At 43.4% G+C, this 72,089-nt stretch overlaps 1 long non-coding RNA gene across 2 annotated transcripts; it reads left to right on the top strand.

Moving 5' to 3' along the window:
• Positions 1-47,967: 47,967 nt before the first annotated feature.
• LOC138803798 (uncharacterized) lies at positions 47,968-62,600 on the top strand. 2 transcript variants are annotated; one of them, XR_011365047.1, is made up of 7 exons: positions 47,968-48,017; positions 48,246-48,323; positions 49,725-50,087; positions 54,243-54,364; positions 55,882-55,920; positions 62,210-62,276; positions 62,537-62,600. It is a non-coding gene; the product is annotated as an uncharacterized lncRNA (long non-coding RNA). The 2 variants fall into 2 exon arrangements; XR_011365048.1 differs by lacking the exons at positions 62,210-62,276; positions 62,537-62,600 and adding an exon at positions 59,186-59,273.
• The last annotated feature ends 9,489 nt before the right edge of the window (positions 62,601-72,089 follow it).

Below are 72,089 nucleotides of genomic sequence, written 5' to 3'. Positions count from 1 at the left end.
AGGGTTTGAACTCTGACCCTTAGTTCTACATATCAAGACTAGTGCTCTACCACTTGAACCACAGGGCCACTTCTGGTTTTCTGAGTGGTTTATTGGAGATAAGAATCTCACAGCCTTTCCTGTCCAAGATGGCTTTGAACTGCAATACTCAGATCTCAACCTTCTGACTAGCTAGGATTACTGGCGTGAACCACTGGCACCCAGCTGAACATTCTTTAATCCTTAAATTTACCCTTTTTTTTTTTCCCATTTTGACAAATCTGCTTTTTCTCACCTTTGAGAACTTTTTACATGCTATGTTATCTTTTCATTGTTAAAATGTATTATATAATTCTTTTGTACTTTTTAATCTGTAATTGCCACAAACTATTATATTCACTCTGTGAATAAAGAAAGTCCATGTTTTATGTACCCAGCACTGTTACATGTGTGGGAAAAGTTATTAGATGTTTAATGGACACATTTCCCATCATGAGTGTCTTGACATGGATGTGAAAGCATCTGTCTAAATAGATAAAATTGTACCTTGAAACAACATTTTATTCTATGAGATCATCTGTCTACGACGGTTGCATTCGAGAGCTTCAAAGTCACCTATAGATCCAACTGGTATCAGGTCTATAGGTGACTGAGCATGTGTTTGCCATGTCAGCCTTTGCGTTCTGTGCTTTTGTTCCATTAACATCTTACAATTCCAGGTGACAGACCGGGGGGTTGTGTGAGTGTGTGGTGTGTGTGTGAGTGTGAGTGTGGGTGGTGTGCGGTGTGGGTGGTGTGATTATGTGTGGTGTGTATGGTGTGAGTGTGGTGTTAGTGTGAGCGTGTGTGTGGTGTGATTGAGTGTGAGCATATGTGGTGTGTGTGGTGTGATTGAATGTGAGTGTGAGAGTGTGTGGTATGAGTGTGGTGTATGGTGTGAGTGTGAGCGTGAGTGATGTGTGTGTGGTATGACTGAGTGTGTCTGTGGTGTGAGTGTGGTATGACTGAGTGTGAGTGTGTGTAATGTATGAGTGTGGTGTAGGTGTGGTGTGGGTGGTATGATTGAGTGAGCGTGTATGGTGTGTGAGTGAGCATGTATGGTGTGTGGTGTGTGGTATGAGTATGACCATGTGTGTTGTGAGTGGTGTGTGTGATGTGGGGGTGGTGTGATTGAGCGTGTGTGGTGTGTGTAGTGTGATTATGAGTATGAATGTGTATGGTGTGAGTGTAGTTGGTGGTGATTGAGTGTGAGCGTGTGTGGTGTGTTTGGTGGGAGTGTGGTGTTAGTGTGAGCATGTGTGTGGTGTGATTGAGTGTGAGCGTATGTCTTATGTGTGGTGTGATTGAGTGTGAGTGTGAGAGTATGTGGTGTGAGTGTGGTGTATGGTGTGTGAGTGTGAGCGTGTGTGTGGTGTGATTGAATGAGTGTGAGCGTGTAGTGTGTGTGGTGTGATTGAATGTGTGTGAAAGCATGTGTGGTGTGTCTGGTTTGTGGTGTGATCGTGACCATGTGTGGTGTGTGATAGTGTTTGTGGTGTGAGTGCTGGGTGTGAACGTTGCCTTGTGCTCCCGGCCGCCCTTCCGTGGCTCTCCAGGGAGCAGAGCACGAAGCTTGTGGGTCACCCGCTGCCCTTTGCAGGGCCAGGGTCGTGGGGTCGCTGGGTCAGCAGGGCCAAGGGTGGGAGGGCCCAGCCCAGCCTTGGCCCCCACCCTGACTGCACCCAACGCCCACCACTCCACGGTCCTGGCGGTCCTCGTGGTCCAGGAGGCTCTCAGTTAGAGGCAGACTGGACCAACTTCACCCTCATCTCAGAGCATCCTGCGAGGAGGGCCCTTGGCACCGGCAGGGAGGCTGGGCGAGGCCCTGTGCCTGGTCAGGTGGGGACACTGCCTGGAGGGGCCGCTGACAGGAGAAGCTGCCCGGCCAGGCTCCGGGCCTGCAACCCCTGGACAGGGCGGCAGGTGCTGCTCCGCAAGCTGCTGCTGGAGGGCGCTGTCGCCCGGGCCTGCAGAGCCGGCAGAGGCCTTGTGCAGCCAGGATCCCATTAGTGGTGGAGGGGTGTCTAGCCCAGCTGGAGGGCAGCCCAGGTCAGGGGGTGACTGGCCAGCAGGGAGTGGGGAGTCCCACGCGGTGGGGATTGGGGGGCGTGGTGGTGGCTAGTGGTGTAGGAAGGGGCCCCATGGGAGCAGTGGGGGCTAGGTGGGGGCTTGGGGGGAGGCTGTGTAGGGGGAGGTTCTGGGTACAGCATGGGAGTTGTGCCACTGATGACATTTTCCTCTGCACAGCACCTGATGCCTGGCATTTCCTCAAATCATCTTCACAACACATAGGAGGTGGGCACCTCTGCAGCCCCATCTTCTTACACAAGAAGTAATTCAGAGGTAGGTAATCACATGAACTGGCATTGACTTCAGGTCTGCCAGAGTTGGAAAACTTTGTTTCTGCACTCACGACTTTGTTCCAAAGGGAACTGGACTGTCTGTCTCCAGAATATGGCTTTGCTCTGTTAAGAAATGGCCCCAATAAAAGCTCCTGTCTTCACTTGAAAGGTAGGGGAATCAGGAGATAGTATAAGTGGGGCATAAGCCTGTGCAAACATAAAGGGTCATCATTCTTTTGTTGGTATACATCCTAGTAAGGACAATTTAAATGCAATGCAAACATAACATAGATTCCCTGCCGATGTTTAAAACTTAGTAATTTGTGAATTCTACTTCTGAGCAGATCTTCATTGAGACACTTGAGTTATAGAGAAAAATAACACTTGGCTTTGGAGTTCATCAACTTGGAATTTTTTTATTTTACTTTGTGAAGACAAGGCCTCTCACACATGGAAATGAGAAACTAATTCATAAGTGTACAAGTAAACAGACACAGTTTGTATGCAAGTGTAAACAGATGTATTAACTGAAGTATGGTATTTGCAGGGGAGAATTCGGATGGTAAAGTTCCTCTGGAAAACAAACTCATAGTCCAACAAAATGAATACCAGGAAACTGGCACTTTAAAGGTATGAGAACGTCAAGGGGAGGGAGGGTGGATGAATGGAGAGAGGAAGGCAACCATAATACTTAACACGTATTCTGTGAAACCAAGAATTGAGAACAGGGCTGGTTTTGGGAGGGTTGGGAGAGAATGATGAAGGGTTGGCATGATCAAGATGCATTGTATTTATAAACTGATGTGTGCCAACACTGATAACAAAACCACAATATAAAAGGGGCAGCGAACACTGGGAGACATTGGCATAGGTGAGAATTACCTGCCTGACCACTCATAGAACCACACAGGCATTTCAATGGGGAAAGCCATTTCCCAGAAATCATCTCAGGGGGACGGTGAATGTTTTGTCGTTAGGGGGTATGCAATATTTGGATGTCATAGAAAGGAAGTGTGGAGCACATGGGCAGCAAAGATGGTGCTGGGAGGGGGTTGAGTGGGCAGAGCCTAATTTACTGAAGAGCACATGGCCAGCCAAGATGGCTCTGGGAGAGAGTAGAGTGGGCAGACCCCAATTGATCTTCTGATCAGTACCTAACCAGCCCGTGAAGGCTCAGGTGAATGATAGGGTGTGACCTTGACAGTGATTGGTTCCTCTTCCTCCCTTACCATACCACCCACCCTCTTTGTCTTTAAATAGGGGCTGCTCTCTGTTAATAAACGAGTTTTTCTACCTGCTGGATTTGGCTCCCTGCTGTGTCTGATTGTCTCCTGATCTGAGGGAGACTAGGGAACGGGCTAGCGCCGCACATACCTTTCCTCGGACCCCGTCCGTCTTTTGTGGGACGGACGAAGACCCAACAGGAAGGATTCAAGGCACAAGCAGGTGGTGGGGGAGGAGTATGCACCTCACCAGCACAGGAATTGACAGTAGGGTTGTGGTGGAGGTGTGGGGAGAGGAGGCTAGAGGAAGCCTTGAACATCACATGGAGGACGGGTTTTGTGCTGCAGCAGCAGAGGACTATCAGGAGCACAGAGGGAAGATTTCCTCGGTGGTGCTGTGGAGGCAGAGACAGGAACCAGAACACTAATTATGTGTTCATTGCTAATACGCTCATAGGAGGGGTGGCCAAGAGAAGGATGTGAGAGATGTGGAAAGTCAGTATGAAAGCACAGCTGAGTTACTCAAAGACAAATTTCCAAGCGGGTAATGAGAAGAGGAGAAATTCTCTGACACAAAAATAGAACAAGGTGAAGGAATTCGGTGGAGGCGGGTGGTTAAGAAGGTGGCTATTTTGAGATAACGAACATGCTTCCAACATAACGAGTTTTGATGTGCTGTTAGAACGTGATGTGTAGACATCCACATATAAAATTGCCAAGTGCAGATATCTGAATTCTGATGGTGTGAAGCCCTGGAGTGCCAAGGGGAACTGTGAAACAGAGAGCTTCTGAAAAATTTAGGCCCCAAATGCTCTGAGATGTCAAACCTCAACCTGTCACTAAATTATTCACATTTGATTTTGTTCTCATAATGAACAGGGCAAAGAATCCATTTTCTGTTCCCTACAGATTTTTTTTTGAAGTTGGCAAAAATATTGGATTTTAAATAAGTCACCAATGATCACTGAACTTACTTGGTAGATTTTTTTTTCTTTTTGGTGAGGAATGACTCACATACTGGAAAGTATAAAATCTAATGGCAAAATATTATACACATGAGTCCCCCTATACATACCACTCCCATCAGGAAATGGAATGCTTTCAGCACTCCAAAAAGTGTCTTATAAGTTAAGGTCTTTCCAAGGTGCTACCTTCCAGAATGACCACCATTTTGAACAATATCCATTTAAGTTATTTTTATGCCTTTAGCTCTGTATGAATTGAATCATACAATGATATATAGTCTGTATCACACACTACATATGATCTTGTATCTATGATAGCATATATCTGTCTTTGGTTAAGATGCATTTTTCTAGTATAGTTCATGGAAACAAATCTGGAGATGTGGATGTAACTTACACTGATTGAGGAACGATGCCACCCTAGTGCACCAATGCAGACCAAGCCCCTATGCATGGCCATTGGCCTGGTGCTCCATATTTGTAGACTTAACACATATCATTTACTAAAATGGTCAAATCAATAAAAAAAATGGTAGATTTGGTGACTATAATCAGAAATAGACTAGAATATTGTCAATAGCTAGCCTGAGAACATGCTCTGTCACCTTCCCATGTTTCTCTTTTGATGATGTTGAAACATCAAAACTAATGTTGCTCATGAAGTCTTCATTTAGAGCCAGGTTTAGAGGCTATGCCCTTGGGATGCCCTTGTAGCTGCCTAGAACTGTCCTGTGACATCTTTCCATGAACAGGGCCAAGGAAAGTTGGGGTAAGTCAGCACCATACAGGGGCTGACCCACAGGGTCAGATTTACTTTTATGATGGAGTGAGACAAGTGTGTTGAGGGATGTGTGGAGGCATTGCAGGATGGCTGTGTCTAGCAGGGGTTGTTCATGGAGATGACTGCACCCTGCATATGTCCATTGTCCAGTTGTTCTCCAGGACAGGTTGAATAAGAGATCTATCTCTGTGATGGGTCTTTCCTGTCTGGATTGTTGGTGGGTGTGTTAAGAGTAGGGGTGGAAGGTGAAACTTGTCTATTAGGGGGAGGAGGAGACGCAGAGGCTACCATGGGGTACAGAATTGATGGAGGGATGTTCATGTAGAGACTTCTGGAATCTGGCACTAAACGATTTATGACCCAAACCTCCCACTCCTTGGTGGAATACTGTTGGCATCTGTGGTATTGGAGGTGGTAGAGTCTTTGTTTCTTAGAGGGAAAATGGTGAGGAAAATCAGGACATTGAAAAGTAGCATTGGGAACAAAAAGAAAGGGGGTAAAATTGTACTTGGCAAGAATTCAGAGACTGCCAACTGTATTTATTGAAATGGCATTGAATTAAAAACCCGAAGGAGGAAAATGCATCTTCTTTGGTAGATTTAAAAATCAAAACACAACAACAAAAACAACAACCAAGGCCATCCCTTACCAGTAGACAGCAAAAGAAAACAAATGCATGCAAGGTTTTTCTTTTTTCTTTTTTCTTTTTGTTTTCCTCTTCTTTCTTCCCTAATCTCCAAACAAAGAAATCTGTGCTGGCTGTAGAGACATGTAAACAGCACCTCCATACCAGGATGGTTCTCAAGCTTTCACCCCCATATCTCATCCATTCTAGGCTCCGTTCTACCCCCTTCTCCTACACCTGGGCAGAGCCCAGTCAGAACCCAACGGTCCCCCTCAAATACATAGCATTTGTTTCCAGAACATGAGCTTTTGCAATGTCAATAGGAGCTCCTCCCTCTCTCCTCCCTCTCTCCCCTCTCCTCCCTCTTTCCTCCCTCTTTCCTCCCTCTCTCCTCTCTCTTTCCTCCTTCTCTTCTCCTCCCTCTTTCCTCCCTCTCTGCTCCCTCCCTCCCTCCACCCCTCTCCCCCCCCCCCCCGAAATTGTGGATGGAGGAGAACAATTAGAAATTCTACTTACCCCTCTGGGAATCACACAATGATAAACAACATTTGGCTTTTTGAAACATTTCTTGCATCTTTCTGGCATTGGTAAGTTCTTGTTAGAATGCTGGTCCCACCCCTCTCTCTCCACTCACCCCCCCTTTCTCTCTCTCTTTCTCTTTCTCTCTCTCTCTCTGCACAGGTATGCAAACTCGCCAATTCCAGCACCTTCAAAAACATGTTTAGGGGGGCCTTTCATCTCCAAGATGACCTGAAACGACCTTTCATTTGGCACAAGACATTATTCTACTGATAATAAAGGACTTTCCCAGGCAGGGCTGAGGACAGCGACGGGTGGGGAGGGGGGCACATCACTCTAAAGACTAATCCTGTTGCATTTTTGCGGGGCTATTCATTTCCTGAGGTCAAATTTTCCACATTTCACCTACTGCACAAATGGCAAGGATCTTTTTCTTCTTTTTCCTGTAAGATACACACTGCGCTCTTTGTCTAACTAGGGACCCAGGGCAGAGGGTGAGTTGGGGGGCTGGGCTGCCCCCCACAGCTCTCCACAGGAAGCTGGGATTTGGGCACCCAGCAGCTCCATTTCTTTCTGCCTGGATTGCTGCTCTGATTTTTTTTTTTTTTTAGTTTTTGGCACCCACCCCCCCCCCTCCTCCATGGATTCCAGCAAGCAAAGCTTTTCTTTGTTGTTTTAGGAAAGCCTCAATTTTTCACTTAATCCAGAATTGTACATAGATGCTGATGGTGTGTGTCATTGACTGGCTCCTCCCCTACTGGCAGAGAGAGCGAGGGAGAGGGAGAGAGAAGAGAGAGAGAAATATATACTGTGTTTATTTGGCTTCTCAGCGAGATGGATGGCAGGACCCACCCCAGCAAGCTGCAGCCTGTCTGCCTGTGGCTCTTTCTGTAGAGTCCATCCTGGTGAAGCTCTCCCTCAGAAGCCACCCATCCAGGCCACACCTGTATGTCCCCAGCATAGCACAGTACTAGTTGAGGAGTCAAAGGTGAGGGTTGACTGAGGTGGCTGGGAGGATATTTTCATCTGAGCTCAACCCGATGAGATGTGAGAAGAGAAAAAGAGCCAATGGAGCCAGGTGGGGACCTGAGATGGCTGTCCTTGTGCAGGTGACAGATCTGGCACTTGAAGTTTAACAGGGGCAGGAATGAGGTCAAGGGGAGGGGCAGATGAATGAAGAGAGGAAGAGTTAGAGAATGTAGCCATAATACTCCAGAATACTCAGGAAAATTGAGGGGATGGGTGGGATTGGGATGGAGGAGAATGGTGAGAGAGGTGACATTAAGATGTACTGGGCTCATAAACTGACATGTTGGGTTGAAATCCATTTGTCGATTACTTAAAGATAATAACAACAACAACAACAACAATACTAATAATAACAGAAACAAAATCAAGGTGTCTTGCCTCCCTGGCAGTGAGCACAGCCAGTGTGAGAGGTGAGCAGGGAGGCTGCTCACAACCCCCATTTTCTCTCTTTTGTGAGCTCAGGACAGCAGGGCTCCTGTGTAGATGAGGAAATTCTCTGCCTGGAGGCTCCAAGAGCCGAGGTTACTCCATAACCCTCGTTGCATAATTTGGTTTTTCTTTCTAAATTGTTCATTCATTTATTTATCAGGACAGGTCCACATCCAGCTTTTTGCTGGTTAATTAGAGATAAGAGCCTCATGGATTTTTTTCCTACCCATGTCTCTTATTTTGAAGCACCTTTGTCCTGCCTGCCTTCCTTCTTTTTCCCTGGCCCTCTCCAATGAAATACCTTGCTCTTAAAAGACCTGCATAATTAATCACTTAGGGATCAATCATCTTTATTATGATTATTTTTCTCTAAGAGAGAGACAGTACGTATTTTAGGTTCCATAGATTGTTTTTGCAATGGCTGGATACCATCCTCATAATGGACAAGTTTCCTTAGCTAATTCCATCAATAGAGGAGTGTGACTGGGTCCTAGTTAGACTTCATTTCCAGAGGCTGAAGTAACTACTATTCATTTGTCCTGAGATTACCTTTTAATTTCCTTGAACCATTTACAAACGTAAAAGCCATCCACAGCCCTGGACAGAGAAGCACAGCCGCATGGTAAGGGTTGGTTGGCTTTGCTCAAGATGTTCGCTTAGAGGAACTCCTCCATGCATCTGGGAGGAGGCACTTACCTTGGACTTGTGGCCACGCCTGTAGTTTTCTGATTTGGGGATGTCACTCCTAGCCTTTGGGTTTCACTTTTTCTAACCATAAAAGTGGAAAGAACAAAGGCCACGTAAAAAAGTTGGTATGGGACTCAATTATGTAGATGCCCCATGTGACAATGTTCTTGAAGGGGATGGTGATTACATCACGATGACCGTTTCATAAATGAGGGACGCTGCTCTTGTTCCCTTCCAGCCTGCATTAGCAGGGTGGGGGTGGGGGGGGAAGGGTGCATTAAGATTAATTTGAAGCATTAAAAATTAAAAACATGATAAAAGACTAATTATACAGCATTATACCATACCAGGCATTATAACTGACCAGAGCTGATTTAAATTGTAGCGTTGCATACAAATGAGGTATCATTGCCTATGAGGGTGGGCGTCATTGAAGAGGTGGGGGTCCAGAGCCAATCCCCTGGGGTTACAATCATCGGTCCTATTGAACACTACAAGGCATGTGTCCTCCTCAACTCCTTCATGCTAATCAACTGGTTTGCAGGCATCTTGCCATGGCTCACCTGAGCCAAGAGGCTTGTAATTAGTTGAAATGGTTCCGTGCACAGTAAGTCTCGCTGTTGGCTTCTGGGGCTAGAGGGAGTATTGTATTTTCTTACAGTCTGAGTGATAGCAACAGAAATCTGGCTTGGCTCTCTTGGATGGATGATGAATAGGCATTAATTTGTTCTTTCTTGGGGAACTTCAGTGAGTACAATGTGTGTTTTGAAGGATCAGGAATTGGATAAGTATTTCAGAGGCAAGCAGAGAGCTACCATTGTGTAACAAATCTTTGAGGGAACCTCAGACAACTTTCCTAATTTACTTTCGAAGTTATTGAGGCACCGAGAGCTGAAATTATTATTTGTTCACTAATTTAGTATTCATTGTTTGCCAGTATTTGGGCTTGAACTCAGCATGGGAACTCTGTCACTTGGTTTTTTGTTTGTTTGTTTGTTTTTTGTTCTCAAGGCTGGTGCTCTACCAGTTGAGTCATGTGTGGGCTTTCCTGCCTGGGCTGCCTTCAAACCATGATCCTCAGATCTCAGCCTCTTGAATAGTTAGGATTACAGGTGTGAGCTATGGGTGTGGCAATACTTTTGGGATATATGAATAAATGAATGACTAAATGAAATAAATACTGGTTTTAGTTTCCTTGTGAGTATTTTAGTACAGTTGACTTAAAAAAATTCCTTCCAAGCTAGGTGCCAGTAGCTCATGCCTGTCATCCTAGCTTCTCAGGAGGTTGAAATCTGAGGATTGCAGTTTAAAGTCAGCCTGGGAGGAAAGTCCATGAGACTCGTATCTCCAATAAACCACCAGAAAACTAGAAGTGGTACTGTGGCTCAAGTGGTAAAGTGCTCACCTTGAGCTGAAGAGCTGAGGGACAGTGCCCAGGCCCAGAGTTCAAGACCCATGACAGACAAAAAACAATCCTTCAAGTTCTAAATTTCAGTGACTTAGCTGCACCACCAAGTACCATGCAGTGGTGCACACAGATGTGGAGAGATGTGTTGTGTGCCAGGCCCTCTGGTGTGCGGCCATCCGGGTACTTACACACACTGAGATGCTGCGCTGCCATTGGATGGCATTTCCTTCCTGGGCCAGTGTTGCACACGTGGTCATCATTGACCAAAGTCTCTCTCATTATACGCAGCACAATTCTACTTATGATTAAAAGGAAGAGGAGGAGGAGGAAGGGCAAGAAACATCTTTCCAGCACTTTCTGTGTCCTGTATTTTGATTTATTTTGAGCCAGACACTTCATGGCTCATTTTAATCCTCGTTGCCATGGTCTGAGGCACAATGTTGAATTTGTACTCACCTAAGTAATATAGGGACAACGCCAGCATGTAGGGGTCAAGTATGACCCCTACCTGCCTTGTCTTTGCTAGGTATGCAGTCCTTTGTAAGGTGAAGGCCAGGGGCTCTCTTCTGGGGCTGCCAAGTTCACTTTTCCTTGTGGCTAACAAGCTTCTTGTCTAAACCTCCTATGTATAGGAATTATTTTCTCTGCAGATATGATTATGCTTTATATTTCCTTTCACCTGCAGCCCCAAGCAAGCCTTAAGTTGCTGATTCCATTTGTCTTCTAAATCGCTCATGTGGAGATGGACATTACTGTAACCCATCCAGGACATCTCACAAGGCTTGGCAATAGAAAAGACATCCCAGAACCTGACGGGAGCAGGGCGGGTGGGGGTCAGCAGGCTCTGGGAAAGTGAGCTGAAAACTCCAGAGGTGCTCCAGTCTTTGGACTGCTGAGGCTTTGTGCTCTGGCCCACTGGCCACAGAAAGATGTCCACTCAGCCTGTGAAGAACGAGGAAGAGAGATAAGGGTTTCCTTCCTTCCTTCCCCCCCTCCCCTCTCTTTTCCTCTCCTCTCTCCTCTCCTCTCCCCTTCTCTCCTCTCCCTCACTTCCTCTCCTCTCCTCTTCTCCCCTCCTCTCCTCTTCTCCCCTCCTCTCCTCTCCTTTATTCTCCCCCTCCCCTCTTCTTCCCTCCCCTCTTCTCCCCTCTTCTCCCCTTCCCTCCTCAATTGGTGATCCTCCAGTTCTGAGTTCCCTGAGTACCTAGGATCATAGACATGATGCCTAAATGTTGCAGCTGAAGCAAGGAGTTTGAGAAGTGTAGACTGCCTTACAGGAGGTTGCAAACTCCATAGGGACCACAAATGCCTTTAGGAGGTAAGGGAAGGAGAGAAAACTCTAGGATGTCTTTTAATTTAGTATACTTACTGGAGATACAAGGAACCACTGGAAGTACAGAAACTTAAGCTTTTGACCTTGTTTCTCTGACCAGAGACTATTCATTGAATTTGCAGCCCCTTATTCTGCTGCAGATGTCAAATCAGAAGCCATCTATCCACCACAGGCAGCTTTATTAGATATTCAAATTGGTTATGGAAGTGCCCCGCCCACCTGCACTGGCCTCTTTCCAAAACCCAGCTAAGGATTCCTTGCAGACACACCCTCATGGCTGATTTGCCTGCTGTGATCTCAGCTCCTTTCCAAATGCTTGCCTGGGCAGCCTTCCCCTCCATTGTGCCTGTGCCTCTAGGACTAGGTGTGCCTCTAGGACTAGGTTCCCATGGAGGTTGGATATTGAGCTGCTTGTTAGAGGAGGAAACAAGGGCTGTTGTGTACAATGGCAGGCCTGAACTGGCCCCGAGGCAGGGCAGACACACTCCTAGGTGGGAATTGTCAGGGCATGGGGCAGGCATCCTGCCACTGGGCCCTGGGTCACTGTGGTGAGCACCGCTGCTCATATTGGAGCTTCTCTCTCTCTCAGAGAACAACGGGTTATGTCCAACCAGATTGTCTTCTCTAGGGAATCCGGATCTCCACCAATGCCTGGGTATGCCTGGAGCTTGAGTCCATGCCAGGCTCCATTCCTGTCCAGAACCTTTCATTCTAGAAGTTTCAACCACTCAGCCAACCCCCCTGCCCTTTGCTACATTCTCTTCTCTGATTCTGTGGCTTACACTCTTCATTTTCTATGAACTGTGGGTTTCCTTTCTGGCTGTCCTTGGTTCCTTCCCTTTAGTTTGATCATAAATTTTTTAATCAATAGGCTCTTCTTTTGCTTCTAGAAACTTCTTTCCTTGTACCTTTCATTTGGGGGATACTTCACTATACTCCTTTTGGGGGATTCAAGAGTGTTTATGAATTATTTCTTAAGTAGGCAAACTGTACATACTCTTTAGAGCAGTGTGTGTGTGTGTGTGTGTGTGTGTGTGTGTGTGTGTGTGTGTTGGCATGTGTTCATGTGTGCATATATGTGATTAAATACAACTTCAGAAGAGAGGTTCCGCTCCTGATTTCCTGATTCAGAGAATAAGGTACAGAAGATTCAACCCTGAGTAGTGAACAGAGGAGGGCCAGGCGGCCTGAGCTCCAGACCTTGTTCTCTGTACATGGCCATCTTATGTTACAATGGGACAAGTCTCAGTGTCAGAGCAGCAAAAGTACTGAGTTGAAACATTCAACCGTGGAAATCTTTTACAGATTATGCCCTCATGAAATGGATAGATTTGGCATGGGTTTGGAGTAACACATGTAGGAATTTATTGTTGGAATGTATTAGATCAGTTCTCTTCTCCTCCATTCTGAGGCTTTGGGATGGTTGCTGACTGGTTCACTTGCAGAAGTTTCCCTGTTTATAGCTCATGAGCAAAATGAGGGTGAGAAAGTGCACAGTGGAAACTGATCATTGACAATGATTTGGGCTCTTCTGCTCCCTCTGTCTGATAGTGCCAGTGACTTCTTAACTGGCATGGACTGTTTGCTGTAAGTTAGTTTCCTCTTATCACACAAACTGGTGAACTGTCATATTGTGTCTTTTCACGAGTATCCAAATGTAAGGCTGGCTGACAGCTAGTTTGTTGACTCCTAGAAGATAATAGTTATTGTCTCCAAACAACTTCGTTTCAAAGATTCATTACCTGAGTTCTGGAGCCACTTGTGAGGTGAAAGATCTTTATCAAGGTGGGAGGAAAGGCCACCATGATGGGTATAGCCTGCTGGGAGTAGACTCAGCCATTCTGTAAGTATACCCTGTATCTCTTTGTGGCTGTGGAGGACCAAAACTTTGAATGCTCTTTCACTATTTGCTGAAAAGTGTCCCAGGCTTTTCATATCTTACTTGCTGAATGGCTTTGAATGGTCAATGCAATCTTAGGTACTACCCGTGGGAACTCAGATAAGCTATACAGGGAATTGTATTTAATCAAAGACTTCAAACAATAGAAATTAGGAGGCAATGGTGTGTTTGTATATTTAGGTTTCACTCTGTAAAAACAAAACAAAACAAAACAAAACTGAATAAAAACTTACCTCAGTGTTTAAGAGGAAAATCTGCTTTTAACAACTTCAATAAAGGTTGATCCCCCCATCTTAAAAAGTCCCGTCAAACTAACTTCTTAATGATTTATTAACCAATGAGGAAATAATATGAGCATTATAATTCCTTTGAATTGTATAAACCTGTATAAAAGATAGATAAAAATGACAGTCCAAGATAAATGAATGTTGAACTGATCTATTGAACTCTTCTAAAATATTCAGGTAGAAAAGAAGCCTAGATCCAGGCTACCTACTTAAAAAATAAAAAGATCAGAGCTTTCTAGAATTTGGCTTTGAAACTTGAATGAGTGTAGAGTTAAGCTTAATTTCCAGCTCTTGTTGGTTCCAGTTGAGGATGTGGATGGTATGCTTTAGTTCCAGGAGGAAGGTCAATCAGCTAAACATGACAGAATCCTTGGAGCAGAATGAGAGCAGTGTGGACAGGCCTTGGGTTTGACCTCAGAGCCTCATCCTGGGTAAGCTGGCCACCACCACTGGGCCAGTGCTCATCACAGCCTTATCTTTTGTGTTTTGAATCTGTTTTTTGTCTCGTCATGGTCTAATGAATATTTGTTAAGTTCTTGTTACTGCTGGTACCAGCTGCATGCCGTGGCCACTATGGAAAAGAAGACACATGCTTTCTGCCTTCATTGGTAAGATCTGGATGAGAAAACCCACTAATTCACCATGTATCATGACACATGCCTGTAATCCAAGCTACTTGGCAGGTGAAGGTTGTAGGATTAGGATCTACAGTCAGCCTGGGCAAAAGAAGAGACCTTATCTAATAAAAGAAACTAAAAGCAAAAGGAATTGGGGGTGTGGCTCAAGTGATAGAGGTCTTACCCAGCAAACATGAGACCCTGAATTCAATCTCCTACACTGCAAGAGAAGTAGAAGGAGGAGGAGGAGGAAGAGGAGGAAGGAAAGGAAAAGAAGGAGGAAGAGGAGGAGGAGAAGCAGCAGCAGGAGGAGGAGGAAGAGGAGAAAGGGAGGAGGAGGAGGAAGAAGAGATGGAAAGGAGGGAGAAGAGGAGGAAAGGAAGAGGAATATTAGAAGAAGAGGAAGAAGTAGAAAAGAGAGGAAGCAGAAGAGGAGTAGGAAGAGAAAACATGAGTGAGTTATTTCCAGATACAGATAAGGCAGTTTGGGAACGGGGATATTCGGTTAGCTCACAAATGGATTTACTGTTACAATAAACACACTATAAGTTGAAAGCATCGGAAGTCATAAATGCATGAGATACCCGCTATCCACTGAACCTCACAGCTTAGCAGCAACTGTCCACCTTTGTGGTCATGTGGCTGACTGGGGGCTTCTAACTGCACCCCACTGCCTGAGTCTTGAGGGCAAAGCCTCCTGCATAGTCCTGGCCTGGGAAAAGATCTACATGCAAAGTTCTAAGTGTAACGAGCATGATTGACCCGTCCAGCAGGCCAGGTAATTTGGTGGGGGATCCGAGAGGGCACCTCCTAAAAGAACCAAGGGGGGTGAGAGAGGATCGAGACCAAGCGCATAAAGAAAAACAGAGTCAGTCTGAGTCGCGTCAAGGTCTCATTTATTGGCAAAGAAACTTAGGTTTTTACAAGGAAAGAAGGGGAAGTACTGTATGGAAGGGAGGGGCGGACGGAAATTTCTTTACGGTGAAGTCAGGGCAGGGTCTTTTTGGTCCACCGGTTTCGGTAATTGACCGGCCCAGCCTGTTTTAGGAAGTAATCTAAATGTACACCTTGGAATTTCCAAAAACGGCTATTTGTCATGGCTTAATCAGGTGTTTGAAAAAGGCCAGAGCATTCTCAGGCAGGTTTCAGGTCTCCAACAATTCCCCCTCCTTTTATTAAAATGGCCAGAGTTGACTTTTGGCCCGGCTGAGAGAACCACTGTCTTAGGCTATATGCGGTGCCTCCTGCTTCTGGCAACGTGCCATGTTGAGCAGGTCTCGACGACCTCTGTACATTGTGCCTCCAGCGCAGGCCCCATACTAATCCCGTCATTGAGTACTCTCTAGCTAGCCCGGGGGGTGGGGGGGAGGTCGGGACCGTGAGGCGCTGAACCTGAGCCCTTGCTCTGCCTCAACAGCCTGTTCTTGGGTTTCCACTCAATGGTAGTGTACTGAAACGGTTTTGGTAAGGGTCAAATCGATCTGGTTTTTAATAAACTGAGTTAGCCGTTGAAAAGCCCAAGGGCCAAAGGAAATTAGCAAAAGTAATCCAACAAGGGGACCCAGGAGGGGAAGAACATAGGGTAAAAGTCCCCCCCCAAGCAGCCCAAATAGGGCGCTCAAAAACTCATGTCGCCGTCTTTCAATCTCCTCCTGATGTTTTCTAACTCAATCTCTTACAATGCCAGACTTATTGGCATAAAAACAGCACTTTTCCTGTAAAGTTAAGCAAATGCCACCTCTGTCAGCAGTTAAAAGATCTAAACCTCTGCGATTTTGTAAAGCCACCTCAGCTAATGAATCTAACTGATCCTGAAGATCTTTAACAGACTGATAAACTTTAGTAATATCATCAGCTAATTGTTGTGAAAGCTTGGAGTATGAGGAGACAGCAGTGGCTAATCCTGCAGTCCCAGTGCCTAAAGTACCAGCCACTCCAAGTCCTATCAGTAGGGGAATAAATTGTACCACCCTTTTATGTCAGGGAACAAAATAATCAAAGGCAGGAATGGGTACTGGCTCATCTCCGGAAATCAAGTCAATGTCTGGGAGCAAAATAGCTGGAATACAGAGCCCTGTCCAATTTTGTGGAAGTACAGTGTAGGCCATATTATTGCCACAAACAAAAACCTGGCTCTGTTGTGAGTATAGGGAGGCAGAAACATTAATAACATTGTTGCACAGGGAAAAGGAGGATATCCCAACATCAATGTCATACTACCTGGGGAAGTTTATAACACTCTTTGCAATAAAACAATTAGCGCGGATGATCAAACTGAGGTAGTCACTCTGGGAGGTAAGGGTTAGGGAATCTACAGTGTTACAGGCTTGTGATTAACACTTGGCCTAGTCTGCTGGGCTCATCAAATGGCCCTTATCTTGAGCCCCCTAAATCGGGAGTTTTTACACAGGAATGCGGAGGAACATACTCCTTGTTTCTTATCTTGGGTCCCATTTAGCCATTTGGGGAATTTACTTGTTAGCCCTTTAATTACGACTACAGAGCTTGTCCCAGGGCCAACATCTAGACTCTGAAACTTTTTATATATCTCCAGGGAGGGGAAGGGTCAGTGCTAGCGCAAACAAGTTTACAGAAGCAAAACCAGCAGTTAGCAATTGTAAAATGTAACTCTAATTTTTAATTTTTTATTCCCCCATTTTTCTTTGGGCTAATATTAATCTTAAAATTTAGGGGGTTCTTATCTCAGTCGTAGGGGTGTCTCTATATTATCTTGTGGGGTGTCAGTTGTTCTCAATGCTTGGTATATGGATCTCAGAACTAATAGAAGGACTGCGCTGATCTTTTTCTTTTACAAAAGACACCAGTCTGTTGAGTATACAAGGTCCGATTGTAACAAAAATAACAGTACCAGAGCCCCTTACATTTTTTTTTCAAGGCTTTCTTTACTACCCTCTTTTTTTACGATTTTTTGAGCATCTTCGTGGCTGTAGTTTAAAACTGCCCAATTTTCCTTTGGCTCGTGGAACCTTTATCTTAGAACAGCCTTAAGGCACCACTGTGATGCAGAAGCTTGCTAGATTTTAAGGCTAAGAGTATTACCTCCACTGATAACACACTCAGGTTATTACCATACCAGAGCCAAACTAGGCTGTGACCATAGAGTGGATTTCCAGTCACTATGCACTGAAGTGCCTAAGGCAAGCAAGCCAGTGATATTCTTGTCCCCAGTATCCACTGTGGGAATAGAGGGTTTCTGGATATCACCCAAAAGAATGTCCCACAATATCTTAGATTTAGCAGCAGTCAACCAGGAAGCCGACTCAGGTGATGGAATCAGGCAGGAGTTTCTGCAGGTGGCTGTCAGGCCATCGTTGAACTTTACCCATTAGGGTATGCAGCAGCAGCAGCAGCAGCAACAGCAGGGTCTCTCAGTGGCTCCAAGGGACTGTCACACCTCATGCTGGGCTGTAAATTCCTACAGAGACTGGTTAAGGATACATTGCATAGGCTTGGCAGGCTTTGATCCTGCTGGTTTTTAAGATCTTTAAACAATAGCCCAGGACAATTTACCAAAATCACAACTCTTTTTTTTTTTTTTTTTTTTTTTTACTAACCAGATATTTTTGTAAAATAGACACAGAAGGCTCAGAAGGCTTAGTCTTGTAGCCATCTCTGACAGATGCAGTCTTCACACCTTGAACACCTACAACAGTTAACACTATTCTTTGTGCCTTTTTTTTTTTTTTATCTATCTTGCCTCATTTTTCCAAAACTGACTCTGGACCCTTGATCTTAAATTGGGGGTAGAAGGGCGAAGGTCCATTTTCTGTAACTTCTTCAAGCTGACTTTAGGGGCATTGATCTTACCTAGCCAGGAACTTATAACCTTAGCCTATTTTACAAAGAGGCCATCAGGGTTAGATGTCATTAAGAACAATATTTTAACTTTTGACAACTGCACAGACCTTTTCTCTGGCTACAGCAGTGTAGCTTGTTTAGCACTCTAGTTTGCAAAAGCATCTTCCTAGATGGCTTAGGAATGTGACCTCTAATGATCCCAACAATGCCTAAGATGCTTAAGTTACCTTTGCAGGCCTTTAGACAGATATCAATAGAAACACACTCTCAGGTTTACAAACTTTTTCCTGAGCAGATGAATTTCATGTAGCTGGTGTCAGCTCAATATTTCAATATTACTGCTAATTAGAGCTTTTGGTACATAAAGGGGTTGAGATTTAAACTATCCCCCACATTTTATAACATTAGCTTTTCACTATCACAGAGGACTGGCAAGTTCTTGTCCCTTACAAGGTAGTCATGAACATTAGGCATGCTTCCAAACTATCTTCCTATGACCTCCTGGCTTTGACCTGTTTTGAAGGGCCACGCACAAATGACTCTAGGATCTGACATTTCTGCCATCCAAGCAGTGGCTTTACTGCCTCTGGATGCTCCTCCATTGCTTTCGTCCCAGGAGTGTCTTCTCCACATTGGGATAAATGCCTCATTGGCATTTCCCTTTAGCTGGTCTCTGGACTTGAACTCGGGGCCTGAGCACTGTCCCTCAGCTCTACAGCTCAAGGCTAGCACTCTGCCACTTTGAGTCCCAGACTCAGGGCTTGAATGCTGTCCCCTAACTCTTCAGTCCAGGGCTAGTACTCTGCCACTGTGAGTCTCGAGCTTGGGGCTTGAGTACTGTCCCCTGACTCTTTAGTCCAGGGCTAGTACTCTGCTGGCTGAATAGAGGTGACAGTCTCACAGGAACCTTTTTGTGCCCGGGCTGGCTTTGAACCAGTTTGCAGATCAATGAGTCTTACAAAAGGCCATTTTACTCCAATTAAAAGCAACAAGGTGGTCAACATAGAAGTAGCTTTTAAGAATGCTCTTACCTGAAACTTATTAAAAGCCAAAGTTACATCTAACAAACTTGTAAGAATCCTCTGTGCTTTGCTCTGAGCTTGCTGGAAACTGTTAAAAAAAAAAAAAAAACCTATAAGAGCAAACTAGAATAGCAATTATTTTGGTAATCCTAATTTTTCCTTTGTGCACATTGAGGCCAATGTTAAAAACAATTTTACATTTAAACTTTATATCCAAAAATCCATTTCTATTTTTTAAACCTCTTATTAATTACCTTTAATATTTTATACTTTAGTTTTTATTTGCATTTTGAAAAGATCCCTTGAAATCTTGAGGCCAAGTGTCACTCATTGCCTCTTGTTTTAAAACAGACACACATTAAGATTTTTAAACTCAAATGACAATTTTTCCTTAATGCAAGAATTACAGTCACCTTCACTATATCACGAAGCTAGACTTAACACCTTTATAACTTTTAAAAGCATCCTAATTGTGGAACAAAATTGAAAGTAAGCCACATTATATAAATAACTTTTTAGCCCTCTTTTAATGCCTTCCTAATTTTAATGTTAACACATCCAAGTGGAGGTTTTAGCAATACTAATCAGATCATCACATCACTCATTTTAACCATCATGTTTTCAGTGTCTATCTGCAGAGAAAAGAGAGAACAAAGATGGGCCACCCAGCCCCTTCTATGGAATGGCCACACACCCAATCTGACTCTTTAGGGTCAGATGAACTGCGTTTGCGTCAGCTTGCCCTCTTTTACCATGCGTGGACTCCTCCCAGGGCCTGTTCCACCATGCATGACAAGCTGAACTGCACTTCTGCTTGTTCACCCCTCACCCCTAAAGATAGGTCTTCTGTTGGCTTCTAAGTTTTTCCCCATCTCTTCTCTTGGTTCTCGAATGAAATACACAGTTTTTAGACAGACAGAACAAGTAACATCATTGACAGTGTTAAACTAACCTTTACATTTAAATTTCTAATACTTATCCCCAAATTTTAGCCAAGGGAACTAGATCCCAAACAGCCAATGCATTTTTGTTAAGCCAGACAACTTGATTACAGTATAAAATGTCTTATGCATTTTAAAATATTAGTTTTAAATACCAGATTTTCTAATTTGCAAGTTAAAGAATCTTTACAAAGCCATTTAAAACAATGCGAAGATTTTTTTTGTCAATGTCCAAACCTCATAACTTTTTGAATTTTAAATTTAAACTCACCCAATTGTTACAGCATGCTGACAATTTTTATCTTTGAACACGTTCACAGACACACACAAAACACTCACACAGATCTTAAAGCGCGCAAAAATCAAAATCAGTTGTACATACACCTTTTAAAGTTTTTAAACAAAAATTTAAGACAGTATTTCTTTTAAACCAGGTACCTTTGTTGGGCTTCATTTTCCCAGAGTTTGCTTATCTAGCAAGGCAATTCACTAATTAGTCTTTTGAATCACTGTGCTGTTCTCATTCAGCAAGCTGAATCCAGAGTCTGCTGAGTGAGCCTGCCATAGTCACCCAAATCTTCCCTACTTCAGAAAACATAAAACGAACACACACACTAAACAAGACAAACAAGTGGCCACAAAGACAAAATCAGGTCTCAGTGAATGGGGCGACATCTCACCACCATTTACTTACTAGGGGACTCAACACCCCTACTCACCTCAGACTGACAGGTTCTCCCCCATGCTCAGAGCCCCTGAACCAAGGCCCAAGGCTGAGATCTAACTGGGGCCACTCGCAGGTGGTCAGTGGCAATTTCATAATTGACAAACAAGCAAGTTCCTAAAACCTGACAATCTGGGCTCGTGCTGTAACTTTTTTCCAGTGATCTAAAGTCAGACTTAAGGGGGTTGTTAGTTGCCGCCCCTTCCCTTTAAGGACAACAAGACAGACAACAGAGACAATTAACACTAAACAGAAACAGTAAACCAGACAGGCGCTGTGTGGCAGTCGAAGGACTGCAAACAGAAAAAGAAGCAACTTCAGATGGTAATGGCCATCTGAACATGTTTTTTGTTTATGATAGCCTGAGCCTCTGCCTTATCTATAAATTCAGCCTTCCAGGTTAAGAACTGGCTTCTAGTCAGGACTGACTGAACCACTTTAACCCACTTGTGAGGCAGCAGGCTGCCTCCTTGGCCCAGTCCTTCAAGTATAGAAAGGGTGAAGGGTGCATTAATACCATAATTTTTTTACTGCTGAATGTAAGTCTTTTAGATGTTTAATTTTTAATTTTTTATATATGGCCTAGCCCACATTACCTCCCCCTCATTCCTCCTCTAATTCCTCCCCCTCTCCCTCAGAGGCCGAGGTCCCTTGTTCAGCATCTTCATCCTCTGAGTTATCACCCTGGGTGGTGTCTGCCTGATTCCCCTGAGTACCAGATCGGGCCATTACTGGAAAAGAGAGTGACACCGAAGTTGGTGTCTTATTACTTTTACTTATCCTTGGCCTGGCCTGTGCTCTGGGTAAGGAACCCACACAAGGCAAAACAAAGCCAGCTTCTCCTGTAAGGTCAGTCTGTAATTCCTGTATTTGTTGGGTGAGATCTCTTAATTCCCTTTTTATGGAAAGGACATCTTTTAAAGAGGAGACCTGTCTTAACAGGGAGTCTTTAGTTTTTAAGAGTCCTTCTACCCCTGGAATCTGGGTAAGAGGAACTGAATCGTTTGGGGGGGTGCTTGGAGCGCTGGGGGGACATGGCCCATATAGGGGTGGAGAGGGCCAGTGGAGTTGTCTGTGATGTCCCCGGTCTGCTATAAAAACTTGGGACTGATATTGAGGGTGGGGCCCGTATTTTTCCTCCTCATATTTGGCAGCCTCCGTCTCGAGGCTGGCCTGCTGTGAAGGGCCAAGCCAATCATCGTCAGGGACATTTTGAGGAATTACAGGATAGAGTGCCTTATTTTTTAATGATTTATTTGGAGGAGATGGCCTCAATAAAGGGGGGGCAACTTAGTGGGGATAGGCTCATCAATAAGGGATGGGGAGGGCGAAGCCACAGTATCGGCCGCCTCCTCCGGTCTTGACGTCCCCTTTTGTGACTGAGTCTCATTTGTTAGGGGGGCGGGTGGCAAAATGTCCTTAGAGCAAGACTCATGCTCAGCCGAGGGACAGGAAAGGGCATCCTCTGCAAGAGCTAAAAGATGAGAAAACTGTCTATCTCCCTCCACATCCTTCAAGATGTTCCTAATGACCCCATAAAAACTAAAAAAGGCTTCAGGAACCTTCTCTCCGTCCCTGAGGAGTTTGTTAATGTCCTTTCCCACTTTATTCCATGTAAGAGGGTGAATTCCTGGCCCATGTAATACTAACCATGGACATTTTTCCTCCACAAAACAAAAAAAAATTATGCAAGTCCTTTTACTTAACTCTAATTCCTCTCTCCCTAAGACTACTTTTCATTTCCTTAAAGAAAAGACCTTCTTTAGACAGACTCTCTCCCATGGTTAGTTGACAGCAATCTTTACCTCAAGACCTTTCCGGGGTGGACGAGAGATGCGGTCCGGACGTCTCTACCTCGCGTGTCAGGAGCTCCTTGTTTGTCCGCTGTCCGGTAGGTCACCGCGTCTCGGGCCCCACGTTGGGCGCCACTTGACCCGTCCAGCAGGCCAGGTAATTTGGTGGGGGATCCGAGAGGGCACCTCCTAAAAGAACCAAGGGGGGCGAGAGAGGATCGAGACCAAGCGCATAAAGAAATACAGGGTCACTCTGAGTCGCGTCAAGGTCTCATTTATTGGCAAAGAAACTTAGGTTTTTATAAGGAAAGAAGGGGAAGTACTGTATGGAAGGGAGGGGCGGACGGAAATTTCTTTACGGTGAAGTCAGGGCAGGGTCTTTTTGGTCCACCGGTTTCGGTAATTGACCGGCCCAGCCTGTTTTAGGAAGTAATCTAAATGTACACCTTGGAATTTCCAAAAACGGCTATTTGTCATGGCTTAATCAGGTGTTTGAAAAAGGCCAGAGCATTCTCAGGCAGGTTTCAGGTCTCCAACACATGATCATCCATCTAGAGAAGGATTCGTGTTCTGTCCACTGCATCCTGTCTTCCCTTCATAGTAGAGGACGGATATCTTTCTCCACTGTGGTCACATTTGGGAGGGATTGCTTTGTGGGGAGTGGAGGCATGGTGTAACAATGCTTTCTGTATGAAGACAGCAAGCTATTTTCTCTTCTGGACTCTGTGATCTGTATCATGGTTTGATTGGCTAGAAGCCAGTGTCAAGCGAAATTCCTACCCTATCCCACCTCCCCTTGGAATACAGAGGTCATTTTGTGGTACTAATTGTGCATTTCTGTATTAACTCCATTCCTGTCTCCATTGTATGCTGCTATCCATACCTTTCTACTTTCCCGTTCTCTCCTACACCTAGTTTATCAGAGCAGTTCTGGAATACAGCAAGTTATAAATAATTAAAATATAATTAAATTGCCTGGGCCTAGGGTGGAATTTGAGAGCTTTGCTTTGCTCTTCTCTGCTGCTGAGGGGCAAGCTTTCCTGTTGCTCTCCTGACTTCCACTCACTTGACATTCCCTAGGACCTCGGCAGTTTTTGCTGCTGGGTTTGCCATCCAGGCTGACTTGTGCAGAGCATACAGGAGAGGCTTGGTTTAGGTTCTCCCCGAATCTTTGATAGTAACCTTGGTCTAAGGAGCCTGAGCGTCTTTTCCCCTGAACTCATACTTGAGTCATTCCACAGGTTTGTCTTGCCTTTCTTGTCTTCATAAATTGTAATTCCTTCTTTTGTCTTAGACACAGAGGTACAAGGAAGAGTTAAGAGCTGTGGAATGCTGGGTGCTTGCTCCCCAAATGATTCCCTATAGTCTGAAGCAAAGAGATAGATTAAATTTTGAAAATCTCTTTACAAGTCTGGTTGAAAATAAGAACCTCCTTACCTTTCTTAGAGGGATAGATCTGTCTGATAGTGACCCTGAGTTTGTAGCCAAAGGCGACTTTTAGAAACCCTGAGTGGTATTGGGCTCTGTCACTGACTGGTAACTCCAGGCTGTACAGTTTCCTTGTTCTCAGTAGAGTGTTAGCTCTTCCCCATAGTCCAGGGGATAAATGGTGAATTGTTTGGTATAATATCTAATGATCAATATATATAACTTACTATCATTAGCCTGCCTTCTGCTTATTTGTCACATTAGTTAGTTGGTCTATCTTCTGTAAAGATTATAGCAATTATGGTAATTACTATATCCACCATAGAGGAACCACATGAATACACACTTAATATCTTATTTTTTTTCTGTAAACTCGCCTTTAATAAGTGCTCACTCCTTCCTTTCTTCCCTTCCTTCCCTGCTTTTTCTTCCCCTTTTTTGTACTTGAGCTGAGTCTTGAACTTATGGCCTCTTGCTCTTGTTTGGCTCTTTTGTTTATGGATGATGCTTAGTCCTTTGAGTCTCATTGACTTTATCTGTCAAGGACTTTGAACCTGGATCCTTAGATCTCAGCCTCATGAGTTGTCAGGAGTACAGGGGTGAGATAACAGTACCAGGCAACTCTTTGCTTTTACTTTTAAAAGCAATGTATTCTTTTATTTATTATCTTTAAGGAGTTATACAAAGGAGTTGCTATCTAACTCAGCAGTTTAGGAATACAATATATCTTCATCAATATCACCCCTTTCAACTGTTGTTTTGATTCTTCTTTACTTCCTTTCCCTTAGCACTTCTCATGACCAATTACTGTATATTCACTTCTGTGGATTTACTGCACACACATGTGTATGTATGTGCATGCATGTGTATGTCTGTGTTTGGTGTGCACACTCGGTTCCCACCACAGTCTTTTTAGAACATTGCTTGGTACGTCGTAGCCATGCAAATCTATATTCAATCAGTGAATAGTCTTCAGACACCACCACAGTTTCATTAATGCGGATTTGGATGATACTTGAAACAGAAAGGGCACTCCTTTGACTGAAGACAGAAGCTCTTCCCAGGGAAGTGTGTGCTTGAAAGACCCAGGGAAGACATGGGCTGCATTACTCTTTAATTGGGCTGCTTGCTCAGGATTCTGTCGCGAATTACCACTAGTCTTTTTGTCACCAGATTGTGGAGTGCCCACTGAGAGCTAGGGAGAAACCAAATGGGAAACCTCGCAGGTGCCCACAGAATGATAACCCTTTTGATTTCTGTGCAGGGACAACATTTTGGCAGGATCAATACATGTGAGTATCTTAGAATCCTCATATGTCAAGAGCATTTTTCAAAAGCAGTCTCTGATCTGCTGACCTCTCTGGGATTAAGAAAGCTGACTTATGTAAGCACATAGCTAACAATACCCTATGTCCTGATGCATAGAAGAATTCTAAGATGAAGTTGACTCAACACAGGTTCACACTGCATACACTATGTGTGGAAATTCTGCAAAGCAAGGCTGGGGCACCATGGAGCTACTTACCCCTGAGGGGGAGCAAGAAGCTGACATCCAGGGACAGACAAGCAAACCACTTCCTTCTTTCAGAGCTGAGGACCTTACTGTTAGGCAAGTGCACTTCCACTAAGCTAAATTCCCATCCCACACTGCCTCTTGTCTCTATATTTCCTCAATATTTTCCTGACTCTTTCAGAATGTCGTTTGATTAAAAAAAAATCTTAACTGAGGATCATTTCCTTGAGTATGCACAAGTAAAAGTGAAAGTTCTTATGTTCTGTATACTTCCGCAATTCTGAATGAATGCTTGCTACCCTGCTGCACTCTGAATGTGCACGCAGCTTTCTCATCCATTATTTCACTGATGTTCTGCAGTTTCATTGTGAATCAAAAGTCACCAATTGCTAAACAGAGAAAGCAAAGCAGAGCGGTTAAGTTTTGCCCCAGGTCATTAGTGTACAAGTTCAGTAAAAGGAAATTATATTCACTTTTTTTTTTGGTTGTGGGGCCTGAACTCTGGGCCTGGGCGCTGTCCCTCAGCTCTTCAGCTCAAGACTAACGCTGTACCACTTGAGCCACTTCTGGCGTTGTCTGCTTATGTAGTACTGAGCAATCAAACCCACGGCCTCATGCATGCAAGGCATGCACTCTACCACTGAGCTACCTTCCCACATTTACATTCACTTTTTATCTATTAAATCCTGAGTTCTTTTCCTCCCCTTTTTTTTTCTAACTACATCCTACTTCCACAAATGTAGAGGCTCTACTCTCACAGCAATATTATAGCATCCTCTTCGAGAAAGAATATTAGCAGCAGCCATTATATACTCAGGAAACATGGTCTACCCTACCCTGACTCCTACTGGTAACTCCTCTATGAGATGAGTTCCTGGGCAGGTTTTGGACTTTAAGCTACAAGTTAGTTCTGCTATGGCAAAGGGGCCACAGGCAGGACCAGGAAGCAATGCTGCTGTGCAGACTGTGGGGAGCCTGTATATGCTGAAGGTCAGATGCTGACCCAGGCAGGAACAAGATGAGGGGAAAGCACATCATCAGGCATTTGCTTTGCCTGTCTGCTTGTGCTCAGGACATCAATGAAGAAATAGATTCCGTTGTGCAACGTATGTTTTAGATTATAGCCTGAAAGCTGTCTATGTGGCAACACAAATATCTTGGCCGGCATAGCAAATTTGAGGGTAGTCTCGTGTAAACAGTATGAAATTTGAACTAAAGAAGACATCTAAAAGAAATGGGCTTCAGTTATTTTCAAAAACTTATATTGGAAACCTAAAATGATAAGGGCTCTAGGAAAGGTTCTGGTGTATCGCTGGTGGAGCCCAGCTATTTGGGAGGAGGTAATGGGAGGGTCACGGTCCATAGATCAGTTGGATAAAACTATGAGAACTTACCTGAAAAAGCCAAATTAAAGCTGGGTGCTCGTGGCTCACACCTGTAATCCTAGCTACTCAGGAGGCTGTGATCTGAGGATCACGGTTCAAAGCCAGCCCAGGCAGGAAAGTGCATAAGACTCTTATCTCATATTTTCCAGAAAACCAGAAGTGGTGCTGTGGCTCACCTGGGTTCAATTCTTCAGCAACACATAAGCAGAGAAAGCTGGAAATGGTGCTATGGCTCAAGTGGTAGAGTGCCAGCCTTGAGCTGAAGAGCTCAAGGGAAAGTGCCCAGACCCAGATTTCAGGCCCCACAACTGACCAAAAAAAAAGCCAGAAGTGGTACTGTGGCTCAAGTGGTAGAATGCTCACCTTGAACAAAAGACATCTGGAGACAGCACCCAAGCCTTGGCTCCAAGCCTGAGGGCAGACAAAAAAAAAGGAAAAGAAACAAAAAGAATAATTTTTAAAATTATGCTATGGTGGTCACGGGACGGAGATAAGACATTTACCAAGAAATGCCCTCCAACCAAGTCCATGAATTATTGAGAAAACCTGGAGATGCTGGTGGCTCATACCTGTAATCCTAACTATTCAGGAGGTTGGGCTCTGAGGATCGCAGTTCAAAGCCAGCTTGGGCAGAAAAATCCTGAAAGACACTTATCCACAATTACTCAGTAAACTAGTGGAAGCAGAGCTGTGGATCAAGTGGTAGTGCACCAGCCTTGAGCAAAAAGGCTCAGAAAGAGCACAAGACCCCAAGTAAAAGGAGAAGGAAAGAAGGAAAAAAGGAAGAAAGGAAGATAGGAAGGAAGGAAGGAAGGAAGGAAGGAAGGAAAGAAGGAAGGAAGGAAGGAAGGAAGGAAGGAAGGAAGGAAGGAAGGAAGGAAGGAAGGAAGGAAGGAAGGAAGGAAGGAAGGAAGGAAGGAAAGAAGGCAGGCAGGCAGGCAGGCAGGCAGGCAGGTAGGCTTATCACATGTCTTCCTGAACAGAGAGCCAGGCAAGGTGGTGTGTGTCTGTAATCCCAGCATTCATAAGGCAGAAGCAGGAGAATTATAAGTTCCAGGCCACCTGGAACTCCATAGCAAGACCCTGTTTCAAAGAACAGGAGAGGAAGCCAGGTGCTGGTGGCTCCCATCTATTAACCTTGCTACTCAGGAGACTGAGATATGAGGATCACAGGTTAAAGCCAGCCAAGGTAGAAAAGTCTGTGACATTTCCAATTAACCCAAAAAAGGCAAAATGGAGCTCAAGTGGTAGAGTAACAGCTTTGAGTGGAAAAAACAGGGACAGCACCTAGACTCTGTTCAACCCCCAGGACTGGCATGAGTGTGTGCATGCACGCATGCACGCACGCACGCACGCACGCACGCATACACACACACACACACAAACACACACACACACACACACACACACACACACACACACCACACAAACTCACACCACCACCACCATGACCACCACCATCCAAGCCCCTCAACAGGCAGACACTTCAGACAGCAAAATGAAGCTGCCATCACTAGTGCTTTCTCTGAAACCCACATTGCTAAGTGGCTGGGTGTATTTTCCAAAGATGGCTACAAGAATAGTTTCACCTATATACTGTTCCTTAATGTTTGCTTTGATTTTGAAACAGTGTCTCACTATATAGCCCAGACTGGCCTGGAACTTCTGATTCTCCTGATTACCAGCACATACCACCATACTTGGCTTTGAATAGTTTTTACCAAGACCCATATTAAGAAATGGTTAGGCCGGGCACATGCCTGTAATCTTAGCTACTCAGTAGGCTGAGATCTGAGGATCATGATTCAAAGCCACCCCAGGAAGGAAAGTCCAAGAGACTCTTATCTACAATTAATCAGCAAAAATCCATAAGTGGCACTGTGGCCCAAGTGGTAGAGCATTTGCTGTGAGCTGAAGAGCTCAGGTACAGAGTCCATGCCCAGAGTTCAAGCCCCATGACCACCACCAACAACAACAACAAAAACACGTTTAGGCTAGGCAATGGTGGCTCCCACCTATAATCCTAGTTACTCTGAAGACTAAGGATCTGAGGATTGTGGTTGGAAACCAGGCAGGAAAATCAACGAGACTCTTATCTCCAATTAACCACTAGAAAACTGGAAGTGGAGCTGTGGCTCAAGTGGTAGAGTGCTAGACTTGAGACTAAAAGCTCAGGTACAGCACTCAGGCTCTAAGTTCAAACCTCACAACTGACAAAAATGATAGAAAAAGAAAGATGGACGTTTAGGCCAGGTGCCGCTGGCTCACACCTGTAATCCCAGCTACTTAGGAAGCTGAGGTCTGAGGATCAAGGTTCAAAACCAGCCCTGACAGACAAATCTGAGATTCTTCTTCTTCTTTTTTTTTTTTTTTTTTTTGCTGGTCATGGGTCTTTCTTTCGTGTATGTGGGTGCATGTGTGTGTGTGTGTGCTGGTAGTAGGGCTTTAACTCAGAGAATGAGCTTTTGCTTGACTGTTCTGCTCAATTCTGGCATAGCACAACTCAAGCCAGAGCTATACATCTGGCTTTTTGGTGATTAATTGGAGATAAAAGCCTCAAGAACTTTTCTGCTCTGGCTAGCTTGGAACTACGAGTCTTACTTCTTACCCTCTTGAGTAGCTCAGAAAACAGGCATGAGCCACAGGCACCCAGCTAGCTCCATGATATATTTATCTAGTTGGACAGTTTATGATGTTTCCAGGTTAGTTTTTGTTGTTTTATTTTTTTTGCCTTTTAAAAAGGATCTGAAATAGCACAGTGGTAGCTCAGTAATGAAAGCACATGTGATTCTTTCTACAGGGTGATTTCTTAGTGCTAGAATTTCTAGGCTAAAGGAGCAAATGCTTTTCTTAAACAAACAAACTTATTTTCTGCCAGGCACCACTATAATCCTAGCTACTCAGGAGGCTGAGATCTGAAGATCACAGTTTGAAGACAGTCAAAGCAGGAATGTCCGTGACTCTTGTCTCCAATTAACCACCAGAAAATCCAGAGTGGCTGTGGCTCAAGTGGTAAGTGCTAGACTTTAACTGAAGAGCTGAGGGACAGCACCCAGGCACAGAGTTCAAGCCCCATGACCGACAAAAAAATTTAATAACTCTATACACTTCAGAAACACACACATATACATATAACCTTACAATTTCAAAAGGGTGTTCTCATATTCTCAGTCACTAGTTCGTTCAATGCTCATGACTCCTCCAGAGGGAGGAGACCATTATGATTCCCAATTTTTCAGAGAAAGCAAAGAGGTTTCATTGAGTGAGGCCATTCGCTTAGTGTGACACACACAACCAGCCAGTGGCTGAGCCTGCCTGCCCTTCATGTCACCTGTTCCACACCCCTCCATTCCACCACCTCATGTCCACTCCTCACTTCATAACATTCCTGTGATAAAGACCTTCTAGACCCTTCTAGATCCACAATGGATGGCTGACCTTGCAACCCCCATGAATGGAGCCAGAACAGTTTCTGTAAGATCAAATGGATCTTGGCCAATTTAATTTTGTAGGATGATGTTCAGGGGCTCCATTCAGCAAGAAGTAGATATTTCCTGGGGCTCAGATGGTTCTAGCACTGCTTTCAAGGAGCCCAGAGAGATCCCTTTGGTCAATAGATCCTTGTCAGTTCACTAGTATAAATTAAAAATTCCACCATAAGATTTATTTACTTATTTATTTATTTTTCCCCAAAGAAGATAATTGTGATTCTGGTTAAAATGCAAACCTGCACAAAAGGGAACAGAGTCTGACCATTCACTTACACGCCTCGATCTCCTTCTAGCTGTCTTGGTTTACTGATTGTCAATGCTACAGCACTGGAACCATAGTACCTGTCATACATTACTGAAGGCAGTGCAGGTGTAGCCCTCAGCAAGGTGCTCACGACAGTCCCTAAGTGCTAAGTAAAACCAGGTCTTCTGGGTGCTGTGTGGTTGTTGTAGCTGCTGGGGAAAGGAGCTGCAGAAGGGTCAGGACCGAAGAAATAGCAGTGCACCTGGGAGGAGCAGCTCGTGGGCAGAGGAGGCCCTGGCCATGTGAGAAGGGATGTGGCCCAGGTGGGAGAAGGTGGTTGGTAGAGAGGATAGATGGATGGTAGGAAATTCCAAGTGCTGTTGTCCTGTTGTCTAGGAAAATCATAAAGGTGACAGACCAAGGCTGCTTTCCTCTTTCCTTCCCATCTCAGCATGTGGGGCCTACCCTGGGTTGCAGGAGGAGGGAGGGGAGGAGGAGGAGGAGGAAAGCAATCAGGTTCTGGCTAAGTATGGGTTCACACTCTCCATGGAACTATAACATGGGCTCTAGAACAGCCTGGTTCAGAATTTGGAGCAGTGCGGCCAGGTGGGGCGCATGGCTGTGTATGATGGCAGGCGTGGGTGTTTTATGGCTATGGTGGTGCAGGTTTGCTGGTTTATATGACTTGCCTTTTAATGTTCTGCATCTCAGGCATTGTTTCTGCAGTGCTCGCTCTTCCTCTCTCTCTCTCTCTCTCTCTCTCTCTCTCTCTCTCTCTCTCTCTCTCTCTCTCTCTCTCTCTCTCTCTCTCTCTCTCTCTCTCTCTCTCTCTCTCTGCTCCTGTCATCTTCCCTTTGTTTCTGATCTTTTGGAAATGCAGAGACATCACGTAGAAGGGCAGAAGCAATGCAGTTCCTATGGCGTGCACCACACGTCTGTACAAACAGGTGACCATTGTGGCCCACTTCATCCTGCAGCTCAAGGACATCCACACACATAGGACCAAGGACCAGGCTTTGTTAAAGCATGAAGCAGGCTACTTGCAACTCAGACTTTGCCCTTCACCCTTCTCTCCTCCAAAGATCTATTAAATGTGCAGACATAGAAATATGCTTATGCTGGCAATAAGGCTTGAACTCTGAACCTCATGCTCTTGCTTAGCTTGTTTTGCTCTAGACTAGTGCTTTACCCACCATTCGACTGACCCCTCCAATTTTGACCTTTTTCTGGTTAATTAGAGAGAAATTTTCCATGGATTTGTCTGCCCTGGCTGGTTTTCAACCTTGATCCTCAGATCTCAGCCTCTTGAGTGGCTAGAATTAGAGACATGTGCTATTAGCACTAATGTGAGAAAAAGTCTTTTCTATCAAAGGAGTTTTCTTCATTTCTGTTAATATTGAGCGATTTTTCTTTTCTTTTTCCATTTTGTCCACTATGGGTCTTTAACTCTGAGCCTGGGTGCTGTCTCTGAGCTCTTCAGCTCAAGGCGAGAGCTCTACCACTTGAGCCATAACGCCACTTCTGGTTTTCTGGTGGTTTATTAGAGATAAAGATTCTCATGGACTTTCCTGTCCAGGCTTGCTTTGAACTGTGATCCTCAGATCTCAGCCTCCTGAGTAGCTAGGTTTACAGGTGTTTTTTCTGAAGTGTCCCTGCTTTGGCCAGGTGGCTTGGCCCTTGTTATGTACACTTTCCTTACAAACTTCCTTTTCCTCAGCACCTGAGAAGCTCCTTGAATTTTAATTACATCTACTTCTCTTTCCACATTATGAGCCTGAGCTCAGCCAATGGGAGCAGAGGGGTGGGGCCTCCTGGATCTGGGATAAAAAGGGAGCAGCCAGCCTGCCTGCTCTGTGCGGTTGCTTGCCAGCTTTTTGACTGATGGTGCATTCTTCTGCAGAAATAAACTTAGCCTTGGTGAGTTCCTTTCCAGACACCCAGGAACTGAAAATCCACTTTACCATCCAGGTCCTTAACCTACACAACCTGGAAGTCTGCATGTACACAGAAGAGGTAGGGCTTGCTGCCTGTCCTGAGCACAGCAGGGTTGCACTGTAACTGACCATAATGCAGTTGCACTGAGACGGGAGACAGCATGGGCTAGACTAGAATCTCCATCAGCTCTGTGACCTTGTTTCTGTCTCCTGGCTGTTTGTTTGCCCATTCAAACAATGGAGTTCATGCTTAGCAATCTCTATGTTCTTCTCCAGTCCCATTGGCCTTGTCCTCTTTCTTTTCCCACTCTTGTCCTCTTGCTTTTCTATCACTATATATTTAAGACATTTAAAAAATTTGTTTATTCCTGGTGCCAGTTATGGGACTTGAACTCAGGACCTGGGCACTGTCCTTTGTCTTTTACTCACAAAGCTGGTGCTCTACCACTTGAGCCACAGCCTCACTTCTGGCCCTTTTTTTACTGGTTAATTGGAGATAAGAATTGCACAGTCTTTTCTGTCCAGACTGGCTTTGAACAGCAAGAGGTCTCAGCCTCTTGAGTAGCTAGGATTACAGAAATGAGATATTAGTGGCCAGCAATCAATTATATCTATAAATGAAGTTAAACAAACATAAAATATTAATTTCAATGTTGGACAATAAAGTGCTAAAATGAATCCTCAATCTTAGACTGTCTCTTTGTCTAGCATATAACTTTCTACTCTGTCATGTCCCTTAATAATGGCAGCCTTTATGGTCAAATGGTTCCTAACAGGTGACGGCCTCCTCTCCCCCCCACCCTTGCACTGGGGAGGGTAGAGGGAGACACATATTTTGTAAGGCAGACATTCATACAATGGCACTCATGTGTGCCCCTAAACCATGTCTTTTCTACTTGCAAAACACATTAACTTACCTGGCTCCAGTGGCTCACACTTGCAATCCTGGCTACTCAGAAAGCTGAGATCTGATGATCATGGTTCAAAGGCAGCGCAGGCAGGAAAGTCCATGAGATTCTTATCTCCAATTAACCACCAGAAAACCAAAAGTGGTGCTGTGGCTCAAGTGATAAAGTGCTTGCCTTGAGCTGAAGAGCTGAGGGACAGTGTCTGGACCTAGAGTTCATGCCCCATGACCAAAAAAAAAAACCCCAAGAAAACAAAATAGATACATTAACTTCATCCTAGTATTCCCTATCCCTCCACCTACAAAAAAAGTAAATTTCGCCACTTATTCCAGCATCAACTTTAAAGTCTAAAATCCCTAGTATGACCTAAGTCACATACAGACCAGCTTTAAATCATGCTCCTTCTGAGGTTGTATGCCAGCGGAACCCAATGTATATTTTTAAAACACAACGGCGGATTGGCATAGAATAGACATCCCCATTTCTAGAGGGCTACATAGAACAGAAGAAAGGAATAGCCATTAAGTCTCCCAAATCCAACAGAGTAAGCAACATTAAATCTCAAGGCTGGAGATGAGTCATCTTAATGAAATTCCATTTCATGGACACTCAAGGCCTCAGGAAGACTTTCCTTGGTCATGCTCAAGTTTCTGCTCATGCTGAAATTTCATGCCTATGACTTCTTTAGGTTGAGGCTGTACATTGAAGCTCTATGCTTGTTTGTGTGTGTGTGTGTGTGTGTGTGTGTGTGTGTGTGTGTGTGTGTGTAGCCGGTTTTCCATCAGTCCTCTCAATATTGTCCTAGCAGAGATCTTGATAAGACTCCAGTGTCACAGCCTGCTCTCTATAGCAGCTCTGTCCCTGAAGTAGGACCCTGCCTGGTCCTCAAGGCTTTTGCAAGCATCCTTTGAAATCTGGCCAGAGGAAGCCATGCCTCCATAGCTCCTACCTTCAGATTGCCTTGGAATTCACTGTATGTGGACATTTTACAAACAAGGCTTGCATTGTGGTGTCCTGAGGCAAATCTTGGCCCTTGGAGCCAGAGCTGGGGGTATGGCAGAGGAGTTCTGTGGCAGAAAGTGGGGATCAGAAACTAGAAAAACTCTGGGTAATGAGCCCAGTAGGTCCCACAGGTACTCTGAGCCTGTGAGGGGATAGGTAACCCTAGAAATCTCTGGCATGCCTTCTAGAAGCTTGTTTCTATCTTTTGCTAATCTCCATATGGTTACTTGGTTACAACTTTGCTTTTCTCAGCACACTTTGTGTATGTATGTGTATGTGTGTGTGTGTGTGTGTGTGTGTGTGTGTGTGTGTGTGTGTGTGTGCACGCACACTTGTATCCACGCATGTGTGCATGCTGGTCTTGGGGCTTGAACTCAAGACTTTGTGCTCTCATTTAGCTGTTTTGCTCAAGGCTGGTGCTCTGCCACTGGAGCCACACCCCCCTTTCTGGCTCTTTGCATGGGTACTAAGACTTGAATTGAGGACTTTGAGCTCTTGTTTAGCTTTTATGATCAGGACTGGTGCTCTAACACTTGGGCCACATCTCCACTTCTGAAGCAATTTTTTTTTGTCAGTCGTGGGGCTTGAACTCGGGCCTGGGTGCTGTCCCTCAGCTCTTCAGCTCGAGGCTAGCACTCTACGACTTGAGCTACAGCGCCACTTCCACATCTCCACTTCTGGCTTTGCTTTTTGGCTGATTAGATGAAGCTAAGAGTCTCATAGATTTGTATACCCAGACTTGCTTTGAACTGTGATCCTCAGATCTCAGCTTCCCTGAGTAGCTAGGATTACAAGTATGAGCCACTAGTGCTCAGCTTGAACATGCTTTTATGACTCTTTACATGGACTGTCTCTGAACTTTCCAGATCTTTCCATGCTCATTCCCTCCTGAGTGTAAATTCTGGGCTTCAGATCATTTGATAATTCCTCTCTTCTTGCATTTTACAAGAAGCTGTTCAGAGAAGCCACATAGGTTCCTGAACCTATGCTGCCTGGAGAGATTTCTCCTGCCTGATTCCAGAGCATTACCCCACACATTCTGCCTTCTACAGCATCCGAGGAGAGGGACAGAATTCACCCAGCATCTTTGCAATTTCACAGCAAGGCTGGCCTTTCCTCTTGTTTCTTTCTCACACTTTGCTCAGGATGTCTAACTGAGGGTCCATTTCAGCTGATTTTAAGTCCTGACTACATCTGCTGAGAACACATTTGTTTTCCCTCCCTACCACTTTATTCTCGCAGAACCCAGTGCCTAATAGCTTGGGCCCTGTATCCAGCTCCAAATCCACTTGCACATTGTTAGATATTTAGGAAAGCCTCCACAGTGTACCCCATGGCTCTGGGACCCATCTTTGTCGTCTTAGTCCATTGGTATGACTATAACAAAATACCAGAAGCTAGACACTATATTAACAAGAGAAACTTGTGTTTTGTTGCCTTGAAAATGGAGATTAGTTCATGGCCCAGTTGTCAGAGGCTCAATTGTCAGATGATGCTACAGTTGGCTTCCAACATGGTGCTTGGAACACAGCATCTTCTGGAAGGGGATGGACACTTGCTGAACATGGACACCAGGGGTTAGACTCCCCTTAGATTCCTTTCTGACAGCATTAATCTCTCCACAAGGTCATGGCCTTCCTGGCATAAACACCTCCCCAAGTCACCACCTTCTAACACTGAGAGGATGGGGATAACGTGTTGAGCGTGTGAACTCGTGTGTGTGTGTGTGTGTGTGTGTGTGTGTGTGTGTGTGCACTCATACCACAGCGATCTCACTTTCTGCATCTCTGATATAAAACATTCTGAGTACTAAGCAGGTAGATTAAGAACTACCATGTGAAATCACATGAGGACCAGGAAACAGGCCAGGAACTTTAGATAGAGGGAGAAGGGATGATGGCTAGGATTTTTTTTTTTTTTTGCCAGTCATGGGTCCTTAACTCTGGGCTTGGGCGCTGTCCTTGTACTCTTCAGCTTAAGGCTAGCACTCTACCACTTGAACCACAGCACCACTTCCTGTTTTTCTAGTGGTTTATTGGAGATAAGAGTCTCACAGACTTTCTTGCCTGGGCTGGTTTTGAATCATGATCCTCAGATCTCTGCCTCCTCAGTAGTTAGGGTTATAGGCATGAGCCACCGGTGCATGGCTTTTTCTAGGATTTTTATCCCATTCTCCTGAATAGAATTAAACACACTGTGAACAAAAGTGTCAGCTTGTCCTCTGTATCTTGTTATTATTTCCAGGCCATCATTGTGATTTCTGAGTTCTAGGATAAAAAGATTCATGAAGCCAGCTTTCCAAATATATAGCCTGGAGCTAACAGCATAAGCTGTTATGAATTCTAATTTGTATTTTACTTAGGAATCACATGGAATTAGACACCAGACTAAGGTTAGTTATATGGAAATGAAATGGACAGAACTCAGGTCTTCAAAATTATGTTGGTCAGCCATGCCCTGGGGGCTTATGCTTGTAATTCTAGCTACTGAGGAGGCTGAGATCTGAGGATTGCAGTTCAAAGCCAGCCCTGGTAAGAAAGTCGATGGGATTCATGAACCACCACAAAACTGGAAGTGGTGCTGTGTCACAAAGTGGTAGAGCGCTAGCCTTGAGCAAAAAGAGCTTAGAGACAGCATCCAGGCCCTGAGTTCAAGACCCATGATTGACCAAAAAGGAAAGAAAACAAAACAAAAAAACATGACCAAGGATATTAGCCAGGCCCTGAGTTCAAGCCCCAGGACAAGCACAAAATAAAAACAATAATAGATGCAATCATGGTTCTAATCTCTGAATTAGCTCTTACTTGTTGGAATTCTCTTTATGAAGGGATTGAGCTATTAAGGGATATTGAGTGAAAGTGAGGAGTACAAAAGTCAGGCCTTTCTCAACCTTCTTTTGTGACCCCACACTCATTTTTGAAACCTTGATGGCTGAGCTGTGGGGTGAGTTTTATAGTCCTTGCCTTCCCTCCAAGTGGTGCAAAGCATTTATTGAGTTCTTCAGGTAATGATAGTAGCGTGCATGCTCTTAGGAGGTCTCCTCATCTCTATCATCATGTGAAGTAGAAATGGGGTTTCCACAGCCCTGCAAAACCACCTCCATCAGCACATTGACCCTATGGGAAGGTAAATATATGGGCAGTAATAACACTCAGGCTGAGTCTGAAGCTGTGAGACAGAGGGACTGCACCATGCACAGCTCCCCTAGGGTAGAAACCTGCAAGCTGGATTTCTACCTTTATCAGCAGAAGATTTGACATCCTACAGGGTCTTCTCATGACAGAGAGGAGGCGCTCCTGCAAGACTGTAGGGTCACAGATCAGCCCCACAACACTGATTGTTGATTTATAGTGGGTCTAGTAAAGAAAATGAGACAAAGCATTCTCCTCCCTTTCTTCCTTTCTTCCCTTCCTCCCTTCCCCCTTCATAGCTCCCTCCCTTCCTCTCTTCCTTTCTTCCTTTCCTCCCTCCTTCCCTTCCTAGCTTTTCTTCCTTCCCTTCCCTCCCTTCTCCCATCCCTCCTTCATTCTTTCCTTCCTTCTTTGTTTTTCCTCTTCCTCATTTTCTCTTCCTCCTCCTCCTTCCTCTTCCTGTTTCCTTTCTCTTCTTTCCTTCTTTCTCCTTCCTCCTTCTTCCTTCTCCTCCTCCTCCTTCTTTCTCCTCCTCCCTCCTCATCCCACCTTTCTCTCCTTCCTCTTCTCTCTTACTCCCTGCTCCTTCTTCCCCTCTTTTGTCTTCTCCTCCTCCTCTTCCTCCTCATTTTCTTCTCCTTCTCTTGTTCTTCCTCATCATCTTTCTTTCTGTGTGCCAGTCTCAGGGCTTGAACTCAAAGCCTCCGCCTTGTCCCTTCATTTTTTTAACTCAAGGCTAGTGCTTGCCACAGCTCCACTTCTCACCTTTTGGGTTGTGAATCTGAGATAAGTGAGTCTCACAAACTTTCCTGCCAGTATTAGCTTGGAACCATGGTCCTCAGGTCTCAGTCTCTTGAGTAGTTAGGATTACAGGTGTGAGCCACCAGTGCCTAACTCTCACATTAAATTTTAGCCCACTTAAAAAAATCTGAAGAAAGAATTTGGAATTCTCTCACATCTGTTTTTCCCCCTCTGTTTTCTCCCAACAGTGGCAGCTATGTGCTGCCTTAAATCAATGCCTTGTTACAGAGTCCTGGGAGAGAAGATGATGCAACCTCCTGCCTGCTTCTTTGCCTCTGGTCTCCATGCACCTTCCAGTCATAAGCTGAGCATGGTTGCCAGACTCCAGTTTCTACAGCATCCTCCCTTCCTTCCTCCTAAGTATTCAATCACTCCCTATTGCCAGAATGAAGAGTGAACTGCAAAGGAAGTACATGCCAGGTTACAATGTCTATCTCTAATTTTCAATTTTTCATCTATCTATCTATCTATCTATCTATCTATCTATCTATCTATCTATCTATCTATCTATCTATCTATCTATCTATCTATCTATCTATCTATCTATCTATCTATCTATCTATCTATCTGTCTGTCTGTCTGTCTGTCTGTCTGTCTGTCTGTCTGTCTGTCTGTTGTCTGTCTGTCTGTCTGTCTGTCTGTCTATCTATCTATCTATCTATCTATCTATCTATCTATCTATCTATCTATCTATCTATCTATCTATCTATCTATATTGATTCTAGTATGAGGACTTGAACACATGCCCTAGATAATGACCCTGAGCTTCCTCACTCAAGGCTTGCATTCTACCACTTGAACCACAGTTCCACTTCTGGCTCTTTTGGTGGTTCAATGGACATAAGAGTCTCACAGACTTTCCTGCCTGGTCTGGTTTTGAACCAGGAACCTCAGACCTCATCTTCCTGAGTATCTAGGATGACAGACATAAGCCACGGTTCGCAGAAGATAATATTCATTTCTATTCTTACCTATAAATAGACTTATGGACTGTAAGATGGGACATAGAACATTGTCTTTGGAGTAATGGCTTTGCCAAGATCTAGGATATGATGGAAGCATGGCCTCTGCTAGCCAGCCTCTAAAGAAAACCCTTCTTCTGGCTTGCTCACACTAGAGATGAGAATAGAGGAGCTCGAAATGCTGCTCCAGGAACGACGCCATCATGTTCTTCTGTGAGGTGAGAGATGTGGCCCTCCATGTGGCCTTCCTGGGAGGACAAGACCAGCCCAAAGCCCAGGTAAACATCTACTTCTCCCACCATGCATCATTCTTGACTGCCAAGTTTTTATGAGTGAATAGCTAGGTGTGGTGATAGTCATGGGAGAGCCTGGGAGAGCAAGTGAGGGCCTTTGGCCTTGTGTAGTCTAAACCCCATCCCCTTCTGATAGGGAATCTTAGCTCCTGAGAGGTGCCTCTGTTCTCTCATCTTCTCCTTTCTTAATCTGAGGCACTGAGGGGTTGAGATCACCTTGAGAAAGCAGAGGGCTGTGTTGACCTGCTCAGCCAGGGGCAGAGAACACTCCAGAAATACTCCTAAATCCAAGGAGAGCAGAAGCAGAGAGGAGAATAGGAGAGGAGAGAATAGGCATTCCTCTGGTTCAGAGAAATAGAGTGCAATCCCAGAGCAGAGACAAGAACAGGAGAGGCTTCAGAACCTATGTGAAAACTTCCTAGCTTGCTTGCTTCCTTCCTCCCTCCCTAACTCCCTTCCCTTCCCTACCCTTCCCTTCCTTCCATCTTTCTTTCTCTCTCCCTTCCTTCCTTCCTTCCTTCCTTCCTTCCTTCCTTCCTTCCTTCCTTCCTTCCTTCCTTCCTTTCTTTTTCTCTTCTTTTTTTTTGGGGGGGGGGCGGTCAGTGAAGGGGCTTGAACTCAAGGCCCAGGCTCTGTCTCTAAGCTCTTTTGTTCAAGGCTAGCTAGCACTCTACCACTTAGAGCCACAGCAACACTCTGGTTTTCTGCTGGTTCATTGAAGATAAGAGTCTCAAGGACTTTACTTCCTGGGCTGGCTCTAAACCACGATTCTCAGATCTCAGCCTCCTGAGAAGCTAGGATTACAGGCATGAGCCGCTAGCGTCCAGCCTAGAATTTCTTATTATAAGAACATAGTTAGGCACCAGTAGCTCACACCTTTAACCTAGCTGTTCAGGAGGCTGAGATTTTATGATCATAGTTTAAAGACATCCCAGGCAGGAAAGTCTGTAAGACTCTTTTCTCTAATGAACCAGAAGAAAACTGGATGCAGAGCTTTGGCTCAAATGGTAGCATGCCAACGTTGAGCAAAAAATACCCTCAGGGTCAATGCTCAAGTTCCAAGTTCAAGCCCCAATAGTGGCACACACAGACAAAAAAAAAAGAATAAATTAAGAAGTAGTGATTGCTTTCTACCGAAAACCTGAAAGGAATGAAGAGGTGAACCTTTTAGGAATCTGTGTACCAGAGTTGGAGGTGTGACTCAAGTGATAGAGTACCTGCCTGTCAAATGCAAGACCCTGAGTTCAAATCTCAGTTCTGCCAAAAAAGCATCTAAGCATTACTCTGGGCAGTATTAAGTTGATCAGAATATTTGTCAAGGGGAGTGTTTGTGCCTTAAATCACAATGGGGGCAGGCATTCTCTGTCATTAAAATTTGAAGATAAATAAACAGTAAATATTGCTGGGGATAATTAGTGCAGTGTGGAAAGACATGGAAGTTCCAACTCTGGCTGGTCCAAATCCATAGGGCCATGGGTATTTATCTAAAGCATAGCCAAACCATCTGAGCTGCAAAGGTGAGGTACAATTTGGAAGGCACTCTTTTGACACAGTTATGTTTGAGAGGTGTAATAATAACAGTTTGGCTGGATGCTGGTGTCTCATGCTTCTCATCCTAGCTACTCAGATGGCTGAGATCTGAGTATCGAGGTTCAAAGACAGCCCAGGCAAGATAGCCAATAAGACTCTTATCTCCAATGAACCACCAGCAAAAGGAAGTGTATCTGTGGCTCAAAGTGGTAGAGTGCTAACCTTGAGCAAAAGAGCTCAGGGACAGAACTTAGGCCCTTAGTTCAAGCCCTGAAACTGACAAAAGAAAAGAGAAAAGGGGGGAAGGGAAAAAGAAAGGAAAAAAGGAAGGAAGGAAGGAAGGAAGGAAGGAAGGAAGGAAGGAAGGAAGGAAGGAAGGAAGGAAGGAAAGAAAGAAAGAAAGAAAGAAAGAAAGAAAGAAAGAAAGAAAGAAAGAAAGAAAGAAAGAAAGAAAGAAAGAAAGAAAGAAGGAAGAAAGGGAATTATAAGAAGAGTTATTTTCATTCATAGAGGAAAGTGGCTTGAATGGCAGAATGCTCATCGGATGCAGACTTAACCATTGACTTTGGGAAATTACTTGATATCTCTGACTTTGAACGTCACCTTTACAGTTTGTGAATGAGCCCGCTGCATAGTCAGGATCATTGTGTGGATGGGCAGCACACAGTAGGCCTTCGGTTGATGGCTGTCCCTCCTCTCCAACTATCTGTTGTCCACAACCTTCCATCGGCACCTCTCTGAGATGTCTGTCTGTCTGTCTGTCTGTCTGTTGATCAGCTGGCAGAGAGGCCTCTCTGCCAACTTCCACAATGCTATATTATGGGATGCAGAAACAGCTTTCTTCCATTAAACCTGTGAGGAAAGAACACTTGCTCATTAAAACTGCTCAGTGTGACTCTCCCAAAGGTAATCTCAGTTCTGCAATCCAGACTTGTAGGTTCTTGACATAGACCACGTTGTGTCTCTTGACCTATAGAAACGAAAACCTGCGAAAAACATCTAAATCCAGATCTAGGCTGAGGAAGCAATTTTCTTTTCTGGATGGATGGCACAGTTACAAACAACTGGAAAGCAGCAGTATTAATCAAGAATGGGGAACTTTTAAACCCACAGAAGTTAAAAGCAGGGGGAGGGAAGTTGACTGACACATGTAATGATAAAATCTAGACTATTTTGGCTTCAGGTATGGCTTGATCCAGGTACTCAATATCAGGATTTCTCAGCATTAAAAGTCTTTTATTTTATTTTTTTTTTGGTCGGCCGTGGGGCTTGAACTCTGGGCCTGGGCTCTGTCCTTCAGCTCTTCAGCTCAAGGCGAGCGCTCTACCACTTGAGCTACAGTGCCACTTCCGGTTTTCTGGTGGTTTATTGGAGATAGGAGTCTCAAGGTCTCTCCTGCCCGGGCTGGCTTTGAACCGTGATCCTCAGATCTCAGCCTCCTGAGTAGCTAGGATTACAGGCGTGAGCCACCAGCACCCGGCTCAGCATTAAAAGTCTTATTGTACTTTTGATCACCCAAGGTAAATACAATTACTGGAATTGACCCATGAATTATTAGGCTGATGAAATTCTTCTGTGACAACCTGCCTAGATGATCATTGTCTTCCCAATTGATAACTTTGATGAGACCGCCTCCAGGTCTCATTAGAATTTTAGAGGAATCTCACTGTACAGAACCATAAAAGACTATGATACTAAGGTAGAAAAATGTCACTGTACTACACACCCCCACTCCAAACTCCAATGGCTTCCTAGAGGATTAAATTGAGACTTAAAGAAGTAGTGATTGCCTCTCCCACCCAAATATACAGAAATTCTATGACATATCTGGTGTTGTAATGTAGATTTCTTGATACTAATGGAATCGGGTTTTTTCTTCTATATTTTTGCTGCAACTGGGGTGGAGATAGGGTTGATAATAATAGCCTCTGGAAAATGAAACTAGTCTTTTTTTTTTTTTGCCAGTCCTGGGGCTTGAACTCAGGGCCAGGAGCTGTCTTTGAACCTGTGTGTGCTCAAGGCTAGTCCTCTACCACTTGAGCCACAGCTCTACTTCTGAGAATTTTTTGGAGTAGTTTATTGGAGATCAGGATCTCATGGGCTTTCCTGCTCTGGATTGGCTTTGAACTGAGATCCTTACATCTCAGCCTCCTGTGTTGCTAGGATACAGACTAGCTGTCCCATTTGGTTCCTTTGCTGAGAATTAGGACTCTTCTGGAAACTCTAAGCAAATAGGAGTCAGCTGTGGAGGGCAGTGTTGGCAGATGGCAGCAGGTGGGTGTCAAGCTGCAGAGCACAGGGCCCTGTCCGTGATGCTGACCCTTCTCCTCTGTGAGCCAGAGGTTGCTGGATCCTGTGTGACTTGTTCCTGTTTGCAGTCTCCAACACATCTTCCATTAAATGATAACATTGTCCCCAAACCATCCATGGTGGCTTTGAACACTCAGATCTCGGTTCTTCTGTGCAGAAAGACCTGGTGGACTAGAATTTCAAATGTTGCTTCCATGTTGGTTTTGTTAGCATCAGGACTGAATCTCTTTGAGGGCTCACTTGGTCCTTTTAAGGGATCTTTTACTCAAGATTACCAGGCAAGAGAGACAGGTCTTCCTTCCCTCTTTCAATGAATTATCTTCCAGCCTTCCTTATCTTCTTGGGGCTCACACCTGTCATCCTAGCTACTCAGGAATCTGAGACCTGAGGATTACGGTTTCCAAACCAGCTTTGGTAGAAAAGTCCATGAGACTCATCTCCAACGAACCACTCAAAAGCCAGAAGTGGAAGTATGGCTCAAGCAGTAGAGTGACAGCCTGGAGCAAAACAGCCAAATGGAGTTGGAGGGCTTGAGTTCAAGTCCCAGTACTAGCACATACACACAAGAAAATGTGTCTTGTAGACTTGGCCACTTGTGTCTGCAAATTGGTTCTTCATGGGAACCTTGTGTCAAGTCTGTCTAGCCTTGGGTTTGCCTCAGGTTTGTCCTTTTGTTTTCAATGCTTGGCCATCATTTTAACTCTTAGATCTTAGATCTGTAGTTCCTTCAGAGAGAAATCGTATTTCATTCCATTGCAACTTCTAAAATACTACACAGAATGCCATATTCATCTCAGTGAAAACACCTTATCACATCTTCACAGGAAAAATGACTGCGTGAAGTTTAATTTGCTTCAAGTATTATTTGAACTGTGTGTGTTTGTGTGTATAAATCCTGGGGCTTGAACTCAGGGCCTAGGCACTGTCCCTTAGCTTTTTCATTCAAAGTTCAGTACTCTACCACTTGAGCCATATGCTTCCCTTCTGCAGGGTTTTTTTGTGTGTGATTCATTGAGAGATAAGAGTCTTACAGACTCTCCTGCCTGGGCTGTTCTTTGAACTGTGATCTTCAGATCTACACCTCCTGAGTAGCAAGGATTACAGGTGTGAGCCACTAGCACCTCACTCTGGCCCCATTTGAACTAATTCTGTCTGAAAGAGAGAGAGAGAGAGAGACAGAGACAGAGACAGAGACAGAGACAGAGACAGAGACAGAGACAGAGACAGAGACAGAGGGAGACATACAGACAGACAGAGACAGAGAGAAAGATAGAGACAGAGACAAAGCTAAAGAGAGAGAGAATGACTTTTCTTTTGCTCTACTGAGCCTTCTTGGGATAGAAGTAAAGTTTTCCCTTTTTGTTTTGATTTTGGTTTCTGAGGAATTAGCAATAGGTCTAATTAATGTCATCAAAAGGAGAGCATTTAATTAACTAAATAACATGTTGAGTCTAATGAGAACATACTTCAGCACCCACTAGGTGGTAATGGTCTCTGAGGCTAATTCCTAGGAGGCCTGTGATTGGATACAGAGAAATTTCTGTCCGCCAGTGTCAGGGTGTGTGTGTGTGTGTGTGTGTGTGTGTGTGTGTGTGTGTGTGTGTGTGTGTGTGTGTGTGTGTGTGTGTGTGTGTGTGTGTGTGTGTGTGCATGTGTGTGCATGTGTATGCATAGGTGTGTGTGCACATGAATGTGTATACACCTTGCTTTGCACTTGCCCAGAACTCTCTATTTCCAGTCCTCTTGACCTGTCTAGCCATTTTAATACTTGATGGCCCAATCATTTATAACACCTGATGGAGGCAATCATTTTACCTTAGAAGTAAGTACATGAGGCCCAGATAAGGTTTGTGACTGTATCAGAGTCACACAGCCTCCACCACAGACAGAGTAGGCATTGTTTATATAATATGAAGTGGCCCTGTGGCTCAAGTGGTAGACTGCCAACTTTGAGCAAAAGAAACAAAAAAGCCAAGAGCAAGTGCAAGGTCCTGAGTTCAAATCCTAGTACTGGCACAAAAGACAAGGCTTTCTCTGCATCTCTATGTCATGGCGTCTCATTTACCTCAGAGATGATCGTTCTTAAGATTTCTGAGTGCTTACTTCAACATTTTATTTGGATGAATCTAATAAATTCTTTTCCCCCCAGTATTTTAACACAACAGTAATTAGGCCACTCATGGTGTGTGCAGACCTCCTCCATTTTTGCTTAACATTTTTACTTTCAGCACACAGGACTCTTTTATTTATCTCTTTTTTTGGCCGGTTGTGGGGCTTGAACTCTGGACCTGAACACTGTCTCTCAGCATTTCAGCTCGAGGCAAGTGCTCTACCACTTGAGCCACAGTGCCACGTCTGGTTTTCTGGTGGTTTATGGAAGATAAGAATCTCATGGACTTTCCTGCCTAGGCTGGCTCTGAACTGCGACCCTCAGATCTCAGCTTCCTGAGTAGCTAGGATTACAGGTGTGAGGCATTGGCACCTGGTTTTATTTATCTTTGATGGCTGCATGACAGATGAACTTTAGGCTATTACTCAGGACCAACAAAGTTAATCCACCAAAAAGCACAGACAAGAAACAGGGGAGAGATGGGAGAGTTCTTTCTCTGCAAATCCCTTACCTGAGCAAACCTAGGTCCTGGGGATGAATGGACTTGGAGGCATTAGAGTGACAGGGAGGAAGAGGAAGAGGTGAAGCTTCAGAGTGAAGCCCGCCTCCTACTTCCTTTTCCATCTTTCTTTGCTTTTTCTTCTTCTAAAATTTCTGTTCTCTGCAGAGACCCAAGCATCCAGAATAGAAGCTCCCAGTAGGTTTATCTACTCATTTATCCTTCTCTGGGAACAATTGCTTTGTTAGCATTGAAAAGATTTATTCATCCCATCTTTGTTTTCACCCTTGTGGGCTTTCTGCTTATTATTGGCTGTTTTTTTGTTTGTTTTCATGCTTTTTCTTTTTGTACCAGTCCTGGACACTGTCCCTGAATTATTTTTTGCTCAAGGCTGGCACTCTACCACTTGAGTCACAGCTCCACTTCTGGTGGTTTCTTTTGTTTAATTTTTTTGGGGGGGGTCCAGTGGTGGGGCCTGAACTCTGGGCTGTGCGCTGTCCCTCAAGTATAGCACTCTACCACTTAAGCCACAGTGCCACTTCCGGCTTTTTTCTTTTTGCTTATGTGGTGCTGAGGAATTGAACCCAGGGCTTCAGGCATGCAAGGCAAACGCTCTACCACTGAGCCACTTTCCCAGCTCCATCATGAGATTTTTATCTCCAATTAATCACCCCAGAAAGCCAGAAATGGAGATGTAGCCCGAGTGGAAAAGTGGTAGCCCTGAGCAAAACAAACAAACAAGCAAAAAAGATTCAGGGACAAGCCCAGACCCTGAGTTCACGTCCCAGTGCCAGCCTCCAGAGAAGACAACAACAAAATAAAGCAGTATGCTACAGCACACTCTTCTACAGATTTGGTAGAGATGTGCTTGACCTTCATTCAAATGAAGAGAATCTTTTAATTTTCTCTGCTTGATGCTGCTCAGTGGGGCATTGGGGAACCTCTCCTTTCTCTGCGGGTGTCAACCATTCACATTGTATGGTGAAGGTTACAGTGAAAGTTTCCACTGGGTTACCATTCCTCGGCCAAAGCTGTCTTATATAATTGAGTTTTCAGCTCTCTCCAAATCTATTTTGAAGCTCTTCTGACCCATTTCCTCTCCTGGGAGATTGGTCCTTCTAGAACACTTCACCTGGATGAGTTTTGCTGGTTGGTCTCACATGGAAAGGGGCCAGTGAACTACTACACTTGAATGTGTTTGGCTGGGTTGGGTCAGTGGGAGGCAGGAAGGAGGCCTAGGCGCTTCTCTAGTGCTTTCTTGATTCAGTGTGACACTGGTAATCATCGTGGGTTCCATCTTTGTGGCCCCTGATGGAGGGCCCCTGGTGCACAAATCTGACTCTCTGTGGACTCTGATAGCACTTCTTCTGAGCTTTCATCTCCTTTGACCTCGGGGAATCCACAGCTCTCTTTTGCTGCCAATCTCCATGTGGCTCAGTGGCCCTTGTTTATTCTTTAATCTCATACCCATCACTTCTTTCTTCCAGTTGGTTCACAAAAGTGAACTGAATTTGTGTGTGTGTGGGGGGGGTGTACAAGTACTTAGACTCTGAGTCTCTCTTGCTTGTTTTGATTTACTCAAGAGAGCTCCACTTCTTCCTTTTTGGTCAATTGGAGATCAGAGTCTTACAGACTTTTCTGCCAAGGCTGGCTTCAAATCTTGATCTTCAAACCTCAGCTGCCTGAATAGCTAGGATAATAGGCATGATCTACTAGTACTGGGCTTTCCATGGGGCATTTGTTTCCTGCTGAGACCTGGAGCAGATGCTCCTGCTGAATTCACTCCTATGTGTTCCAAGTTGTTTTTTGGTTATTTCACAACTGATAGGTCCAGCCCATCACCAAGATTATCACATTTGCTGCCTTCCCCTGGCACACATCGTTGCCCCTCCCTGAGTTCTTGGTCAACTAGAATTGTGAGGTCATTATAATGAGGACATTCTTTTTGGAACTTGATTTCAGAACTAGTTTACCCAGGCTACAGGCCTGTCACCATCTTAAGGACTGTTTATGAGTAAGATCCTGTATTCCTTCATTCTCAACTTTCTGCTCTGTTAAATGAGAGCATCATAGCTTTCCTTTCAAGCTAATTACTGCCAGGATGAAGTGAATTGACATACATGGCAAACTTCATACGGGACAGTGCTTAGTGCTTCATACGGGTGGCCTTCATTGTCAAGGTAACCATGCTTTACGTACAAGAGCAAACATTTGAACTAAACACAACACTTGTCTTTTATAGGATGTCGATTGTCTCATGGGCACTGCAAACAGTGATGCTGTGGTGCTTTCTGGAGCCAGGTATCTTGGGAAGGAAATGGTGAGCCATTTTGTGTGTGTGTGTGTGTGTGTGTGTGTGTGTGTGTGTGTGTGTGTGTGTGTGTGTGTGTGTGCGTGCGTGCGTGCGTGCACATGTGCACGCACGCACAGGTGCATGTTCTGGTCCTGAGGCTTGAACTCAGGACCTGGGCACTATTTCTGAATTTTTCTACTCAAGGCTAGTATACTACCCCTTGTGCCACAGTTCCACTTCTGGCTTTTTGGTGGTACATTGGAGATAAAAGTCTTAAGGACATTCCAGCCTGGGCTGGCTTTGAACCATGATCCTCAAATATTAGTCTCCTGAGTAGCTAGGATTACTGTTGTGAGCCATCAGTGCCCGAATTGTAATTGTCTTTTTTTCTTTTCCCCAGCTTTGTTTGAGTTTTCTCAGGTGCTCCCTAATGTGTGATGGAGTTGTATGTGAAAAGATGATTATAAGCAAAAATATTGTGTGTTGGAAAATGTGTTTAATTCACCCTGACTACTGGATATCTTTGCCGAGCAACAGTGTGCTAGAGTGGTTAGTTATTAACTCAGAATTGCTGGGCTGATCTGAAGTTGTAGGTACTGTCTCTTTTCAGCTTTGCAGGAGAAAATCCCATTCATCAGCCTGAGAAAAGATTCACATTGAAAATTCAATATATGAGCCAAGTACTGGTGGCTCACATCTGTCATCCTAGCTACTCAGGAGGCTGAGATATGAGGATTGTGGTTCAAAGCCAACCCAGGCAGGAAAGCCCATGAAACTTTTATCTCCAATGAACCACCAAAAAGCTATGTGAAGCTATGACTCAAGTGGTAGAGTGTTAGCCTTGATCAAGGGACAGTGCTCAGGTCCTGAGTTCAATCCCCAGGACTGGCAAACATGTGTGCATGAGCTTACCCTCCAAATTCAAGATATGATTTCTACTAAATTTTCTGCAATCTATTAACAATTCAAAAGAAACCATAGTTGGGATAATATAGGCAGGGTAAGGTAATAGGGAAGTTAGAAAATATATTCAAAAAATTAAGCTGGAATTAGGAGTGAGGGTATAACCTGCCTAAAAAATAAACAGTCTGGCTGGGTGCTGATGACTCACACCTTTAATCCTAGCTACTCAGAAGACATGAGAGCTGAGGATCCTGGTTCAAAGCCAGCGTGGGCAGTAAAGTCTGTGAGACTCTTATCTCCAGTAAACCACCAGAAAACTGGAAGTGGCACTATGGCTCAACTGATAGAGTGCTCGCCTTGAGCTGAAGAGCTGAGGGACAGCACCCAGGACCAGAGTTCAAGCCCCACATCAATAACAACAAATAATGGGCTGAAACACAAGAAGTTGAATCAACTGTTTCAAAAACCCACAGAACTGCCTTCTTTCTAACACTTTCCTTTTCTTTTTCTTTTTTCCACATGTAGAGTAAACATTTCTGCCTCAGAGAAGTAAATAGGTATGGGAATAAAAAGTGACTCTTTCTGGTAAATCTATGACCAGAATGAATATCTTAAATAGGATCACGAAAAGCAGACTTCCATGTCACAAAACTCCTTTGCCAATCCAGATCCACTGTGCCACTCTTGCATAACAGTAGCAAAAAAAAAAAAAAAGAAGTAAAACAATAAAAGGATAATAGAGAAATTGCTAGGCTACCCTTCATCCAAGTGACCAGTTTGTGAATGAGGAGCTCCAACCCACATAGAGACATGAAGGTCACCTACGAAGCCCCTAATTCTCTGTTTGGCAGAAGCCGTCAAATTCTCCCACTCCTGGCAACTGGCAAGGTACTATCAGCTAACTTGTGTGAGGTTTTGTGAATGACTTCAAGCTTGTATTGTTAATCTAATTTCCTCAAGGGTCACAGTGGGGCATGGAAAATCTAGTAGGGTTCCCTTTTCTTTCTTTTTCTTTCTTTTTTTTGTCAGTCATGGGACTTGAGCTCTGGGTCTGGGGACTGATCTTGAGCTCTTCAGTTCCCTACCACTTGAGTCACAGCACACTTCTGGTTTTCTGGTGGTTAATTGGAGATGAGTCTCACAGATGTTCCTGCATTGGCTGGCTTTGAACTGTGATCCTCAGATCTCAGCCTCCTGAGTAGCTAGGATTAAAGGCATGAGCCACCAGTGTCCAGAGGGTCCCTTTTCTATTTGGGAAATCTCTTTTCCACATACCTTCCCAGAGATACCTAAGAAACTACAAACAAAACTGGATTATTTTGTGGTCCTTGGGATTGAATTTAAGGTCTCACATTTACCAGGCAAGTACTCTACTATGTTACCTACACCCTCAGTCCTGTTTACTTTTGGGGTTTCTTTCTTTCTTTGTTTCCCTCAGATAGGGGTATCATGTTTTTACTCCTACTGACCTTGGACCACAGTCATTCTACCTTTGCCTCCAGAGTAGCTGGGATTATAGTCATGCATTATCATGTCTGGATTTTTTTTTAAGTATTTGTATTATAGTTTGAATTCAGGGCTTTGAGGCTCAAGGCTGGCATTCTACCCCTTGAGCCACACCTCTACTTCCTGTCTTTTGCTGGATGGTTGGATATAAGACTCAGAGGGTTTTCTGTTTGGGCTGGCTGAGAATTTGACCTTCAGATCTCAGCCTCCTAATAGCTAGTAGTACATATGTGAGCCACCAGTGTCTTTTCCTCCTCCTCCTCCTCCTCTTCTTCCTCCTCCTTCTCTCCTCCTCCTCTTCCTCCTCCTCCTCCTGCTCCTCCTCCCCTCCCCCTCTTCCTCCTCCTGTTCCTCCTCCTCCTCCTTCTCCTCCTCCTCGTCCTCCTCCTCCTCCTCATTCTTCTCCTCCTCCTCTTCCTCCTTTTTCGGTAGATTCTCACTAAATTTTGTCTTGGCTAGCCTTCCACTATGGTTCTCCTATCTCTACCTCTAGAGGAGTGAGTCAGCATAGCTGGAAAGGAAACAGAACTTTTGCCTGACTCACTGTGGTGACAAGATCAGCAGGAATTCATATCGTCTCAACCTTCTCTCAACCCTTTCTAATTCATTTCTTCCCCCTTCTAAATTCTGTGTGTGTGTGTGTGTGTGTGTGTGTGTGTGTGTGTGTGTGTGTGCATGTGTGTGCGTGTGCATTTATAATTCTGCTAGTACTAGGGCTTGGACTCAGGGCCTGGAGCTCTCATTTGGCTTTTATTGCTTAAGACTGGTACTTTACCATATCAACCACAGCTCCATTTCCAACCCTTTTTTGCCAGTCGTGGGGCTTGAATTCAGGGCCTGGGCACTGTTCCTAAGCTTCTTTTGGTCAAGGCTAGTATTCTACCACTTGAACCACAGCGCTATTTCTGGCTTTTCTGTGTATGTGGCCCTGAGGAATTGAACCCAGGGATTCAGCCATGGTAGGCAAGCACTCTACCACTAAGCCACCTTCCCAGCTCCTGTTCCCAATTCTTTGCTGATTCATTGGAGATCAGGCTCTCACAGACTTTTCTGCCTAGGCTGGCTTCAAACCGAGGTCTCTGCCTTTCTGAAGAGCTAGGATTATAGGCATGAGACACTAGCATCCAGATTCAGGCCATGGGTTTTTTGTTTTGTTTTGTTTTGTTTTGTTTTTGCTTCTGATCCAGATTGTAAACATGTCTTGGATGGATTTATATCCTGCTTAGGGCCATAGCCCACACAGTACAAAGTAGAGTTTACCTTCACTTGAGGTGAATTCTCATGGGCATTTAGTGGTGAGGATTACATAGTGTGGGCTATTATAGGACCCAGGCAGTATGTGAGAAAATGGGAAAGCGCACAGCAGAGACCTTGGCATCTCTTTGATGGCCACAGAAGGAAAGTGTGGGTTTCCTCCATCTTGACATAAGTTCCTTTTTGGATTCTCCACGTGTGAAGTTCCTCTTAAGCGATCCTTCTTTGATCTCCAACAGAACGCACTTTGTAGATCATCTCCATCCTTGACCCCCTGTGCATCTCCTTCCCACAATAGCCAGGTGTTCTTCAGAGATAATGCCATCTGCACAATATCTTTGTGTCTCCTTCATGTCCTTCAGAAGTTGGGGTGGGGAGGCTTCAATCTTAGAGACCTATAGCATCCCTGAAGGGCCTTTGTTGCTTTTCCTTGAGATAAATGTGTGCCGGTGTATCTGGGCAAAAGGGATCAAACTTTGCACAGTGATTTTCAGATCAGTTCAGCCTCCCAAGTAGCTAGGATTACAGGTGTGTATCACTGACACCTGGCTGCATTCTTTTTTTTTTTTTTTGTCAGACTTGGGGGTTGAACTCAGGACCTGGGCACTGTCCCTGCGATCCTTTTGCTCAAGGCTAGCACTCTACCACTTGAGCCACAGCCCCATATCCAGTTTTTTCTGTGTATATGATCCAGAGGAATCCAACCCATGGCTTCATGCATGCTAGGCAAGCACTCTACCACTAAGCGACATTTCTACCCTTGCATTCATGTTTAAGGATGGTTTTCTTTCTCTTGTCAGCCCTCTTGCCTTCTTGTAGTTTCCTGAGAACCTTAATTCCTTTCTCCTGAACACCAACAGTTTCTCCTCCAAGTGGAAAAGAGATGGAAAGTATTCAGAGTTTCGTAATGCTTTCTTTTGGCTCTATTTTTCTTCTATTGATTTCTTTGTAATTAAAAAGGTCATAGAAATGTGAGGGGCTGAGAAGGTGACTCAGTGGTAGAGTGCTTGCCTTGCATGCCTGAGGCCCTCAGCACCACATAAGCAAAAAGAAAAAGCCGAAAGTGGCACTGTGGCTCAAGTGTTAGAGCGCTAGCCTTGACCTGAAGAGCTGAGGGACAGCGCCCAGGCCCAGAGTACAAGCCCCACGACCGAGGCCAAAAAAGAAAAAAAGAAATGTGAGAGAAACGGTAGAAAGATGGAAGGGATCCTAATAGATGAGATGGGTGGAATATGGTGAATAATGGTGAAAGCATGTGGTTGTAGGGAATGTGGACTGACAATCATTCCTTCAACCTGAGTTTTTGGGGAAGGGAAGCCAAAGGCCCAGGGAGGGGACTTGAGTGGCCTGTGGAATTTCTGTGGGCAGGGCTCTCAGCGAACAGCACCCCTGGTGGGCAAATCCAGTGTAGCAGAGCATGTTACTTTGGGAAGCAAAGAACTGTCTGGCCTTGGGCTCCCCTCTCACCATGCAGAGATAGGAGAAATGAAACAACCGGGGGCATTTTTTAGATACAGCCGTAGAATGCATACATCTCTCTAGAGAATCAGCCTCTGTGGGAAGCTGCTGGTTTAGCTCAGAAGTGAAGGGTTGGAGAAGAAAGGAGGGAGAAAGAGCCAGGGATGTTGGTTTCTTGTTTTTAGCTCTGTTAGCGTCTTCTGTGCTACTGTTACTAAACCGTATCCTAGTAATAAACACTATCCTAGTGTTACGGTTATTAAAAAAATTAGTTCTGGCTCTAATCCTAGCTCAGGAGGCTGAGATCTGAGGTTAATTGAAAGCCAGACCAGACAGGTTACTTTTGATAAACAACTCAGAAAGCTGGAAGTAGTCTTGTAGCTCCAAGTGTATATCGCTATCCTTGAGAACAAAGAGCCTCAGGTAGCTCCCGGGTCAAGCTTCAGGATCTGTAAAAAATCAAAAAAAAATTAGAACTGGGTACTGCAATCCTAGCTACTTAGGAGACTGAAATCTGATGATTATAGTGGGAAGCCAGCTCAGATAAGAGTGTCTGTGAGACTTTTATCTCCAATTAAACACCAAAAACCTGGAAGTTGTGCTGTGGTTCAAATAATGGAGTGCTAGACTTGAGCACAAAAGGTAAGCACCCAGGCCTTGAGTTCAAGCCCTAGGACCAACACAAACACACACACACATACACACACACACACACACACACACACACACACACACAGAGCTGTGCTGGCATGAGCTCGTCAGTCTTTTCTCCTTATGAGATTTTTTTCATTAATATTTACACAATATTTTATTATTTTCATTCAGGTGAAATCTTTCCTTAACTCTCTGAGTGGAGAAGAATTAGAGGCTCTAATATTTGAATTAGAACAACTCAGAAGCATTTTCCCTAGCAGAATTTTTTGAGGAAGAGGAAGAAGAGAAAAAAGGTAATATGAAAATTCAGAATCGGAGTGGGAAGATGCAATGTATTTATTTTTACGAGAGTATTTATTATTACTAGGGTATTTATTATTACTAGGGTATTTATTATTATTATTATTATTATTACTAGATTATTTATTATTACTAGAGTAATTTGTGTGTTTGTGTGTGTGCACGCACAACACCTGTGCTGGTCCTGGGGCTTGAACTCAAGGTCTGCTTGCTGTCCCTGACCTTCTTTGCTTAAAGTTAGACCATTAAGGACTTGAGCCACACCTCTACTTCCAGCTTTTTTTTGTGTGATTAGAGATAGGAGTATCACGGAGTTTTCTTCCTACGCTGGCTTCCAACTATGATCCCCAGATCTCAGCTGCCTTAGTAGCAGTCTGACAGGGATAGCCACTGGTACCCTGCATCTCTCTCTTTTTTGCAGTAAGAATTTTCATGTAGAATTCTTTTTGCAACTTTCCCCCATCTAGGTGTTCAAACACGTCAGCCTCTTGCTTATGTCTTCTTTTTTTTTTCCCTGTCAGACTTCTCTTATCATCCCTCATACTGATATTGTTCATACACCCCTGCCAGTGATTACAGTTAAAGATTGCTCTTTTCAGAGTTTGTCCTCAGTTTGGCTGATGTTTCTTTATATCTCTGGATACTTCATCTGTGCCTCATGACTTGTGGGATCCTTAATTCCATCTTGAATTGAGGCAGAAAAGTTGGTAGTACCTAAAACGTGAGTGGCACTCTTCCCCATCCCTGCCTCCACAATTTAAAGCCTGTATCTCTTAGAAAATATGAATGTTGAAGCTGCTCATTTTTTATAGTAATTAAGTAATGTGGCAATTAGTATAAAATGTAATTTCTGGACAAATGAATCTTAAGGGTTGTTTAATTTTAACATTTAATTAGATATATTTCTAAGACATATTCTCTGCTAATTGGCTATTTTAAGAAAGTGGAATCCAATGAACTAAGTTTTGTCTTTTTTTTTAAAGCTGGTCCTAGGATTTGAACTCAGGGCTTGGATGTTGCCCTAAGCTTTTTTGCTCATGGGTAGTGCTCTACCACTTGAACCACTGCACCACTTCTGGCTTCTTCTGAGTAGTTTATTGGAGATAAGAGTCTCACAGACTTTTCTGCCTGGACTGGCTTTGACCCATGATCCTTAGATCTTAATTTCCTCAGTAGCTAGGATTACAAGCATGAGCCACCAGTGCCTAGCCCATTTGTAGTGTTTAAATGAACTATTTACTTTGCCATGAAATGACATTTTCACTCTGAAGTATACAAGTGGTCATAGAGACTAGAATTTTATTTGGTGAACATTTCTTAAAAGTGAATGAAATGAGCCTTTACAACGAGAAAAGCAACGATGTATGAGTCATGATACACATTCAAACTAAGTTTCAATTTTGTAGAATGTATTTATTGCTCTGTTGAGCTTTGTAGCTTCCCAGTGCTGTTTACAGTCTATGCTGATGAAATCTGTGTTGATAATAACAGCTATATTCATTGATTTCAGGACAGTTGGTCAGCATTTGGAAGATTTGTGTGACTCAGTGTGAGTATTTTCCCATTATTTAATGTGTGATGTTAGCAAATCATGTACAGGCAAAAGAAAAGAAAAGACTAACTGATTTTAATTTAATACATCCAAGCAGAAAATCTTATGGTATAGCTTCAGGCTAATTGCTATGTATCTCATTACAACTAAATTTTAAGAGATGACCACTAGTTGAGTTTTAGTGTAATATTAAGGAGTATGCCAGCATTAGCTTTATTGATAATCTGAGAAGGCAACTAAAATACTTCTTCCTTTTCTAACTAAGTGACTTTGTAAGGTAGTTTTCCTGCATATACTTGAAACAACATAACCCAACAGACAGTATAAAAGCAGATGAGAGAATACAGGTGTCTTTCATTAGGCTAAAGGATGAAGAGATTTATTAAAGATGTAAAACAATGGGACTATTCTGCTGAAATTTTACCTTTTTTGGAAAATACAGTGTTTTTCAATAAGCGTATATTAATAAGTAGTGTTTCTTTTCTTTCTTTTTCTTTCTTTTTGGTGAGTTGTGGGGAGTAAACTCTGGGCTTGGGTGCTGACCCTCAGCTCTTAAGCTCAGTGCTAGTATTCTACCACTTGAGCCACAGCACCACTTACAACTTTTTCTGCTTATGTGGTGCTCAGTAATTGAACTCAAGGCCTCATGCATACAAGACAAACACTCTACCACTGAGCCACCTTCCCATCCCCAGTGTTTTTGTTCTTAAGTTTACAAAACTACCATAAGCACTTGAGTTCTAAATTTTCTTTTGTTTGGGTTGTGAAACTAGGACTCAATACCTGATGCTTTGTTCATTAGCTGAGTTCTACTTTTTAACATATCTGTCTGTTTCTCTCGTGTGTGTGCGTGTACATGCTAATGCATGTGTATCCCCTATTTTTTATTTAATTTATTTATTTTTGTGCCAGTCCTGGGGCTTGAATTCAGCACTTAGGCATTGATCCGGAGCTGCAGTCTACCACTTGAGTTATAGTTGTACTTCTGGGTTTGTTTTGTTTTGTTTTCTGAGTGGTTTATTGGAGATAAGAATCTCATTGACTTTCCTGCTCCAGCTACCTTTTAATAGCAATCTATAGATCTCAGTCTCCTGAGTGTGTAGCCAGGATTACTGGTGAGAGCCACCAGTTCCTGGCTCTACTTACATTTTTTTTTTTGTCGGTTGCGGGGCCTAAACTCTGGGTCTGGGCACTGTCCCTCAGCTCTTCAGCTCAAGGCTAGCGCTCTCTCACTTGAGCCACAGTGCCACCTCTGGCTTTTTCTACTTATGTGGTGCCGAGGAATCGAACACAGGACCTCATGCATGCAAGGCAAGCACTCTACCACTGAGCCACCTTACCTTTTTAATTAGCTCTTTGGGAGCTCTCAAAATTTAAGAGTATTAAGAGTCCTGAGACGAGCATGTTTGAGAGCTGCCAGATTAAAATTTTCCAAATGTCAGTGCTTTTAAAGATGGCTCTCTGTTTTACTTCTTTGAACTGTCAGTGTGCTTGCCACTGATATCTCTAAACCTCATTTGATTTTTTTCTATTTCTCATCAACTGTAAAATAACTAGTCTTCAAGTTTTCTACAAAGCAAATATTTCTCAGTGAGAAACTTTTCTTACTCCTTTAGTATGGATTTTATGCAGACTGGGACATTTTCTTTTTTGTTTGTTGTCTTCAGCATCGTGTTTAAGAAGTCATACTAGACAATTGTATAACATCTTACTAATAAATGATTCCTTAGTCTATGTAAAAGCTTGATTCCTGATTAGAAAATGTTTTCTGACCAGGTACTGGTGGCTCACACCTGTAAACCTAGATACTCAGGAAACTGAGACCCCGGATCTGGGTTTAAAGCCAGCTCACCAGCAAAGTCTGTGAGACTCTGATCCTCAGGTAACTACCAAAAGCCCAAAGTGGAGCTGTAGCTCAAGTGATAGAGTGTTAGATTTGAGCTGAAGAAGCACAGGGACAGCACCCACACCCTGAGTTCATGCCCTAGGACTTGCACAAAAAAAGAAAAAAAGATTTTTTGAACATAAGTTCTTAATGTTCTTCTGAAGTATTGAGATGGCATTTAACTATGATGGGCTTTGGAATTATCCACTGAGTCAAAATAAAGATCTGTCTTTTACTAAAGCCATGTGACCTGTGATACTGAGCTCTTTTCTCATCTGTAAGGTAACCCAATCTAATTCCTTACAGGTTGTTAAAATAAGTACTAAATGAAATACTTTATTCAGAGGCTGGGAAGGTGTCTCAGTGGTAGAGTGCTTGCCTTGCATGCATGAGGCCTTGGGTTCGATTCCTCAGTACCACATAAGCAGAAAAAGCCAGAAGTGGCACTGTGGCTCAAGTGGTAGAGCACTAGCCTTGAGCTGAAGAGCTGAAGAGCTGAGGGACAGTGCCCAGGCCCAGAGTTCAGACCCCGAGACTGGCAAAAACAAAACAAAACAAAACAAAAATGAAATAATGTATTCAATAAGTGGCATAATAGTCATAAGCAAGGGATGGTAATTATTTTAATGATTCCAAAGATATAATAGATTAAAAAATCTGCTTTTTAGAAGTCTTAACTTAGGAAACACATAAAGCCATTGTGATGTGTTTAGATAGTTGCATTCTTTCTAATTAGTCCTCAATATGACAGTTGTGTTATTTATAAACTTTTTTGTGCAATTAACTGCATTTGTTCATGTAATCAGCATCTGTTTGGTGTAGGAATGGGAATCCTGAACTTTAAATACCATTCAGAGGACTCTGAGGGATTTTCTAAACAGTTGGATTTTTGTCTAATATATTCACCAGAAATGACTCTGAAAAGTGACTCCTGCCCAACTCCTCTCACTCTGTGCCAGCCCTCCTCAGTGATATTTGTTGAGAATTCAGCAGTGATGTTGGCATTTAATGATATCTCAATGAAGTACTGAAAAAATGGATGTAGCTGACAGGGGATAAATGTAGGAACCTGCTGTTGCGGTAGTGTTGGTCATCTTTTTCTATCAGCATTTTTGGTCATTGCCATCCCTTTGCCTAAGAATATGTCTTCCGATTTTGGGAGAGTCCTTCCTTTTTCCAAAGTCCCTCCAAAGCCCACACTTTATTCCTTTATTTATTTATTTCGTTATTGTTGTTTTTGGTGCCAGGACCACAGCTTGAACTCAGCTGATGTCTTACTAATCTGAACCACGACACTAGTCTGTCTTTTTCTTGCTAAGTGGAGATAGATCTAAACAGAATTTTCTGCCTGGCTGGCTTTAAACGTCCATCCTCCAGGTCTCAGCCTCCTGAGTAGCTGATTATAGTCGTGAGCCACCAGCACCATCCTATATACTTTCGATGCAACTTCTCATCTCAATGCCAGTCACCAAATGCAAAGCCTCAGGCAAGTACTCTACCATGGAGTTACACCCCTAGCCTAATACTGGGCCACAATCCTGCCCAATATATACTTAATTGTGTGGAAAGTATTTGGTAGTGATCTTCCACCATTGTTTTACTTTGTTATGATGGTACTGGGGTTTGAGCTCAGCTCACTCAAACTTAGTAAGCAGACACTCTACCACTGAGCCATGCCTTGGGCCCTGCTTTCCCTTTACTATTTTCAGGGAGAGTATGGTTTCCTGCCTGGATGCATGCCTGAACTACAATTACCGATTTCATCTTCCTGTCATTGTTAGGATCACAGACACTTGCCACTGTGTCCAGCCTCTCTGTTGAGATGGAATCTCCTAAAATTTTCTGCCCAGGCTGGGCTGGAACTGAGATCCTCTTAATTTTGGACTCTCACATTAGTGTAGGAGGATGAGCACATACTAATATAACAGGCTATGGCTGAGAAGGGATCTCACAAACTGTGCTGCCAAGGCTGACCTCAAATTATAATCCTCCATTCTCAACCTCTCAAATAGCTAGGTTTACAGGCATGAGCCACAGCAGTGACCTGCCTCATTTTGTTCACAACACTTACCAAAAAATAAGTTTATTAACACTCAAACATAATACATTGTATATCTGAACATTGTAAATTAAATGTATATATTAGAATATTATTTACATTCTAAGTACACACTAATTTTTTAGAACAGAATGAGATAAATATAAGTGAAAAAAATTCTGCATGCTATTGGATCATTTTGTCAATATTTTGTGATATAGGTATGTCATTATATTTTCAGATTAATTTCTTGCACCCAGTAGGATTTAGTTGGATGACAACCTACGAGTCAGGTTTTAGATTTTTATTCATATTAGGATATAGTTAAATGTTGTTTAAATGAGTTACATTGGTAAGGATGGTATTAATGAGATCAGCTTCACAATCCATCTTATAATTGGGATTGCTAAGTCATTTTAATTCTTTCTCTTAAATGCCAAGGGAGAGGCACAAATGAGCTATGATACATTCTTCCCGCCAATCCCGGGAAATTTTGGGGACAATGGTCAGATAAAGCAGTAACAATTTGCCCTTTAAGCTATAGACTGCTGATTAAAAAATATATAGATTCCAAAGGCTAAAACCTTAGGCTGGTCTCAAAGTGAGTGAATGGATAGGATTTATTTGTGTAAAGAGAGAAGGAATATTTCCTGACAGTATGTTTGGCTGTCTTGATTATAGTTTGCTCTTGACTTACCCATATGTTTGCATGTTTCTTCAGTGAGGTGTTCTGTTTTCCCATCATCAAGATAACATTTTCCTTAGCACCCTTCCAACATTAATCCTTTCTCCCGCTGATTTAAACATCACCTTGCTCACTTGGATCATGGATTATTCCCTCACTTTTACTTCCTTTTTTGTTCCTAGATTAGTGCTGATCAGTTCTCTACTCAGCCACTAAAATTATCTTCCTTTGATTTAAATTTGATCATACTTGTCTCTGTTCTAAAAATCATTCAGTGGTTCCTCATCTCTTCGTTAGAATCTTTGAAATCTTACTAGGGTGTAAAGGCCCAGTCTTTGCTGGATCCTACTTTGTTGCTTTTTTCCTTTGTTTACATTAAATGCTGTGATCATACTAAACTTCCTGCTATGCTTTCACCCCCTAATCTTGGCACTCATTTTCTCTGCCTGAAACTCTTCCCATAACTTGAATTCCATTTTTAAATTCTTTTTCTTTTCTTTTTTTTCTGGTCCTGGGGCTTGAACTCAGGGCCTGGGTTCTGTTCCTGAGCCTCTTTGTGCTGAAGGCTAGTGCTCTACCATTTGTGCCACAGGGTCACTTCTGTCTATTTCTGTTTGTGTGGTACTGAGGAATCAAACCCAGGGATTCATGCATGCTAGGCTCTACTACTAAGCCACATTCCCAGCCCTGAATTCCATTTACTTTATACAGTATCTGCTTCATACTCTCCATTCATTCTTCTGTAATGTGACGCAAAGAGCATTGAGAGTGGAGGCCAAGGTTTAACTCCTAACCTTTGCTAAGAAATCTTGTGGAAATTATTGACCTCTTCCAGCCTTCATTATCTTTATTGCCAACGTGTGATAATGCCCACCTCTCTTATAATCCCATTAAGAACATCTATCGACATACTATACACAAAACAATTCTATAAGCATGTCAGCCAAAGATGTTTGGTGTGGCAACGTGGGTGATGACAACAAGAATGATCCCAAGGAAGCATTTAGCTTCACTGCTCAGGTGACCTTCCTGAACCATCCAGGCCAAATCAGTGCTAACTATGCCTCTGTCCTGGATTGTCATTCAGCTTAAATTGCTTGCAAGTTTACTGAGTGGAAAGAGAAACTTGAACAGAGATCTTGTAAGAAGTTGGAAGCTAGTCCTAAATTCCTGAAGTCTAGTGATGCTGTCATGGTTCATATGGTTCCAGCAAGCCTTGTGTATGTGGAGAGCTTCTCTGACTATCCTCCTTTGGGTCATCTTGCTGTTTGTGATAGGAGACAGTTGCTGTGTGGCATCAAAGCTGTGGACAAGAAGTCTGCTGGAGCTGGCAAGGCCACAAAGTCTGCCCAGAAATCTCAGAAGGCCGAGTGATTATTATTATCCCTAACGCCTATAGCTTCAGCTTAACCAGTGGTGGAAGAAAAGTCTCAGAAATGTTTGTCTTAATTGGACATTTAAGTTTAATAGTAAAAGACTGGATAATGATAACAATGCATCATAAAAACTTGAGAAGGAAAGGAAAAAATTCTATAAGCACTCATATTCCATGCTCATTAAATTGTTATGCATACTTCTGCTGCATTCACTCCTCTTCCTTCTCACCTTTCTTGTGATCCTCAGCAGTTTTTCTGGAATGTTTTTCATGTAAAACTTTATTTTTTTTCATGGGATGAAGATTTTTCTGAAGAGATAACAGATGTTTTTACCAACACATCTCCTGCAAACCAGACAAACTGGCCAGGGTAAGTTATTACTTCTTGGTGATTGTGATTCATTTGTGACACTTCAGTGAATAAAAACTGAGATAGTAACCATTTACGATATGGAAGTAAGAGCGAAAGCCTTGCTCTTTGTTGGTGACTTGTGAGCTATGTGCATATCCAAGGTCAGAGTGGGCAGGGAGGTTCTATATCCAGAGAAATATTTAATACAACATATATCCCATTGCCTGCTCATGCACAGGACATGGGATGCTTTTTCCTTTTATCCCTATCTTTCCCAGGCTCAGGAGACATTCTGTAAACCAGTACGCCCCAGGCACACAATGCTCTCTGGACAGAGGGAACTGATATAATCAAGATGTCCTGTTTGCTCCTAAGTCGTAGGGTAAGGACCTTAATACTTGATCTTTTTGGTTGTTGTTGTTATTAGAAAATAAATTTTGTTATGGAATGTCTTGGGTAAAAGAAAGACATTCCTCAAGCAACAAAGTAGCAGAAAGTTCCAGGCCAGCCTGTGCTAGTAGGGTTATAACTCAAAAAGAAAAAAGAAACATAAAGAAATACATGTTTAAAATCTACTGAATGTAAGAAAAAGAGTACAGTTTCCTGTGAGTATATAATGTCAGAGAGTTTCCTGGAAACAGTAGCCTCTAAAATGGGATGATTTTTTTCTTTATAGGGAAATAGTAATAACATTTATTATTATAACCACAATTCAGTGACATTCAGTACATTTCCAGTATTGTAGAACCATCACCTTTATCTTATCCCAAACATATCCATCACCCTCGACAGAAATTTTGGGCCATTAAACCATTCATGCCTCTTGCCTTACCTCAACCCACAGTAGCCCTGAGTTATTTTCTGTGTCTGTGAACTTTCTTACTCTTGGTACTTTATTGTTGTAGTCTGAATGTTTGGATTTCCATAATTTTTCATATGGTAACACTTGATCTTTTATTCTTATCCCCTAATGTTTGCTTTCTCCATGAAACCCTCTCAGAACACTCCTCGGGAACTCATCTTCTGCAGTTCAAGTGCATCTCTTCTCTATTCAATCTAGTATTGTTTAAAAATGGTCAAATTTAAGAAAAGTCATAAAAAGAATATAAACAGTATTTGTGTGCTTTTTATGAAAATTCACTATAGTTAACATTTTCCTTCTTTTGCTTAATCACTTATTTGTGTGTATGTTCTCTTTGTGGACATACATTTGAGATTAACTTGTATATATCATAGTCCTCTATTCCTACATATTTTAATCTTGCTCTCCTCAGGATAAAAATGTCCCGTTATTACATAGCCACAGTAGTTACCGGCTTCAGTAAATTAATCACAATGCCATACTTTTGCTTAATCTTTGTCTATATTTCAGTCTTGACAATTGGCTCAATTCTGCCCTCTCATTTTTTTCTCCAGTACTAATACCAGTACATGATCATGAATTATATATAGTTGTGTATACTTGATCTCCTATACTCTATAATAATTCTCTGCTTTTCCTTTATAACATTACTATTTTTAACAACACAAGCACCTGCTTCCATTTAGTAGCTAGGATGAGAGGTATGAGTGACTGCTGACTAGCAAATGTAGAGTTCTTGAGGGTTAAATTGTGTTATTTGTTTTTGTTTTTGTTTTTTACAAAGTATGAGGCTCATTGTAAAAATTGCTCAGTGTTGATGACCCTATATAAACTAGCTTATTATCCCAAATATACATGTAGATGTTCAATAAGCAGATATGTCTCTATATTTTTATACTAGGTAATTTGCTAGGTGCTAGGGAAGTAATGATGAGGACATAGAAAAATCACAAGAATAAAAGAAATCATGTTAATAAATATTTTTGAGGTCAATAATTCTCAATGTGGTCCCTATGTGGCAATTCTCAGAAGGCAGTTTTCAAATAATTGAAATTTTTGGCATAGAGATACAGGGTATAGCAGGGGCATTGGCCTGGTTGTCTGCACACTAAGGATGTAGGGAAATGTGCACTGGAGCATGTGGTTCTGGGAATAATTTTTTAATACTTTTGTTTACATTTTTAACCTTTTTTCTCCAGGCTAGCAGGCTTCATACCTTGAGCCACAGCTTAATTACTCACTTTCTTTTTTCTTTGTTCCTTTTTGCCGACCTTGGGGCTTGAACTCTTCTGCCTGGGCCCTGTCCCTGAGCTTCTTTTGCTCAAGGCTAACACTCTACCACTTCAAACACAGCAGCACTTCCAGCTTTTTCTGAGTAGTCTATTATGTTTCTCGGACTTTCCTTCCTTGCATCAAACTGTGATTCACAGAACTCAGCCTCCTGAGTATGAGTAGCTAGGATTACTGGTGTGACCCTTTGGCACCTGGCTAGGTTTTTCTTATGTTTTGGTTCTGGGCCTAGGGCTTGAACACATGGCCTGGTCAGTGTTGTTTAGTTTTTGTTTTTGATTTAAAGCTGATAGTCTATTTGAGCCAAAGCTCACTTTCTGCCTTTTTGTTTATGTTTTTATTCTTTGTGTTAATCCCAGGGCTTCAAAGTGGCCTGGCCAGTCTCCAGTCTCCATGCTTTCTCCCCCTCCACCCCCCCCAAGTTAGCAGGCACTACATCTTTAGCCAATGCACAACTCTTCCTTGTTATTTTTGGTTGTTGTTTTTATTTCTTTGTATTTGGCTTTTATTTATTTATTTATTTTGGCTGGTCATGGGGCTTGAACTCTGGGCCTGGGTGCTATCCCTCAGCATTTCAGCTCCACGTCCTCTACCATTTGAGCCACAACACCACTTGCAGCTTTTTTTTCTGCTTATGTGATGCTGAGAAATCGAACCGGGGCCTCATGCATCCAAAGCAAGCAAGCCCTCTACCACTGAGCCACCTTCCCAGCCCTGGTTTTCATTTTTTTATGGTGATCCTAGGGCTTGACCTGCCAGTCTTCTTGAGGTGTTGGGCTTTTTCCCCCTCTAGGATGGAAGTTTTACAAGTTGAGCCATAGCTCATCCTTTTTTTTTTTTTTTTTGGTGGTTAATATTGTAAGGTCCTCTCCTGGATGGCGAGCAGACTCCACCCTCCTCACAGCAAAGTCTCCATCCAGTAACTGCATTACCTAGGCAACTGGGACACCTGGAAGAAGTCACATTTGCATCCACTGAGGTCATATCTGAATTTGATGTGGCCACACCTTTCTCTGCACGTACCCTAGGTAAGGCCTAGCCCGGTCCCAGACACTCTCTCTCTGCTCTCTCTCTGCTCTCTCTGCTCTCTCTGCTCTTTTCTAGCTCTTTCCTCTCTCTTTCCTCTCTTTCCCAGCTCTCTCTCATTCGAAGGCCTTTCCCAGACATGTGGAGTGCCAACCTTGCCTGGTCCCAGCAGGTCTACTGAATAAAACTACCCTTTACCTGAATAGCACGTGCATGGTGCTGTTCTTACTCGGCTATCTCTTTTTTTAAAACCTAACAAGTGAGGTAAGTGTCCTATGGCTCTAACGACTCAGGAGGCTGAGATCTGAGGACCTCAGTTGGAAGCCAGCCCAGACAGAAAAGTCCTTGTGAGACTCTTATGTCCAATTAAGCACTCAAAACCCAGAAGTGGCGCTATGGCACAAATGGTAGAGCACAAGGCTTGAGTACAAAGAGGCTCAGGGACAGCACAAAAGTCCTGAGTTCAAGCCCCACAACAGTCAAAAAATACAGAAAGGAAAAAAGTACTACAGGAAGCCAAGATGACTATCCAGACAGCTTGGTATTGGCATAAGAACAGACATCAGGACCAATGGAATAGAATTGAAAACCCAGAAATGAACCTACAGACCTATAGAAATCTAATCTTCGATAAGGGAGCTAAAACAATAGAATGGAAGAAAGACAGCCTCTTCAGTAAATGGTGCTGGTAAAATTGGTTAACTACTTGTAGAAAACTAAAGCTAGATCCTTATATATCACCTTGCACCAGAATCAACTCCAAATGGATCAAAGACCTCGAAGTCAAAGTACACACTTTGAAAACATTACAGGATGGAATAGGAGAAACCCTAGGTCTCCTTGGCTCAGGCCAAAATTTTCTGAATAGAGACCCGGAAACACAACAAATCAAAGAAAGGTGGGACAAATGGGATTGCATGAAGTTGCAGAGCTTCTGCATGGCAAAGGACGTAGCTAGCAAGATCAATAGAAAGCCCACGGATTGGGAGAAGATCTTCACTAGCCATACAACAGACAAGGGTCTCATATCTAAAATATACTTGGAACTCAAAAAATTAAACCACCCAACAACAAATCCTCAAAGAAACAACTGCCCAATAAATAAGTGGGCTAAAGACTTAAAGAGAAACTTCTCTGAAGAAGAAAGAAGGATGGCCAATAGACACATGAAGAAATGCTCAACCTCCCTAGCCATAAAAGAAATGCAAATCAAAACAACATTGAGATACAACCTCACTCTAGTTAGAATGGTTAAAATCAAGATCTCTAACAACAACAGATGCTGGAGGGGATGTGGACAGAAGGAAAACTTACTTCATTGTTGGTGGGAATGTAAACTTGTTCAACCACTTTGGAAAGCAGTATGGAGGTTCCTCAAAAGACTTCACATAGAGCTCCCCTATGACCCAGCAATCCCATTTTTGGGCATTTATCCAAATGTTTACAAACAAGACCACACTAAAGCTACTAGTACAACTATGTTTATTGCAGCATTATTTACCATAGCTAAGATATGGAACCAACCCAGATGCCCCTCAGTAGATGAATGGATCAAGAAAATGTGGTATATATACACAATGGAATTCTATGCCTCCATCAGAAAGAATGACATTGTCCCATTTGTTAGGAAATGGAAAAACTTGGAAAAAATTATATTAAGTGAAGTAAGCCAGGCCCAAAGGAACATAGGTCCCATGGTTTCCCTTATTTGCAATATCAAGTATATGTATGAGTCAAGCGGAAAAGGTCAGATAATGCGATGTTAGGAAAATGAATCCTTAGATATGTATTCATATGTTTTTTTTTCCTTTCATGCATTTGTTTCTAACACATTTATAAGATTATCTCTTTGTAGCTTTGTATGTCCCTCCCCCACAGTATAACCCTGCTTTTACTATATTTGATGTCAGTATAACTTGTGTAGGAGATGGGAAAAAACAAGTCGTTTAAGGATAGAGGTAGACCTGTTGCAACAATGAGAAGTACAAATTGTCATGTCGAAAACGAGCTTTACAATGTTGTTGGGGGCCTAGCGGGGAGGATTGGGTGGGCAGATGGGGGGGAGGCTGGGAAGGGATGTGAAGGGTAAAGAAAGGAGGAGGCTGCAATGCGTGATAAGAAATGTACACATTAACCTGCCCATGTAATTGTAACCCCTCTGTACAGTGTGTTCACAAAAAATAAAAATAAAATAAAATAAATAAATAAGGGAAAAAAAAGAAAGTTGAGAGCCAAGGTTCAAAGCCATTCTAGGCATGAAAATCAATGAGACGTTTTTCACCAATTAACCAGCAACAGGTAGGAAGCAGTAGAGCTCTACCCTTGAGTAAAACTCAAGTTTTAGCCCAGGAGTAGCATAAATGAAAAGAATTCTCATTTACTTTCCTGCTCAGGCTGGATTCAAACCACAAATGCTCAGATTTCAGCTATTTGAGCAGGTAGGATTATAGGTGTGAACCATATTTTTAAAATCTTGAATTGGCTCTAATATTTTTGTCCTTCTTTTCATTAATTTATTATTCTTTTTCACTTTTTCATAATTTTGGGTCATCCAGCTTATTATTAGGGCTGGCCACTGTTTCTGAGGTTTTTGTTTTGAAGTTTTTTTTGTGGATTTTTGTCCCAACCTGCAGGACCTCAATGAGGGCGATGAACCTAAGCGAGAAGGAATGAAGGGACAAGAGACATGAAGAATGACAGCAAGACAGGGATTCTGATCAAGCTGCAAATTTTTATTTTTCACACAGGGGTATTTATATGCTTGGAATAAGGAAGCTTTTAAATTGGCCATTAAGGAAGCTTTTTCATTGGCCATAGCAGCTGCAGGATGTTTGCATAGGGCAGGGTGAAAGGGTGGTCATTAGCAGTTGCAGGATGTTTGCATAAGGCAGGATGAAAGGGTCGGATTTCTGAGAGTGGTTCTGTAAACTCAGCCACAAGATGTTCCAGTGAGATAGCCAAGCCTATCTTCATGTTGAGAGACTCCTTTTGGATCTCAACAGATTTTTTTTTTTTGAGCTTGTTATAGTACTTGAACTCCAGGCCTGGTCATTATTCCTAATTTTTTTCTCAAGACTAGTAGGCTTACCACCTCAAGACAGCTCAAATTGTGGCTCTTTATGTATTTTTCTTTCTTTCTGCATTTATTTTGGGTGATGCTCTTATGGTTTGTACTCAGGACTTGGGCATTTTTGCTGAGTTTTTGTTGTTGCTGTATTTTTTTTTTCTTCATTGCTTGTCCTAGGGCTTGAACATAGGGCCTTAGATTTTGCTAGTCATAAAATCAGGGCAGAGCCACTGTGTCTGAGGTTTTTCCCTTTTCTTTCTCAAGACTAGCAGTCTCTATGGCTTGAGCCACAGATAAAGTTCTGGCTTTATTTATTTATTTATTTTCATTTTTGTTGCTAGGGCTTCAACTCACGACATGGCCACTCTCCTGAGGCTTGAAGTCAGGGCAGGGCCATTGTGAATGAAGCATTTTTTGTATTGTTTATTCTCAAGGTTAGCATACTTTAACAGCTTGAGCAACAGCTGCATGAATGGCTTTGTTTATATAATGTTCTCTACCACTCCCACCAGGCAAAAGTTGTAAAGTTCATTTTTTGAAATAATTTCTTGTACATCTCATTGTTGCAATAGGTCTAGCTGTATCCCTATTTAAACAATTTGTTTTTTCCCTTCACCTTCACAAATTACCCCAACATCAAATACAGTGAAAATGTGGGAGTTATTTATTTATTTGGTTCTGGTCCTAGGGCTGGAACACAGGGAGTGGTGACTCTTCCTAAACCTGAAATCAGGGCAAGGTCACTGTGCTGGAGTCTCTCTCCCGTGTCCTGAGCAAGGCTGGCAGGCTCCAAAACTTAAGCCACATTTCAACATCTGGCTTTGTAAAACAAATTTGGTGATTCATAAGGGGTAAGTTTCTTATGGAGGAGCTGGGAAGTGGCTCAGTGGTAAAGTACTTGCCTTGAGCTGAAGAGCTAAGGGACACCATCCAGAGCTGGAGTTCAGGCCCCACAACCCACAAAAAAGAAAAAAGAAAAGAAAAAAAAAAGCTGAGTGCCAGTGGCTTACACCTGTAATCCTAGCTACTCAGGAGGGTGAGATCTGAGGATTGCAGTTCAAAGCCAGACTGGGAAGGAAAGTCCATGAGACAATTATCTCCACTAAATCACCAGAAAACCAGAAGTGGCCCTGTGGCTCAAGTGGTAGAGCACTAGCCTTGAGCTGAAGAGCTTAGGGACAGTGTGCACACCGAGTTCAAGCCCCATGACCAACCAAAAAAAAAGAAAGATTCTCATGGGAAGACAGGGACATTAGCCAGGTTCTAAAATCAGAGGATGGTGATTCGAAGCCAGCCAGGGCAGGAAAGTTTTTGAGACTCTCATCTCCAATTAATCACCAAGAGCTTGGAAGTAGAATAGTTCTAGTCTTGTGCAAAACAGCACAAGTTCAGGCCCCAGGACTAGCACACATAAAACCTAGTGTCATGGAGCTTCCTGCCCAGGTTGACTATGAACCACAATCCTAAAATTTCAGCTTCCAAAGTAGCTAGGATTATAGGCATGAGCCACTACTTAAAAATATTTCATTGACTTCTCTCTTCTTCTTTTGCCTTCTTATTATATTGTTCATTTCGTGTGTGTGTGTGTGTGTGTGTGTGTGTGTGTGTGTGTGTGTGTGTGTGTGTGTGTCCTGGTGCTGGTTCTAGACCTTGAACTCTGGAGCCTAGCCACAGTCTCTGAATTTGTTTTACTTTTATTTTTAATGCTGTTTCTAGGCTTTGTATTCAGGGCCTAGTCCCTGTCCCTGAGTCATTCTTTTGTTGCTGGTGGTGGTGGTCCTAGGGCTTGAACATAGGGCCTGGTCACTTCCTGGGTTTGAAACCAGGGCAGGTCCACTGTGTATGAGGGTTTTTGTTGTTCGTTTTCCCTCAAAGCAAGCAGTCTCTGTGGCTTGAGCCACACAGATCAACTTCTGGCTTCTTTTACTTTTTGGCAGGTCATGGAAGATAAAAATCTCATAGAATATAAGAGTACTGTATCAGCAACTGAAATCTGAGGATTGGGGTTGAAAGCCCGGGCAGGTAAGTCCGTAAAACTTATCTCCATTTCATCCCCCAAAGAAAGGAAGTGGTAGAATGCTACCTTTAAGAAAAAAGAATTTCTATTTCCAGCTCTGGGTTCAAGACCCCTACCTGATACATACTCACAAACTCCTAAGGGACTTTTCTGCCTGGGATGCCTTGGAACCCAGATCTTCAAATTCTGTCTTTTGTGTAGCTTGAGCTCCAGGTGTAAACCACCAATTCTCTTGGCTTTTGTGCTCATCTTCCACTCTGATTTTTATTTGTGTTTTGTATTTAATTGATTAATTATTAGTAGTCCTACCCTATGTATCTGGGCCTGGTCACTGTTATTTTGCTTTTTCATTCAAGGCTGTTGCTTTACCACTTGAACCACAGCTCTACTTCTGGCATTTTTGCTGGTTAGTTGGAGATTAGAGCCTCATGGAATTTCCTGCCCAGGTGGGCTTTTAACCACCATCCTGAGATTTCATGCTCCTAACTGGGATTACATGTCAGCCACCAAAAAGTGCCTGGCTCACTCAATTTTAATATTCTTTTTTTTGTGGTTGGTCATGGGGCTTGAACTCTGGGTCTGAGCTCTATCCCTCAGCTCTTCAGTTCAAGGCTAGCGCTCGACCACTTGAGCCACAGAGCCACTTCCGGCTTTTGTCTTTTTTGCTATATGGTGCTGAGGAATCAAACCCAGGGCCTCATGCATGCAAGGCAAGAGCTCTACCACTGAGCCAACTTCCCAGCCCTCAATTTTAATATTCTTAATAGGCTCTTACAGTCTTTTTATTCACATGATGATGATGATGATGATGATGATGATGATGATGATGATGATGATGATGATGATAATGATGATGATGTGCTGGTCATAGGTTTGAAATCAGGGCATGGGTGCTGTCCATGATCTTCCAGTTGAGCCTCAGCTCAAGTCCTGGACTTTTCTTTATTTCTTTTTGCTTCTTTCTTGGTGGTTAATTTGAGAGAATTGTCTCATAAAAAACCTTGGCACTACTCAGAAGGTTGAAATCTGAGGATTGTGGGTTCAAGCCAGTCCTGACAAGAAAGTCCCAAACACCCTTTTCTTTTTCTTTTTGTTGTTGTTGTTGTAATGACAAAGGTGAGGTGCAGTGGAGTTGCAGTTTCATTAACAGGTAAAAAGGATGTTTGTTTTTGAGCAATAGCCTCCCAAAGTACACTGCCTCCTGACTAGGGATGGTCCACTGATGGTTAGAATGACTTGTCTTCCTTCTATGACCCTATTACCCTGGTAACCGATTGTTTACAAAGATGTGATCCTGACACCTTAGCAACATGAGAAGGGACAATATCATTCCTAGGTTGGGATGAAAACCAAGTGGATCCCCCCATTTGGTGTGCTGCCTCGCTCTGGGGGGCCAGGATGATAGTGCACCCTTCTGTGAAGAAGGAAAATGACTTGAACAATTCTGTACTCTTTGTTCATTTCTGACAGATGAGGGCTGTGGATATATTCATGGACTCATCTAGGGACAAGCAGGGAATTTTCTAGGATCTCCACTGTGTCTAGGAAGGAAGGGCCTCAGGTTTTGCT

This window comes from Dipodomys merriami, unplaced genomic scaffold (assembly GCF_024711535.1).
Source record: "Dipodomys merriami isolate MVZ:Mamm:240054 unplaced genomic scaffold, mDipMer1.0.p SCAF_349, whole genome shotgun sequence".
NCBI lineage: Eukaryota > Metazoa > Chordata > Mammalia > Rodentia > Heteromyidae > Dipodomys > Dipodomys merriami.
Note: the sequence above shows the minus strand (reverse complement) of the source record. Positions and strands in the feature narration are given on the sequence as shown.